The following is a 57,754-nucleotide window of genomic DNA, read 5'->3' as shown; positions in this document are numbered from 1 at the left end:
AACATTTAAGAGATAAAAACTCACCTAAAGGTCATATATATAAGGCCATCACTATAGAATGACTATGATCATATGAGAGGTAGCACCAAACATGACCAAGAGACTTGTCTATTTTAATTGGATATGTACAATACAACCAAACAAGGCCTAAATTATGTTTGCCCAAAATGGCCTTGGAGTATTTGGGCTTGTTACTATTAAACGACTGCGGCCTAACTGAAACACAGAGTCCTACAGGAGGAGAAGGTGGGTTGAGCTTCGGCCTGCACACACCAAACTTGCAGCATTGCAATTTGCAATCACAAATTTCATGTTGCCCGGCAGCTCCCAATGCCAAATAATTCGAACCTAAACCAAAAATAACAACCTCCTCGGACAGTCCTCGTGTTGCATACTTGTCTTTTTATCAGACTAAATAAAAAAATTAAAAAAAAATAAGTTGGCATCATCTTGGGTTTGGTCGTTGATGGTGATTTTTGAGATGATTAATTAATGACAATGTGAAAAGTTTGCTATGTTCTTCTAGTGCATCCACAAAAATCTCTTGCAAGTCACAAAGTTAGTTTGAAACTTTGAAGGAAGCAAATGGTGGTAGGCCAATTTATGATGGGTTAGTTGTGTTTTGTCACTTGTTAGTTGCAGTCTTGCAGAAATTTGCATGGAATGTCAATGAAGCTATCGGGGCCAATGCCAACTTGGTTTGGTGGTCCACAAAACCCACATGTAAAAATCCATTCATTCAAACCCATCCATCCCCTATGCCTATGCTTACTCTACCTTAGTTTGAACACAATATTTTCCAGGTTTTGTCAATTTGTTTGTTGGTCCATTTCCACCCAACCCATTAATAGTAACCCAAAATTAAATATTTTCCTGATTTTCCATTCAATGAACTGATGCAATGATTTGAGGTTATCATTTGGGAATTTTGAGGGGTCCCATTGGTCCCCATCTGTAGCTGCTTTCATTCACAAACCCACTCCTTTTTGGTGGGCCTTTTTCTTTCCTACGGGCTCCCTAGGCTGACTGGGCTTGTCTCAGCATCTTCTTCGAAATTTTCTAGGACTATCTAACTATATACCCTTCTTGCCCCTTACCCACCCACCAAATGCTCCATCAATCTCCAATTTTTTATTTTTAACTTTTTAACTTTTTTCTGCCACATATGTGTAAAAGTTAGCAAACACTCCAATGTAAAAGTAAATTCTCTGTCTTCTGGTCTCCCTCTCTCTATTTTTTTTTCTTCTAATCTTCCTCCTCTTCCTCTTTTTTATTTTTTATTTTTCCCTGCTTCTTTCACTCTCTCCGTCTAGACCTGTCAATGGATCGAATTTTGATTCAAATTCGGTGTAATTAATAGGAGATGGATTGGACTTTTCAATCCGATTACAATCCAAATCTAATTATAAATAAATACGAATATGAATTATAATTGATCCGATCCGACTTAGCATGAAGTATAATTTAATTTTTGTATGCTTTATATTAATATTTTATATATATAAATGAGTAATTTTAGTTTTATATGCACTAAGAATACACATAAAACTAATTTTGATGATAAAATATCAAAAATTAATATAAAAATTAGATAAATATAATAAAACAACGAGAGTACTAATGACATTTTGATTTTTTATACATCACAAAATAAATCCGATAATAATTCGATCCGATCCGAATCTAACTGGTTTACAAGTCTATCTCAATCTCTTTCCATCTCTCACCTTTTTTTTGCCTTCTTCTTCTTCTCTCCCTCTCTCCGTCTGTTTCCATCTCCTCTCCCTCTTTCTTTCTTTTTTCCTTTTTTCCTTATTCCTCTCTCCGTCTGACAAGCTTTTTGAAATTGACCAAAAAAATAAAAAAGAGAAGCTTTTGGGTGAAGATGCCAATAGAATTTCATTTTTCAAACTTAAAAATAATATAAAATTGGTTTTTGCGGTTTTTCCGACATCGACTGCGATTATCGGTCCAACCGCAAAGTGTCGGCCAGTACTAGTATCATATATGTCAATACTGCAAAGTGTAGTTTAGACTAGTCCCGGCCGTGCCCAGGGGCAGTCAGTGCGACTGCCTTGGGCCCATCATTCAAAGGGGCCCCAAATTTTTATATTATAATAAGTATTATATTATATTATTATAAATTGATTTAATATTTTTCCATAATTTTTAGGAATAGGATATTGAGATGAATCTGAAATTTTGGAACAAAGGATCCATGACGAGAGTTTTAAAAGAAATTCTTTGATATTGGCTTGACATGCATTCTTGAAATTCTTTGACTCACTGGTATAGTATCCATAGTTGGACATTTGTTTTCATTATTTAGGAATATGCAAGACATTGCTTAAAGTCTAAAAATATTTTCGAATAAATACTTTCTCAAAAAACCCAATGCTTAGTTGATAAAACAAGAAGTATACTAGTATTAGTGATTAATGTGTGTAGGGCACACTTTAGATTTTCACCATGGGCCTTTGAAAACTCAGGACCGGCCTCGGTTTAGACTATCACTATTATTATTATGTAAATAAAAAAGTTAGGAAAACACTCATCTGATAGTTACAGAGCATCTAACTCAATTATTTTAGTTACAATTATGAACTTACAATTACTCACACTTTATAGTCCCAGTGTAACCTAACCTCCGGACTGGGAAAAACAAAAGGGAGGTTCACGAGAGCTTAGAGCAGCAAGAAGTGAGAGATGTCATGGCCTTTTGTGCCCATCATGTATATGTTTCTTTTTTGTTACTTATTGCCTACCGATGTGAGTGCAGCATGCTTTTCTGTTTTCTGAGGCCTAAATTATGGGGCTGCGCCTAAGCTTAACTTTACAAAGGCCGGGATCTACGCCATGCATTTCACATGGTCGGCTGCATATCATAATTGAATCTACAATATTCTCTCCTGTAGCTACAAGCTAAGTCTAGTTCTGGTCATAAGTGTTAAGACCATGAGAGTCGTTGGATGCTCTTTCAGTCTGTCAGCTAGCTTTTCTCTTCTTTTCTTAATTTCTTTTTTTGGGTCAACTAACTCTGTCAAACCCTAAGAAGGTGAACATGATTCTGCTACCAATAGGAAGAATAATATAAGCTTTTCATTTCTCTTCTTCTGTGGTAGCTAATCAAAGCGCATTAAGTTTTTTAATTTTATTTTTTTATTCGTAGAGTATGATCAGGGAAGGAATAATTGAGTTTTTGGTTTCTTTTTAAGGCCCTGGGAAGGAAGAATATACTTCAAGAAATGATAATGAAAAACAAAAGCAGAATTTTCAGCTTGCTTAAGACAGAGGGCAAAGTGTACACATGTCACAATAAGGTTGGTATGCAATCCACATTGGCTCAACACAATGAGTAAATAAACTGTGTAAAACCTGCCCTCAGTATAAGGTATGAAACAAAAATGAGCTTTTATTTGGTCAAATTTCCATGATGATCGTGTCCATAAAATAGAAAAATTTGATACGCGCATGAACCACTGTCAACACACACCCCATGGCCTATCAAGTCTCAACCACAAAAGCACTTGTGACTTGTCCCAGTAGTCCAGAAGAGACTGGTCCAGAAAAAACCCGTGTGCCTATAAATGCCAAAATGAGGAACTTTTTAGAACTTTCAACAAAACCACTTCAAAGATAATAGTTTCAACTTTCCAAGATATGGACCCATGCAAAGCAATCAAACTGGGACCAACTGCTTCTTCCGACTGTCCTTTTTCCTGCAAAGTCTCATCTGATACAGAGAATCTCTTAAAACCCTGATTAAATTTTGGCTCCTCTTTTTGCCTACCTCTTGTCTACCCACAAAACGCAGCTTCCAGCGTTAAATCATGTGTTGTCATGCATGATGTAATTAACATTTTTGGAAAATTTCAAACCTACAAAATTCTCTTGACAAGTTTGAACTCACTTGCTAACTTATATTTACTCAGTTGATCATTAGTAAATTTGTTCCCGTTGCACTCAAATTTGAATCATCTTCCCGTAAATGAGATTAATTTAGAATAATTTATTAGATTATTACTTGTGTGAAGAAAAAAAATCCGGAATGACCCAAAAATTAAAAGCCGTCCAGCCCAAAATAACCTGAACTGAAGGTCAACTAAAAATTTCACCCTTAATTTACTTTAATTTTTAAGTAAGTGCAGAAGGTAAGGTAGTTGAATTGGGGTAGGGGGAGGACCATAGACACTGTTTGGGAGTTGACTTCCATGAATCAGAAGCATGGAACCTCTGACGACAATGACTAGAGATATATGTAATATTCAAGTTCTTTGGATTGCTTGTAAAAATGCCCACTTTAAATTTGTTATTTTATTTCTTTTAATAAAAAATTTCCTTCTGACAAAAATGTGACCAGCAATAAATTATCTTAATTTCAGTAATTAGTTATTGTGATTAGCTAACTCGAAGAGGAAATCATAGCTTCCAACCAATTTACTTTTTTAATACGTGGGTTAAACCCGAAGAGGATCCTTGATTAATAATAATCACGTGGAAATATGAATCAATACTGAAAAATTCCTTCTTAATTGAAATCATCGAATCAAATATAAATTGGTATTTAAGTTATGGGAAAATTGTAAGCGACTTGTCATATTGAGAGATGTAGATGGAAGGAGGAGGATAGGAAGAAGCCCACGCCAAAAAAAGAAGAAATTATTATAAGAAACAAAAAAACTAATTAATTCACCTCCCCTATATCATGCTCTAAATTAATAGAGGTATGTATAATAAGAAAACCATATCATTTATATATATAGTTTTTTCATATGGTAGGGTAAAATGCATTTGTCAAACAAGGTACATGTTGAATAAAATATGACAATGGGCTATTTAATTTGTGCTCTTTTAATCAACACATAAAGGAAGCCATTCTTTTGGGCAATCATCAAGAACATTATGGAGGCACCAATTTTGTTGCTACCAGCCTACCCGCTTTCCTTTTAGTTTATTACCTTTTAGTCCCTAATAATAACATTTTAAAATATTCAACCAGTGCAACATTATGGGTTTAGTCGATATGATATTATGGCTCTCTTCGGGCTGCCCGAAAGGATGTGAAACATTGGTCTTGTTTCTTAGTTTGATTTAGTCTAATAATTCTCCATGAACTCTTCAAAAGTTTAATGCGGTTAATTTTTTTTTTCACATTCACAATATGCTTCTTTGTTTGGCCTTTTGATCCCATTCAGTTGCATTGCATTAACTATGCATCACACAAAAATTAGGGTATCAAACTGAGAAGAGAAATTAAAATGTAATGTCCCAAATTTATATTTCCCATAGTTGGTTGGTTACTTTGGCTTCAAGTTGTTGGACTCGGCGTTTGCAATGATATATGCTAATTATAATTAACCCGCCCAATACATTTTCAGGATTTAGATTTAACTAATTTGTTTGAAGTGGGATTTTTAATCAATTTTGTCATTCAATAGTGCATGTCGGCTTCCAACACAGCTTTTAATTTGTCTCTGCAGACTGTAATCAAAGTCTCCAGATCCTACATTGAGTGCCAAAAAAGTAGGAACAATACAGAAAACTTTCTAATCAAATCATTTTCCGAACTGATATTTTTGTTGGGTTTGGACAAATAATGAACCAAGCCAAACAAACCTAAAATACCTAATATAGTAAAGATCCTACGAAAATAAAATTAAAGATTCCTAAAATCCGCGAAAATCCTAATTTAATATGAGGTAGGAAATTAAAAATAAAAGCTAATTTCGGAAAGTTGACATGATGGTAATTGCTTACAAAAATAGTAAAAATAAATGAAACAAATTTGGGATCTTTTATTGTTTTTTGGTACCATTAATGAACCCCTTATATTTTCTTCGATATTTTGGTAAGAAAGAATATAATTTTATAATTATAAAGAATAATAAAATGCCAACTTTACTTTGTATGATGGGCACGTATTGAAAGCAAAACACCCAAACCTAGGTTCTCCCACCTGCACAGTGCACTGCATGGACTAGGGTTTCGTCGTAATTGCATCATAGTCAATTAGCCTGTTACGTGCGTTGACTTTGTTTGAGGAGGGGGAATGAGATGGCCTTCCCTTCGATATAAGCATGTTCCATAAATGGTCATGTTCGTGCACATAACGATGATTGAGATATGGCTGCCGGGGCTTACAAGGAAAAAACTGGGAGGGAATGTTGTTAGGTGTGATGTAACATTTTTTCCAAAAGAACACGGGAATTCCACAATTTTGCACGGAATATTTACCATAAAATAAAAGCATATCGCAAGTTAACATTTAAATAAATAAACAAAAGTTTAATTGTAGCGATGGTTCTTAAACTTATATACAATACGAGTTACATGTTAATCGCATATTTATGTTCCAAATAAGCCATGCACCAATTAGCTAACACAGTGCTGCGTCGGTTCATACAATATTGAGTGCGGCAGTGGCAGATTTTATTGTGAGTTTGAGGTGCAGCTAAAGAGATGCATTTACAGAAAAAAGATTTCGAGAGACCGTCCAATTTTGACTCATCTCACATCAAAGTGTGAGTGAAGTCGATCATTCCAAAATTCCAAATAATATTAAATCCCTTAATTATTAAACAAAGAAAGAAAAAAAAAAAAGAAAAAAAAGAAAAAGAAGAAGAAGCAGGGAGGCTCATTGGGACGATGGAGGCACAAGGACACCTTTGTTAGGTTGCATGTCATAATCGGAAACTCATACCTGGCGATTATTCCCAAGCAGTCACAAATAGAAACTCACACCTGTCTCCCTCTGTCCCACTGTCCCATACCACACACACTGCCTGTTTCATGAGGCATCACCCAAAAAAACCAAGCTCTAAAAACGAATAAATACATATCACGTGATAAAGGAGACAGAAAGATGACGGGTGGATACATGAAAGTTCTGCTTCTAAAATGGATAGGGCACCGGCTATTCGGGCTTTTGGCTCTGTTACACTTTCACAACAACTTGGCCACAGGTAGCGTTCGCAATCTTACATCAGCTTCCATTTAGGCCGTACAATTTTGTAACTTCCATCTAACTGTATACACAATTTAGAGGATAATTTACCAGAAAAACAAAAAGATTCATGTAAGGGGAATATTTTAGTCGAGGATTACACGCAGGGGAGTTAGGAATTTGTCATTATGACCGATTGCTTATTGTCCTTTGTGTTCATCTTTGAAAGAAAAACTCAAAATTTATTGGGGTTAATTACAAACACACTTCAAGTTGATGACCAGAAGAAAGTTGCTATATGTCCCTCGAGATAACCTTTGGTCACGTTGCCTGAATGCGTAGTTTGTACGACCAACCTCACAAAAGATCAAGACCTCTTATATTTTGGTTTCCTTCGATCCCACACGAGTCCTATCTTTATATGAGAGAGTTGCCCTATACGGTGGCCCAACCAAATTTCTCTTCCTTATTTCTTCACCGTCAACAGTTGTCCAGTATCATCGGAATCAACTCTGTCCAATGTGAGAGAATTGCCTTATACGGTGGTCCTATCCAAATTTCTCTTTCATATCCCTTAATCGTTACCGACAATCTAGTCTATTCGATATCAGCCCGGCCCAACACAAGAGAGTTACCCTTTACGATAACCCTACTCAAATTTCTCTGTCCTATTCCTGCCCACCGGTATTGATTGCCTAATTAATCGTCGTGAACCCCGCGGTTAATAAATTTTGTCATACAGGGTCAAAAGGGTCAAAAAGAATTTCTTCTGTACAAAGAAACTGTTTAAGTGTAAAGAGTGGGACAGGGCAGAGAGAAACACAGTGAGAGAGAGAGAGAGAGAGAGCACAGAGAAGAAGCAAACGGACGTGCGTCGTGACCGTGTGAAGGCGCAGTAGCCAAGACCCCGTATAATAAAATATTACAAATCCACAAGGAGTCTAAGCAGACCAGTCTCCTTATTTATAGCACCTGGAAATCACACCAAATAAGGACCAAGGCTTGGAAACACAAAACCAATAGCCAACGCCACTTGCTGCTGCTGTGACGTCTCTCTGAATTTTCTGATTAACAATGGAGAACAGAAAAATCAGAAGCGTGTTTAGTGTCCCAATGTGTGGTGAAGAACAGCTTGAGCTCTCAAGAGATGGCAGCCAATACAGTCTCTCTACAGGGATATTGCCTTCGCTTGGTGCAAGGTCTAGCAACCGGAGAGTCAAGCTCAGCCGCTTTATTGTGTCACCTTATGACCGCCGCTACAGGTTCCTCCTTTTCCTCTCTTTTGGTTCTTGGGTTGTCTTTGTTTCTTTCTGTAAATGCTTTTTATTTTTAATTATGTAGTTGTTGGTTGCATTGACTAAACTGTTTGCTTGGTTATTTTTATGTTACCTTTTCTTCTGGGTATATGTGTTTGGAAAAGAACGGCATTGATATTGAATCTCGAAGCGTTACAACAACTACTGCTTTGTTCTTCTTTTGTGGTTGTTTTGTTTGTATTTAGTCCCCACTGGGATTTTTGCATCGTTGAATGCGTACGAGTCTTTTTTTTTCCGAGTGTTTATACCTTTTCTGTTATTTGGTTCTCTTTTCTTTGCTTTCTTGTTTATTCATCTCTTCCATCTTTTGGGTATTTAGAAAAGACGAAATTGAATCTTGGCTTGCCTTTTCAGTGATCAAAAGGATTCATTTGTTTTGTTTTTTTCTTTTCAGTTTATTATTTTATTTCTTTAAAGTAGGTTTGATTTTACGCTTCTAATAAAGTGGTTGTGGGTCTGTGATGTTTGAATGGTTATGATAAAGTGGTTGTTGTTAAAAGAATTTCACTGTTATAATTCCAGGGGCCAAAAGTATCAATTTTTTTTGTCAAAAGAAATCTGGTCTGATTCTACGCTAGAATATACGTTTTCTGCTCTGAAGTGCTTGACTTTTCTTCACATGAATTGGCCGAGTTTGGATTAATATTCTAAACTGAAACTAACATTTCAATTGAGACTTTTTTTTTAGTTAAAGAAATAAACTTTTTGAATCAGACGAGCAGTACCGAATAGGAGGCCTGGAAAACATCCTATTTGACTTGTATAGAAAACAATCTTGCGTTTTCATTTGTTAATTTTGACATGTTTTGAATCAGATGGAAAAGGAAGAGTCTTGAATGCCAATCACTCAACCAAGACATCCTATGTCTTATATTGGAATGACTATATTTTTGTAATCTTGATTTGGCTAATATTTCTTGGAATTCTCTTACACGCTGATTCGGTTTGATTAGTTTGATGCGTAACTACCAGGTTATTGTGCACAATATCAGTTTCTGTGAGAAAAAGAAATTTCTTTTTACTAAAATTATCTGACTGAATTGTTTTTTGCAGGGGATGGGAAACATATCTTGTTGTTCTGGTCATCTATACTGCTTGGGTGTCGCCGTTTGAATTTGGTTTCCTTAAAGGACCAGGGGGACCGCTCTCCATTGTAGATAATGTTGTCAATGGTTTCTTTGCTGTGGATATTGTTCTTACATTCTTTGTGGCTTACCTGGATAAGTCTACATATCTACTTGTTGATGATCACAAAAGGATTGGTTGGAAGTATGCAAGATCCTGGTTTCTCTTTGATGTCATATCCACAATCCCGTCTGAACTTGCTACAAAGATCTTTCCAAAATCTGTGCAATCTTATGGCGTTTTCAACATGCTTCGTCTTTGGCGTCTACGAAGAGTTAGTGCACTATTTTCCAGGTATGGGATTTTCTTCATACAAGTAGCTTCCAAGTTCTAACTACAGACAGCATATGATTAGAAACTTGGAGTAGCTTTTTCCTTCAGTTGTTTGATTTCGAAAATGAATATCTCAAGAAGAAGTTTTCCTTTGTATTAACTTTCCCATTATTCTTGCCTGAACAGATTGGAGAAAGATAGGAACTATAACTACTTTTGGGTTCGCTGTGCAAAACTTATTTGTGTAAGTAATTTTGATGGTTCTGCGATTATTTACATGAACAAAATGCATTTTCTTACATTGCACCGCCATCTTATGGGGATTTGGATGCTCTTTTGTAGGTCACTCTTTTTGCCATTCACTGTGCTGGATGCTTCTATTATCTTTTAGCTGCCCGTTATCGTGACCCCCAGAAAACGTGGATGGGAATAGAAATCCTAGAACAAGACATGTGGATTCGATATGTAACTTCAGTTTATTGGTCTATCACTACACTAACAACAGTTGGATATGGAGATCTGCATCCGGTCAATACAAGGGAGATGATCTTTGACATAGTCTACATGCTCTTCAACCTGGGATTGACATCATACTTAATTGGAAATATGACCAACTTGGTTGTCCATGGGACCAGTCGAACCAGAAAATTTGTGAGTAAATCCCTAGTCGCTAAGTGAAATAAAATTAACGAAATGTGAAAATCTTATTTTATGTCGCTTCTATTTTACAGAGGGATACCATACAAGCTGCCTCCAGTTTTGCGCAGAGGAACCAACTGCCTGGCCGCCTGCAGGATCAGATGCTTGCACACTTGTGTCTGAAGTTCAGAACAGACTCAGAAGGACTGCAGCAACAAGAGACTCTTGATGCCCTTCCTAAAGCCATCCGCTCAAGTATTTCACATTATCTTTTTTACTCTCTTGTCGATAAGGTGTACTTGTTTCATGGGGTTTCAAATGACTTGCTTTTTCAGTTGGTAAGTTCAAACCAATCTCAAAATTTTCAATTAAATGCTTCTTTCTCCAGTGGACCTGTCCACATTGTTTGAAGTATCGCTATGTAGTAGATAGACGTTTGATTGATTTTTTTCTTCTTCTTCTGAATTCAAAGGTGTCAGAGATGAAAGCCGAGTATTTTCCTCCCAAAGAAGATATAATCTTGCAGAATGAAGCACCCACTGATTTCTACGTACTTGTCACTGGTGTTGCGGTAATAATTTCACCTTTCTTTTTCGTCAAGTTTCAAGGGAATTATCAATTTTATATACTCTTTGTTTGAGTTTATCTTCTGAACAATCTACTCTTACGTTTGAATTACTTAACAGGATTTAGTGGTTCTCAAAAACGGAGTTGAACAGGCAAGTCTAACACTTGAATAGAATGGACATCTTTTCAAGTTTTTTAGTTCCATTCCATTGACCTTGGTGGCTGTGATAAATAAGATTTTAAGCAACATTATCCTAAACAATTGCAGGTCATTGGCGAGGTAAAAGCTGGTGATCTTATTGGTGAGATTGGGGTACTCTGTTATAGGCCACAGCTCTTTACAGTTAGGACCAAAAGATTGAGTCAGCTACTAAGGCTGAACCGTACTGCTTTCTTAAATATCGTTCAAGCTAATGTTGGAGATGGAACTGTAATTATGAATAATCTCCTCCAGGTGAGTTAGTTTGATACAACCTTGCTATATCTGATCCGTAAGTTGAAAAAATTTCTTTGGTTTCTAGTGATGAAGAATTTTGACATGTTATTGGCATTTCTTTCTCGGTGGGGCAGCATTTGAAAGACCAAAAGGACCCAATAATGGAGGGAGTTCTGTTGGAGACAGAGAACATGCTAGCTCGAGGTAGAATGGACCTACCTCTCAGTCTATGCTTTGCAGCAAGCAGAGGAGATGACTTGCTGTTGCATCAGTTGTTGAGACGGGGTCTCGATCCAAATGAATCAGACAACAATGGAAGGACAGCTCTGGTTTGTGAAATCCTCTGCTCCTGATTTTACATTTTTTATATTGCATTAAACTCTGGATATAATGATGCTAACATTTTACATTTCCTCTTTTCTTGTTTGAAAAACTAGCATATAGCAGCAGCCAAAGGAAGTGAGAACTGTGTGCTTCTTCTACTGGACTTTGGGGCAGATCCTAACAGTAAAGGTACCAATGTATTGACTTTTATTGCTTGCATGGTCTCTTAAGTCAACTGAACTGTAATTTAGAAATACTCCGGTTTTCCACCTACATGTTTGACCATTGAGAAATGGCCTCACCTGATGTTGTTGAATTGTCATATCTAAAATTTTAGTTTTCCATTCCCTTAATGGCAAGATAGAATGTTATGCTTGTTGACTTTCCCTACTTGATACGATTATTTGCTCCATTTCTTATCTTCTTTTTTTGTCTTTTTTTTATATGTACATATAAAAAAATGGGTTGACTTCATAATCTGATCCAAAACAAATGCATGTGCTTCATAATTTGACAAATTTTTAGGTTTATTATTAGTAATACAATACTAACCCCATTTGAGAGCATCGGTTCATCTTATCCTCATCCTTTTTAACATGATATAATATGAAAATGTCGGTGTCTCGTTCCTCTATTTTATTGAAACATGCAAATATGTTGTCTTATTCAGTGTGAAAGAAGTCAATGCGAATGGCCTTATCTTTTTTCAAGAATGGTTCGTTTCTGGTGACTTCATGAAACTATCTGCAGTTGAATCTTCTGTGTGCGCATGCGTGTACATGTCCTGTTTCCATTATTGGATAATCATAACTATTTCATAGGGTCGGTCATATTCTTTATTGTGGACCCACGCCCCTAAAATCCACATCAAATTGCAGAATTACTCAAATTATATTCTTTCTTAATTGCACGTAAAATTTAGTTATTTAATTGATCCAGTCTAGTCCTCCGTATCAAACCGCGGGATAGGGGTAAATGGTTTAACAATAACTTGACTTTGTTTCATACTTTGACAGACACAGATGGGAATTCGCCACTTTGGGAGGCAATTCTGAATGGTCATGAACCAATTGCCAAGCTGCTGCAAGACAATGGTGCAGATTTCAACTCTGGGGACGTGGGTCAATTTGCTTGCACTGCCGCCGAGCAAAGCAGGGTGGACTTGCTCAAGGAAATCGTTGGACATGGAGGTGATGTCACACGACCTAAAGCCAATGGAACCACAGCTCTCCATGTTGCAGTGTCAGAGGACAACGTTGAAATCGTCAAGTTCCTGTTGGAGCAAGGGGCTGACATTGACAAACCAGACCTCCATGGCTGGACCCCAAGAGCTCTGGCAGACCAACAGGGACATGAAGACATAAAGAACCTTTTCCACTCAAGGAAAGAAATATCCAAATTTCTTTCTGTTACCACTCCCGAGCACCAGCAGAATGGAACCCGTTTCATTGGAAGGTTTACAAGCGAGCCAAACATCCACCCTCCGTCCCAGGACTGCTCATTTGCAGGAGCAGACGGAGGAGCTTGGGGACGAAACCGGCCACGGCGCAGGACTAATAACTTTCACAACTCACTCTTTGGCATGATGTCAGCTGCCCACACCGGCGAGAAAGACTTGTTTTTCGCGGTGAAGGGAACGAGAAGTCCAAAGAGTAAAAACTATGGAAGTAACCCTGCTAGGGTGACAATTAGTTGCCCTGAAAAGGGTGAAGTTAAAGGGAAGCTTGTGCTGCTTCCGGTGAGTTATGAGGAGTTGCTTGAGCTTGGTGCAAAGAAATTTGGCTTCTCACCGGCTAAGGTCGTGATCAAAGAAGGAGCTGAAATTGATGACATAGATGTAGTTAGAGATGGTGATCATCTTATTTTTGTAAGCGTTGGTGAATCACAAGAAGAGCCTGAGACCAAAGATTCTCCAATTCAAGGAGATTAACATGTTGGGTTTTGAGATGGATATAAAAAAATTAAAAAAAGGAAAAAGGAAAAAAAAAAAAGGCCGTGGCTAACCTCGGTTTTTTGGGTCATATTTTCTCCAATTTTTTTTTTTCGGAGGCAAATCAATGTGACAACAATTGTAGGGCTCTACATGTTTCTAGATTCAGTCACTAAAGGCTCTAACATAGGAAAACAAAATGTCTATAAATTGTAAAGTTTTTGAGTATGCATTCAATGATAATTAATCAATGGGTTTGTAAAAATTGATTAATCCCAAAATTATATCTTCTTGATTCAAATGAGAGACTTTCGAATTTGATTTTTGTGGTGAATACTTAAATCGCTGGATTTTCACTGCAGTTTATGCAAGCACAGCTCCAGTTCAAAGGAAGGAGCCATGGCAGATTTTTTATACTTTGGTTGATAACAGGACGCTGCCTTGAGATCAAGATCGGTAGCTTTTGACGAAGAAGATAATAGTAATTTGGGTTATGTATTAATTATCCTATAATCCTACCAACCCCAAAGAGTGGCCGAGGGTGGAGAACAGATGGCAGCATTGAGGTAAAGCATACAACACCAGCCTAAAATCCACTTCATGGAAGACAAATACACGCAGGCTTCATAGGACTCGGGAGGAGACAAGTCCAAGAATATCCAAACTGGTACAATATCAGAGCAGAGCAAAATCATAAGAGAATTGAGAGTATAAAACAACTGCACAGGTGGTCACATTTTGGTGAATTCAAGGAAGAATGAGACTAAAATCTTTTCCTTCTCTGCTCCTTTTAACGTCAAGCAAATACACATCGCCGATTTCATTACCTGATAAATTTATTTTACCTCCTCATCCATCACTACAACAACTTGAGCATTTTCAGACGTGCTTCATGTTCTGGATCCAATTTTGGTGGGGTATAACATCCATGAAGATCCTCCACTATGTACTCCTGCAAAATTTTGAACAGATAAGCACTCTTGGACTTCTGAATGATGCAATATCTAAACAGTCAAAAGTTGAGAGATTATAAGTATCCAGACCTGCACAGGAGAAGAGTGTCTAAGACTAACCTTTGTGAGTTCCCTCTTGGTCAGGATGTGATAATGTCTCTGCCAGATCCTCTGAATAGCCATGGTAGCAGCAAGGAAACCATAAGCTATGCCAAGTATGGCAAATATGACAACAAAAACGATAACTAAGGCAAAGCAAGCCTCCTGATTACTAACATAACTGACAATTAGCTTTCACAGTTTCTATTATTATGAAGAAGGCAAGGCCAAAACGGGGGGAATGGGGGAGTATTCTTCACACGTTCATGAGGGGTATGCCATACACATTATTAGGTAGAAACAGCACAAAGATTGATGAACCGAAATTACTTAATGTCTTCGGCACACATCTGTCATTGATATTTCTTAGCGATGTCCAAAATATTACTTCAAACGACAAAAGACTTTCATGCTTACTGAACGAGAAATGGCAAAGAAAATAGCACAACTGTCTTTATTCTATCAGAAACTAAAAATTTCCCTAAGATCTACCATTCTGACATATTCGATGCCAAACATTAAGTAGCAACAATTTCTTGACCCAGTAAGCTGTCTCATGTTTTTTATTAGATATGAGCATTATAATAGAATTGATCCAAAACTTGATTCAACTGAATTGTTAGTCAGATACTTTTGAAATGTGAGCACCAGTGTCAGAAAAAACTCTGAACTACATAAGTTTTTCAAATAACATTTTAAGGCGTAAAGAGTTTACCTATACAATAATAAAATGGTATAGGATGTTTTGACAAGATACGATCCCAACCATCACTAAATGAATTCCTGAAGGCACCATCTTTGTCCATGACATACGCAAAGCCACCAATTGCAGCAATTACCTGGATAAAAGTTAATCAGAGACAGGAGGAGGGTTATTATTGCCTTTCAAAAAAAAAGTATACCACAAGAATTACAACAGAAAATGAAAGTAAATAAATGCCCGAAACGAGAACATAACTGCTTAATTAATTAAAGAATGACATTGTATCTGAACCCTTTTATGGAACATAATCCAAAGGACAATTGCTTACTGATTGTACAGCTAAAAATACAAGGAAAACATCCCTTGCAACGAAAACTCTGAATTTTATTTTACGCCAAGAATTGTCCTCATATGATTCAACTCGAAGGTGAAATTGGGCTTTGCAAGTTGTGCAGTGTGAGAAAGCAAATCCCTCCTAGAAAAAGCAGAGGGAAGTTCAGTAAATAATAAAATAAACCGCTCAGTTTAAGAAAAAGGGAAAGGCAATTTCCTCACTGTAAGGAAAAAAAGAAGAGGTTATTTACCTTAACAGAGCGCCAGTGGTCAAGACAGGAGCTATGAACAAACTGCTGGGTGCCTTTACACATGCAAGGTGAAATCAATTCATCCCCTGAAAAGTTATACAACAGTAATCAGGCCAACAAATATGCCTAGGCAGCAATGAGTGCATCATGACATACGTTTAAAAATATAAAAAAAACTCGGAATCCCCACCCCGGGACATATGAAGATTACAGTTTTCCCAAATGGACTAAATTACTGCAACCTACAAACATAGACTAAAACTACACAGGATGCAGTCTTTCTAAGTTCCCAAGTATGATTAAAACACAACAATTTAAACCACAAAACAATGAACAATATTCATGAAGAAAAGAAAAATCAATAAGCTTAATATCTTTACGCGAGATTGACCTGGTTCAGCATCGCTTTCAAGACAAATGCGACAACAGGGAATGGAGCCAGACTCGAGGTCTTCATTGTAAATCTCAGTCGAGCTTCCAGGTGACGAATCTTCCTGGTTCTCTAGCAGAGGGTCCACGTCAGTAGGGTCTCGTTCCGTTTCACCTGCTGGCTCTAGCTGCACTTCTCCTTTCATTGATCGGCCGCAGAAATCGTTCAAACCACTGAAACAACTCCCAATTACAGCAAGCAAAGATCAAAAACCTAAACTTTGTCAAAAACGCAAAACGCAATAAGAGAAGGGCTTCAATTCAATTCAATTCAAGTGCAATTCGAATCTCTGAGTGAGCATTTGTTTCTTTTACACAAGTTTCTCAGCGATTCCAATGGAAACTCAACAATTAATTCATGAAACAATTTGGGATTTAATTTTAAATAAATACCTGAATTTTTGCAGAGAATTATCAAGGCAAAATCGTAAATCGGTGATATTACGAAATGGAGAGGTATAGGCTGTTTAAGGATTTTGATAATTTTCTATACGACGCGCGGTGCGTACTGCGCGCCTGGATGACTTGACTGGGTAAACTTGGGCTCTGTTTTGATGGGCCCCATGGATTTCTTTATTTGGATGGATGGGCCTTGACGCTGAATATTGGGCCACTTGACCCGCTCTAATCAAAGGAGAAAAACAAGAAAAGTAAAATGTGCGTAATTTCCTTTATGTTTCTAGATTGTTATAAAGCTACACAAAAAACACGAACTAGGTTAGTGACTTGACACAAACGACAGCAGCTTGGACGTGTTGACTACGTACGTGATTGGTTAGATAGATGGTTCCAAATTTGACTATCAGTCTTTGGCATATTTGACTGGTGTGGAATTTACTTGGCTTTCCCCTTTACGTAAGTCAAGCATCCCACATGCAGCTGACGCAGACACCTTTTGGATTTATCTAGCCCAGCCCAGCCCAGCCCAGACGTTTTGCGTCATTGCATTGCATGACTCCATTTCCCTGCCCCCATCATTTGAGTACCCTTTTGCATCGTGTCGTGTGTTGTCTTAATTTATTTTGTGTTTTTTACTGTTTGATGCGAGAAATATGATAATTCCATGTCAAATAAATAAATAAATATAGCAATGATTGATTCAAGTATTTAATTCCCACCAAACTTAGAAGAGAAATTGACAAAGATGGTTTCGTAGCTTCCAAAGCGCAGCAGCAAGCAGGAAATTTCCGGGATATAATTAATGAAAAGTAATAAATATTTAATGTATAATAGAAAATGAAAATGACATATTTTTGTGCACATTTGCTGAATATTCCATTACAAGTTACAATGACCAATAATCAAAATATATATAACTAGAATACAAAAGCACATGAATTTCCGCCATCTCCTGCCCCTTCCACCACTCATCACACGGTCCCTTTGCACACATGACATGATTGAAAATTCAAACCCACCTCAGACCTCGTCATTTCTACATTTCCCACATCACACCCTGCATAAAATAAAATAAAAATTAAATTTAAAAACCATTAAAATCATCACCCTCCATATTTCTGGAGATAATAAAGGAATTAATCTGCTTACTGTTGGAACTCAATGTTGATTGATATTGCCGTTGAATTTGCGATGGCTCCGAAAGCTGTTTGGGACAAGACCATGGTGGTGGCGGGAGCCGACGGCGCAGAATTAACAGAGCCGGCATAATCCACGATTCTTATTTGAATGGTCTTGTCGGGAACACACGTCCCCGTTCGTGCCGCGCTTATGCACCTCACCAAGTACTGCCTCCCGCAGGATGCTCCATTGTCCCATATTCCGTCTCCAGCCGCCGCAAATAAGTTGCTCGAAGGAAACTGCGACGAATCGCTGCCGTAACACGCCGTCGCTACATATGTTAAAAAAAAAGAAAAAGCAGTACATAATATACATGTGCATCGAGGTAAGGTAGAGAAGAGAACATAAATATAAACATGGGGTGAGGATATATAAGTAAATATACGTGGGATGGGATGGGACGTTAACTTACGTAAATATGGAGGAGGGTACTGTGCAGCAGAGCCCACGTCAGCGTGAGATGTGAGTAAAAGGTGTAGAAGGAAGAGGATGAGTAGGGAGACCCATTTTTGTGGTTGAGCTCTCGACATTTTTGCAGAAACCAAAAGGGTCTGGAATTTGGAGGATAAGTTGTTTTATTTATTTGAATGGCGTGAATTAGCTGGACAGAGATAGATAGATAGAAGAAAGAATTCATTGTGTAAAAGTCTAGTATAAACAAGAGCATTCAAAGTCAACGTGTAGGTTTAAGTTGGAAGTAGGCTTTTAAATTAGAATAATTGACGGCTGTGGGCCAGACACTTGAATTATTTAAATAATAATTATGAGTACGACATCCCCAACTCACCACGCGGCTTTAGCCGTAACGTTTCAATTTGACCTAACAACATCCATCACACGTTGATTACGGATAAGCATTTCTCTAACCTATCAATCAACGGGCTCTAGTTTAATAAAAAAAGGTTTTGATTTGCAAATCATTTCAACCTCACGGCACTTTGACAGTATGTGTGAAAATACTTATACTTGTATATTGTATTTATATATATATGGGCATGCTTTGCACCCATACGAAGATTTGACTTGTGATTTTATAATTCATTTGCCATATGCACTTTCACATGCCAATAAATCGGATAGCCGATCGTAATCTTATCAATCCCATTGAGAATTGCTCCAGTACCAAAAATATCCAATATGATATATGGCACAACTTGTCTACTGAAGTTCTCCTTGATCAGTCATCAGTGTAAGAGATAATGGAGCTAATCGGATAATCAAGTCTAATAATCACTCGACTAAGGGGTAAATTCTAGGGTTTTACCCAGCATTCAATTTGACTGGAAGGAACACGGGTGAATCATTATCCCCAAATCTAATCCAATGCATTTAACACCACAAGCAACATAAAAAATAATTTCAAGTGAAGAATATTTATATAAACCTAAAAGTTTAAAACGAATACCACAAGTCCACAGTTCTTTTAACTTGTAAATCAGGAAAGTGGTATGTATGCAACTAAAAACTCCCCCACCAAGCAAGCAAAATGCAAAGCATAGTAGCAACAAAGGCAAGACGGCCATGCTTGCATGTATCCTCGTCTTAGAATTTCACTGCCCTTTAAACATCTGTATTTTACGCCTACATTGCCTCCCAAGAACACCACGATAGTGTGCATAATTACTTCCATAACTTGCGCAATGACATGTTCTTCTCGGTCTCCTTCTTCATTACCTTGGCAACTGCCATCTCAAAATCTTCTTGTGTCACATGAACTCTTCTCTCCCTCAAAGCAAACATCCCCGCTTCTGTGCAAACAGCCTGCATCGCGGAAATAGAAAGCGAGCGTAAAGATTTGATACCGCACACAAAACCTCGATTAGTTATAAACCACGGAGGAAAAACGAAAATATTACCTTCAGTTCTGCACCAGATGCACCATTCATCTTCTCTGCAATCTTCTTCAAGTCAATTCCACGCATTAAATTCATTCTTCTTGAATGGATTTTCAAGATATCCCAACGAGACTGCAATTTTTTAAATGCATTACTAAGAATTGTATTCATCGCGACAGATAAAATAGGCAATGCCAACCATCAAAAGTATTATAAAACTGGAAGTTTAGTACATGCACTCTGCTAAGTGGACTTAGTATTGCAAAAATGAGAAACCATTTACCACTGACCAACCTCAGTTGATGGCATACAGACAATTAATATAAAGAGCAAACAGAAATTTTGACCTCTGAATATATAAACCTATTGAAAACATTAATCCTAGTATAGCGACTGGAACAAACCTCTTCATTAGGATTTGGGAATTCAATCTTCCTGTCAATTCGTCCTGGCCTAAGGAGGGCTTGATCCAGAATATCGATACGATTTGTGGCCATTAAAACCTGTCAAGGGATGAATTTAAAGATGGTGGTGGTCAGACAAATAATAACGTTCAGAAGTATTATATTGTGTTTCAAACCAGTGAATCCACATCTGTTCAGTACCTTGATCTTGTTTGATGCCTCAAATCCATCCAACTGGTTGAGAAGCTCCAGCATAGTCCGCTGCACCTCACTGTCACCATTGCCACTACCAGATTCCATACGAGCAGATCCGATACTGTCGATTTCATCCATAAAAATGATAGACGGAGCGTGTTCCCTGAAGGAAAAACCAAATTAAAATAAAGTGGGCAAATGGTAAGCAAAAAGATGGAAGCAAATCAGATTAGAAAATGTATGTGCATGAATCCCATAATCATTATGGGAGGCTTAACAAGAGGTAGATCATTGAATGATTACAGATTCATCCACAACCCAGATCTTTGCAGTAGAGAAAGATAAACATATAATCCAGAGTTCAGGGGCACCCCAATAAATTATTGTTCCTTTTGTTTCTACAAGGTGCCACAGATCGGATGAACATACATGCCTCAGACAATCCGATAGTATGACTCTATTTTAATAATACTGACAGCCCAACATTACAATTATGGGTAAATAGCTTATTCTAACTTAGAATTTCCCTCCACGAATTAAAGCCTCAACATCAAATCTGAGCATAGAATAAGTTAAAGTTCAACACATAGAGCAACAGAATTTTAAATCAAGGCAACAAAAGTAACACGTGCACATAGAAACGGAAACCAAAACCAATCTCAATAACAAGAGATCAAAACAAACCTGGCCATGACGAAAAGTTCTCTAACCATTCTAGAGCCTTCCCCAATATATTTCTGAACTAACTCCGAACCAGAAACCCTGATGAATGTGCAGTCAGTGTGATGGGCCACAGCCCTAGCCAACAGTGTTTTCCCAGTGCCAGGTGGCCCATAAAGCAGCACGCCCTGTTGTATTGAAGAGTGAGTCACAGGGCACGAATGTAACAGTTAGTGCCTATCTAGTAAGCAAATAATCAAACATAACAACTTGGCAACATAGTTCTACCTTTGGCTGAGCTATACCAAGACTCTCGAACAATTCAGGATGTTTAATTGGAAGTTCAATGACCTGGAAAAATGATTATATGTTATTTACAACACATGTAGAAGAAAGTGCAGAAGTAAAATATCACACAAATCCAGCAAGCAATGAAATGCGAGTTCAGAGAGTACGAATGTGCAGAAGCAAACCTCCTTTATTTCTTTGATTTGCTGATCAAGACCACCAATCATATCATATGTAGAATCCGGAACTTTTTCAACTTTCATAAGGTTAACCAAAGGATCTACTTTGCTGGGCAAGATCAAATGAAGAACATAGCTGTCATTGCGGAGAGCAACTCTTGTTGATGGCGTGATCTTTGTGACATCAATGTTTTTATCAATATCAACGACATATTTCCCTTCTGGATGAACCTGGAAATCAAAAAGACATGAAGTAAGTGAGAAAAGCATCAAGGAATTTGGTTAGCATAATTAATGAATGGTCTGTAATTAAGACAAGAGTACATAATATCAACTTGATGTTAGCGAAGAATGTAAAACTACTTACCTTAACCAAAACCTTGTTCTTCCCCATCACTTTAACAACTTCCCCAACATATGATCCAGGCTCCTGAAGCAGCTGTAGTTCTTCCCTGAGCATTCTCACTGTTCAAGTTGCGAAGTTAGATAAATTTAATTGATCAATCCAATAGTTCCAACTTGACTTGCTACAATATGTATAATGAATGGATAATAAATATGGGGAAAAAAGGCTTCAAGAACTCCATCAAAACCAGATCCACACGTTATATTCACATTGCAACAAAGCAGAAACACTGATTAACTGACATCGTGATTGGTACAACCAAATAGATATTGCTTACTGGCTTAAGCACATAACAAATTAATGCTTTTGTTATAAAATACTGTTAAATCCTCTGAGTGATATTTTGACTACATATGCATTCATTTTATCTTCTATGGTATTATACTGGATTAGCTTCCTCCAGTTAAACTGGTTTGATTTTCAGCATTTATTCTTTATAATTACTCTCGGACAACAAATGGGAATATGACTGGGTTGTTAGAAATGTTACTTCACTCATCAACAAACATTCGGTGTCAGCAAGCGCAATCCTATATCAAAGAAAATTAGTACCAAGTATTTCCTCAAACAAAAGAATGCCATAATTCAGATAGGAAAAGACCGAAGTCTTCCATTACTATCTCGAATTACTCTAGAGAATTTGTTGAATCATCTTCCTCGTAAAAATCTACATTCCCACATACTAGTAAACTCGCCAAAAATCAAATCTTTACGCTATTTTTCATCAAATTATAAGTACCAACAACCAACACCACAGTGTCAGAATCAAATCAGCAAACATACAATAGCCGAACTACAAAAATCCACCACAATCGACAATTGACTAACCCAAACCCAAAATTTCCTCCAATTATGTAAAGAAACCCATAAGAAAAAATTAGGGTTAGCGCATCACAGGTGTGAATTAGAAAACAAATCCATCGAACCTCGGGAATTGAGCTCGTTGCGCTGAGCTTCGAGACGATTGAGGTTGTGGGTCTTCTGGCGGACCTGGAGCTGAAGCTCGTGAATGTGCTGGAGATAGTACTGCCTGAGCCCCTCGCCTTGCTTGGTGGCCTTGGCGGAGCAGGCCTCCTCCGGCACGGCCTCCGGGTGCTTGATCTCGACTCCTACTGCAGCCATTGCGATCCTTTTCTTGCGACAAAAACCTGAGATTTGTGAATTTTGGAGAGCTTTTTTATTCTCCTCTGCCTATTTGGGTTTTATAAAGAAGGGAGGTGTTCGGTGTTGGTGTCGGTCTATGGGCGAGGTTGTGTTCGTGTCGTTCAAGAATTCATATTTCTTTTGGTTCTTTGTTTTTTATTTTCCTTGGGTGTAAAGGATTGGTACGCAATGCCCCGTTTGTGATTTTGGGTCGAACTTTGATTGGATCCAAAGCAATGTGGGCCATAATTTTATCTTGTGGCCTCTCTTTGGAGGCCCAATTCATTTGCTACGAGGATTAACTTTTTTCTTTTGTTGGAGAGAATGGCAATAGATTGTATTTATAATTCAGGTTAAAAGGCTGTTAGTTACAATAATTAATACAAATACATGAAAAAACCATACATATACCTCAATTAACCAAACTATAACTGCAATTACAACATTTTAATTATTGCAAGTATAAAATACAAGTATAGACTATAAAACACGTAACAAACTCATAAGAAGTTGATTCACTTATTACAACTAAAAAAACTAAAACTAAACAAGGATAGAAAAGCTGACCTACCACCACGTCATCACCAAGATTGCGAAGCATCCACCAAACTCAACCAAGACGAAGGCGTTAGAGGGAATGAGCAAGGATTATAATGGAGAGAAGATGGGAATGTCTGTGAAGGTGAGGAGGAGAGGGAATGGGAGGAGGAGAAGGAACTAGGCCTCCGATTCCCAAGGACGACGACAATTAAAACGTTTCTCTCTTTATGGTTTTGTTGGTGTGAACCTATAATCATGGATTAACTAATGTTTGTTTGTTGTCAAGACAAAAGATATTTGGTGAGAGGGAATTCGATCATAGGACCTTGGTGGAGGAGTAAATGCTCTTAACCTTAAGCTACAAGTCCCTTGTGATCATTAACTCCTTAGTTTAACTATCATTTAAAAAGGTTCAATTTTGTTCTTAAAAGAAGTGTTCAATTTTAAACGTTTTGAAATATTAATTGCTTATCTCATAGCAACTCAAGATCATCTTCAATAAGCAGTCATGAATATATTGTGAGTCTCAAATATATTAATAATCAGGACTTGCGAATACGTGCGTGACAATATATCTTTCCATAATTTAACTAATGGGTCATAATCAAAGCTGGACCATTGGAATATTTTTAGTGGCTGGGTTTGTACGGATCCGGGCCAGAAAGCCCATACAGAGGAATAGAGATCCAGAATCTAAGAAATGGAGCAAAAAGCCCAAAAGGCGAGCCTATAAAACGCAGAGCGTATGCCCAAACCTGCGCTTGCGCCTAGCCCTTTGTTAGTCACACAGCTCTGTTCTGTTCTCTAACATTACGTTTTCTTTTAGATTTTCAATTTAGGTTTTTCTCTATGTAATTTGCATTAGATTTGATTCAGTCAGAGCCATTGTAGAGGGTTAGGAGGTGTGGATTCATTTCAATTTCTTTACTGTATCGTTTCCCACCTGTGTCAAAATACCGCCATTTTCTCGCTCCAAAATCAACATCTTTGTGTACAATAATCCTAAATTAACACCCAGTGACTTGTCTCAAGGCAATTTTATCATTGACTGCTTGTTTGATTACGCTTCAATTTGTATAGAGAAATAGAAACCTGTTAAGGGTTAGGGTTCTTTTTTCTTTGAATTTTTGAAATACAGATCAAGAAAAAAATAAAAAAAAATAAAAAAGTTTATTTTTGGGATTAGCTTGTAAGTGATGGATAAGAAGAAGGTGGCCGTTCCGCTGGTTTGCCACGGTCATTCCCGTCCGGTTGTGGATCTGTTTTACAGTCCAATCACTCCCGATGGTTTCTTTCTCATCAGCGCCAGTAAGGGTACGTATCGATATTGAATGCTTTCTTGTATGCGTTTGGATTTGTGTCAATCCTTACTTTATAATTTGACATATGTATTTATGAATATGTATGAATGAGTTGATGGGTTTATAGCATTGGGTTCTTATTTTTCCTATAACTTTGGATGAAAATTGCATTTGTTGTCTTTGTATTTCCCTGGAAGTAGTATATTGACTGTTATCTGTGACCTTGTTACTTTATAGGGTTAATAGTAATGGTTGTGGAAATCCGGTGAAACCTGTTGTTAGGATGTTGGGCACAGCTGAAACAAATATTTCCTCCTTGAGATTGTGACATGCTAACACTCATAAATGCTCTTAAATATTGTTATGTTCATACATCTGAAGTTATACTTTTTTCTTTTAGATTCTAGCCCCATGCTGAGAAATGGAGAGACTGGAGATTGGATTGGAACATTTGAAGGACATAAGGGTGCAGTATGGAGTTGCTGCTTGGATACTAATGCCCTACGTGCTGCAACTGCTTCTGCAGACTTCTCTGCGTACGGCGTTATCTTTTATATTTCTGTATTGTTTTAATTCCTTGGTCGATGCTTAGTCGCTTTTCTTGTTTCTTTTCGCAAGTCCTATATACTGTTTTGGTTAGAGTTAAGTGGGTTTTAGCAGGGGAACTTGGCTTTGCAATCTATATTGAGTTCCTATTACCTGAAAAGTCCTTCTCCTGTTCTTAGAAGTTGTAGTTAATTTAATCGAAAGTTGATGTATTACGTGCATGAAATCCATATGCAGGAAAGTTTGGGATGCATTAACAGGAGATGTGCTACACTCATTTGAACACAAGCACATTGTTCGAGCCTGTGCTTTCTCAGAGGTGGGTTCTTCTATCATCATCATCGAACTAGAGTTCTATTTAAGTGCAATGAGCATACAAAAGATGCTAATTTCCATTTCAGAGATCTTATCTGCTATGTTGGTTTCTTGCTTCAAGCTAAATGTGATATGTGATGTTTATATTTCACTGTATTCTAAATCATATCCACGTGAAGTAGCTGTCTGCTTAACTCTTGAGTTTAAAATGTTTTCTTATTGTGGTTGGTGTTATCCTGGGATAAGAGGGGACTTCTAATATAAATGCTATACTTTTGGATATTTCACCTACCAAGCTCAGTTGTAACTTGTAAGGTATCAACGTTTTAAGTTTTTTCAAAGGTATTTGGCCTCCAAACTAGTTACTCTTGGTTCAGATTTCAAAATTTTCTGGGATCTCATGCTGGAATCATTCAGTGCTTGTGAAAACTGGTTAATTGGTGCTGAAACATTAGATTATGGTGTGCCCCTTTTTTTTAATTATGTACTTTTGTAATCTCATTTGATTTTTATTAATATGGTAGCAGGATACACACCTTTTGCTTACTGGAGGAGTAGAGAAAGTTATCCGTATATATGATTTGAATCGTCCAGATGCCCCTCCAAGAGAAGTTGATAAATCCCCTGGTTCAGTCAGAACTGCTGCATGGCTACACAGTGATCAGACCATACTAAGTTCTTGCACAGATATGGGAGGTGTCAGGTATGCACGTCTTTGAAACCATCTGATGTTAGAGCTACTCTTTGATTTTTGTTTTAATCTCTTATGGTGCGCACATATATTTAGTTAAGAGAATAATGTTTTTCTTATTCTGTACTAAACTTGGTAGTGGCCGGTGAATGTACAGATTATGGGATGTAAGAACTGGTAAAATAGTCCAAACACTTGAGACCAAATCATCTGTGACCAGTTCCGAAGTGAGTCAAGATGGTCGTTATATCACAACTGCTGATGGGTCTACTGTGAAGTTTTGGGATGCAAACTAGTAAGTTATGAGTTTGATTGTTCTCTATTTTGGCAGAGTTTCTGCTTGGATGACTTATGATATTTAACTTGATTCCAGCTTTGGGTTGGTGAAGAGCTACAACATGCCGTGCACAGTAGAATCAGCTTCATTGGAACCAAAGTTTGGGAACAAGTTCATTGCTGGGGGAGAAGATATGTGGGTTCATGTATTTGATTTCCATACTGGTGATGAGATCGGTATGTGCTCCAAAACAATAATCCTTTTAAATGAATTTTATTGGGGGAATAAGACATGTTATCTGGCAATATCAACTTAACAAAACATTTCTTAAAGCTTGCTTAAACCCTGCTAAAGGCAGGATTTAATTGTAATAGACTACTAGTTAGGCAATATGGCTGCTTTTAGTCATAGTCCGTGTTGGTTAAATTTCTACGTTCTGTCTGGTGCTGTTATGATCCCTGTATCTTATGTGGGGTTTCTAACTCCAAATTCTCAATTAATCCAATTGTATCTGGATGCAGCATGCAACAAGGGTCACCATGGTCCTGTTCACTGTTTGCGTTTCTCTCCAGGAGGAGAATCATATGCCTCAGGATCCGAAGATGGTACCATTAGAATATGGCAGACTGGCCCCTTGACTCAAGACGAAACCGAGGCACTGGCAGCAAATGGAAAGGTGAAGGTACCTGCAGAAGAGGTTTCTCGAAAGATCGAGGGCTTCCACATTGCAGACGAGGGGAAATCGAAAGAGAAGGAAGAGGCAGGGAATGAGTGACTGGCTGGTCCAGAGTATAATAGCCATGCCTGTCATCATAGTTCAGAGCTATCCTAGTTTGATTACTTCATTATATAGACAGAGACTAAACAAGAATTTTTGTACAACTTTTTAGTTCACTGTTTCGTTGCTGCTGGGATATCGACTGGAGAAATGATTTGTTTTCTGGATATTCAGATTACCTATAAAGTTGAGTGATGCGCCCCTTTTTCTGTTATATACATCTATTTTGTATACGACAAGCCTGGAATTTTGTATTTTCTTCTTCCCTGCTTCATTTTCAACTTCTTCTGATTTTCGCATTTTATTCTCTCTTGCGGATTTCTAAAATTGCTTTTGTACTTTAAAGAAACCTGAGAAAAATAAAAATATCAAAAGTTGGGAAATGACTGGTTTGATATGTTCTGAGATAAATGTTACATTTTGATACATTTTTGTGTTGGAAAAGAATTCGAAGACATTAATAAAAATTTATCGTAAATTGGAAAGGCCAATGTATATAAACAAAAAGAAAAAAACAACCAGGGGTACCAGTATCGTAAATTGAAAAAAGTACGAGGGTTAGTTTAGTCAAAGTGGGCTTGAATAAGTAGGCGTCCAAACTCTAGCCGACCATTTGCGAATCGCGACCCTCTCTTTGGCTGTGTTGGTATCGCGAGAGACCAGAGAAGAGAGTGCTCTAAGAGCGCATCATCTTTGATTCTTTTTCCAATTAAATCATATATTATATGTTATCTGATTAATATCTCCCCCATAAGTAAAACCCTACCAAAAATCCTTTTCCTTTTTCGCGGGAAAAGATGTCGGGGAAGGGCGCGAAGGGTCTGATAATGGGCAAGAGTGCCAGCAACAGCAACAAAGACAAGGACAAGAAGAAACCCATCTCTCGTTCCTCTCGTGCTGGGCTTCAGGTTTTTACTTCTTTCTCGTTTTCAATTTCTTCTTTTCATTTTTGGGTTCTAAAACTATCTGGGTTTTGCTTCTTGAGGATGAGTTTTTGGGTTAAATCTATGAAACATTCAATAAATAAAGAATAAAGAAGATAGCTTTCTATTTGGAGCTGGGACAATATTAGCCGTGGGCTTTGCTTCTTTTGGTGATAAAAACAAGATAAAGTCCCGAATGCTACTCACTAAAGCTGTTGGGCCTAACTTGACTGTGCTTTTCATATTTTGGGAACAAAATTGATGTAGTGATGACTGGTGTTACATCTCAGTTGTCTGAGCAACCAAAGGAGGTGAAATTTTTTTGTTTTTTTTTCATTGATGGGGGAAAAACAATGGTTTTAATAATATCTTTTGGTAGTTTTCCATTTAAGATTGTTTGGGGGAGAAATATGTTTCAATAAGATGGGAGTGTCTGAATCTAGAATGCACAGTTTGCCCTTCATGGTTTAGTTGTTACCTGGTTTGGCTTGGAGAATGTGTCTGAGAACATGTTCTTTTGAGACCTTATGCCTTCCCACAGATGACAATACAAACAACTAGCTTAGCTTAATCACTACATTAATTGGTATTAGATTTAATAGAAATATTCGTGCTCTTGGCTTAAGTTATACAATATATTAGAATATAAAAATAGTTTTAACTCACTTTCAAACATCTTAATTTGTAGGAATAGTGGTAAATTCAACAAAACTGATGGTGGTATTAGAGTGGGGGGATTCTGAGTTTATATACCAGCAACTGCGACCTGTCAATCTATGTTCAATTCCATATGTTGGGCTCTCTAGTAGTGAAGAAAGTTCCACGCGTAGGGGTCTTGAAATATAAAACCAATAGTTGGCCCGCACCTTGACAATTCTAACTTTTAAGGAAAACATAACCGAAAATAACTTATTATAAGACACGTTTTAAGTTCTTGCATATGAATATATAGTTTCTTTTGTGATGCTTTGGAGTCTCTCTTTCTCTCTCAGTTGTCCATAAGTTTGTATCCTAGGTTTCTTTGATAGTAATAGTTGGCCTTGGTGAATAAATGTTCAGAATTATGTTCTTTGGAATTTTTTTCTGGGTGGTGAGCAGGGATTGGACCTTGTTCCTAGTGAATAGTTTGTTTGAATTTACCACATACGATGCTGGCACCCGTCTTTTTTTTCCCCAGTGGTTTATTTGGATTGTAAACCTGTTCTGTATTCTATGTCTTTGTTCTTTTTGTTTTACCCCCTCATTCCCATTGTCTAGAATAATAGTAGTTGCTGGTGATTTTCTCAATTTTTTATTATTGAATCTCTAAAACTAGAGACTGGGAAGTTTGTTGCGGGATATTCATCGATATACTAACATATTATGTATTTCTAGTTCCCGGTGGGTCGGATCCACCGCCTCTTGAAGCAAAGGACCACCGCTAATGGGAGAGTGGGAGCGACTGCTGCGGTTTATTCTGCAGCTATCTTGGAGTATCTGACTGCTGAGGTGTTAGAGTTGGCAGGCAATGCGAGCAAGGATCTGAAGGTGAAACGTATCACTCCCAGGCATTTGCAGCTTGCTATTCGTGGTGATGAAGAACTTGATACCTTGATCAAAGGAACCATTGCTGGTGGAGGTGTGATCCCTCACATTCACAAGTCACTTATCAACAAGTCGACCAAGGAATAGTTAACAGATTGGCTATAGCTGCAGAGGAGTGCCAAATTTCTTCAAGGAACAGTCTCCCAGTGACTTTAATTACGTGCTTAGTTTGCTGTTTCCGCTGCTTAATCTTCTTCATTCTGTATGTCATTATCTGACATTTTTTATTTAATCGTAGGCTTACTTTTAGGAATCTTGTCATCAAGCGGTATTGCCGTCCCTGTATCAAAGACATATTTGGACAACCCATTGTTATTTTTCCTTTATAGAAAGATGTACCAAACTATGATCTGCATGAATGCAGTTGATGATGGCGTAAGATTTGCCCTTTTAAACTTCAGGTTGTGCACTTTTTATATGCTATAAGAAGGTGAAAGTGGAACCTCTCTGCTTTCATTGGGGATGTCTAGAAACACTTGTAGGTAACAAACAGGATCTCTATCCAAAATTTTATGGGATGTTATCTGCAGTTGTTGACCAACAATGAAGTTTTGAAAAATGTCTTCAAGCAGATGGAGATCACAAAGCTGATCACAAGGATTGTTTTGGTTCCCACAAAATTCCAGTAAAAAAGTCCTCTGGGTGGTAATTTTCAACTATTCTATGCACGGTGATAATTTTGTAACAAACCTCGCACCAATTCACGTACAAGATTTATAGCAGTAAGAGCAGAAGCAAATATATCAAGGAGATTCAATTAGTTCCAACATCCAAGTAGGGTTACAACATACAGGTCCTAATTCGAAATGTTCGAATTTAATGTCCTAAAAACACCAATAAATAAATGTCCTCAGACAATCCCTACCACCGCACCCCTTAGTAAATAAGTGAAATTTGGCTGCTCTCCACCCTACTAAACCACCAAAGACCTGTCCTAAAAGAAACAATCAAATTCCTAGAACCTCAGACATGGCAAAACAAGAAAACCAACTCTAAGACCTCAATCAGAAAGAAATCTAGCAAAAGCCACCAAAATGCGGTGGCATAAGAATGGGGAAGACCATATTAAATTTAGAAGGTTGACACCTTTGGAACATCTACGGGGAACCGATCAATTTCATCCATCCATGGGTTCTTTTCCTTTGCTGGATTTATGCTCTTAAGAGCCTTCCACACAGCACTGTTACACTTGAATCCCGACCCAAAAGCTATCTGCCATGTTCTATCTCCTTTCTTCATCCTTCCCTTGGCTTCTGTATAAGCTAATTCATACCAGAGAGAACTGCTCGATGTGTTTCCAAATCGATGGAGTGTCATCCTTGATGGCTCCATATGCCAATCAGATAGATGCAGGTTCTTCTCCAATTCATCCAATACGGCTCTTCCTCCAGCATGAATACAGAAATGCTCAAAAGCTAGTCTGAAATCTGGGATGTAAGGTTTGATCTTCCTTTTGAAAAGTTTCCTCCCAATCAATGTAGCAAAGAAAAGCAGCTGTTCAGACATTGGCAGAACAAGAGGGCCCAATGTGGTGATGTTGGTCTTTAAAGCATCACCTGCTACTGCCATCAGATCCTTTGACAAAGTAACACCAATCTTTCCATTGGAGTCTTCTTCTTGGGTAACACAGCTAAAGCACTTATCATCAGCACCCTTGTGGGTTCGAACAGTGTGAACTAATCGGTATTTGGACCGTCTTCTGTCTGAGCTTTTGTTTGAAAGCAATATAGCAGCCCCTCCCATCCGAAATAAGCAATTTGAGACAAGCTTTGAGCGATCATTTCCAAAGTACCAGTTCAATGTGATGTTCTCCATGCTGATTACCAGTGCATAAGAGTTAGGATGCACCTGAAGAAGATTTTTAGCAAGATCAATTGAGATCAGACCTGCACTGCAGCCCATCCCACCAAGATTATAGCTGACTATGTTCCCTCGAAGCTGGTAATGGTTGATAACCATGGCAGAAAGAGATGGGGTTGGATTGAACAAGCTGCAGTTCACAATCAAGATTCCAATGTCCTTAGGTTTTACAGCTGTCTTAGCGAAAAGCTCATCAATGGCACCAAACATCACAGCCTCAGCTTCTTTTCTAGCTTCTTTCATTGACGGATTTGGAGGAATGTTGAGTACAGCCTCTGGAAGGTAAGTTGAATCCCCAAGGCCAGATCTCTCAAGAATCCTTCGCTGGAACTGAAGATTCTCCTCTGTGAATGTACCAGTCATTTGAGACTGATCCATAAAAATCTTTTTCGTGCATTTTCGAGATTCTTCTGGCTTGTAGCAGGAAAAGTTAACAAGGTACACTGGGCGAGGGCGGGTGAGAAAGTAGACAGTGGATAGGAAAACAAGGAGAGTCGAGCAGATAATCACCGAAATTAGGTTGTATTGGAGATGCTCCCAAAGATCATACAGATCTTGGAGAGAAAATGTTGAGATCTGGGCAGCGATAACAACAAGAAGAGGGGAAAGAAAGAGGTACATTCCATGGGTAATGAGAATATGGTAACCAAGCTTCACATATTTTAGTTTAACTGAATTTTTGAAGTCCGGAAGGTTTCGCGATGATGATGATGATGATGATGATGATGATGAAGATGGTGGGATCAAGGGTGTGTCTGGTTTCGGCTCTGTCATTTTTCCCTGATAGATATACAACCATATGGATGAGATCAAATGCACGACAAGATCATAACAACAGTTAATTAATAGTTGATTCTAAGCGCACAAGAGGAACTGCCAAAAGAACAAACAAACAAAAAATAGGCAAAACGAGGTTCTTAAGCATATAGGCAATTTGCATAGAATTTCAATTGCAATTGGGCCAGAAATCCCTTCCCAAGAAATACATAATTTCTACAACTTTTAGATGTCAATATAGGTTTTTTAAAAGAGAGGGTTCTGCCGGATTTACAACTACAGATCACTGAGATGATGGAAAAGTGAAAGCAAAATAAACTTACAGCACCTAAATCCAAGGACCGAATATATAAATTAAAAGGATAGTGAGAAAAAAATAAAGCCCCCTTTTTCAGACTTTTATCCCAGAACATAATTTACCACAAAAATAAAATATTCTTCAAAAAAATTACTAGAACTAATGGAAGATAACGATAATCGCACGAAACCCAGATGCAGATGGACATCAAGGATTGAACTTTTCAGAGATTCCAACAAAATTTCACAGCAAAAAGCATGCATTAAACGATCACAGACCAAATATTCATGCATAAGAAAGCCGCGAGTCCCATAATGCGGCAAAACCCAGAACAAAAAACTCACCTTTAATCGTCAGATCCCACCACCAGATCTCAGAATGTCGCTACAGAAGCCAAAGAGAAATTGAGAACAAAAGAGAGAGAAATCTATAGGCAGAGAGGGAGGGGAGAGAAAAGAAGAGAGAGAGAGAACGGGAAAGGTGTAAACGGTAATAAACAAAAAACCAATTTGAAATGAAAATTGCAAATTAAACTAAAATTAGGATAATGAGTGCGTGAGGAGAGGTTGAGGTTGGTATTATATATATTTAATTTAGTTTAAATAGGAGCTGAGGACGAGAAGGCAAGGGGAAGCCATGAAAGCAGCGAAGAATACGCGTTCGGCGTTTACAAAGCGGCGCAAGCTGCCTCTTTGACTTTTCAGACCTTCTTATCATGTTTTTTTTTTTCTTCTTCTTCTTATCAAGTTTTACTCCACTGGATTTTTTTTTTTTTTTTTCTCCCATTAAGAAATTTCCGTAATTTGTCGTCTGTGTACTGGAAAAGTCATTTTTCCGAATTTTCATTTTGCATTTTCTAATTTGTAATTTAATTTGCTTTTGGTTATTAATTTTAGTGAGTGTCACCAACTAATTCTAGGACTTATAATAAATCCGGACAAGACAAAGCAGCTTTTGTTGATAAATTTGATAGACTTTTAACTAGGCAAAATTCTCAGTATATGTCATCAACTACAAGTCGACAACCTGAACCAAATTTTATTGTGATATATTTGTGAATATGAATAATTAATTAGATTTAATCTTCCTTTAATTGAATGGTTATGCGTAGCTTATTCGAGATTGAATTTAACTATGAAAATATGGTATTGTAGAAACATGAGCATAAAAATTTTCAAGTGTCATAAGATTTTTATAAGAAAATGGCGGCATTATGATCGGAGTAAAGATGTTCTAAAACTGTTCTCAATTAGATCACAAATACCTCATTAGAGATCACAACTAAACTAAGTATTCGTAAAATACATTAAAATTGAGAGGCACATTGCACCGGCAGACTGCAGTCATGAGGCGTAATGTTCAAAGCCTGAGTGTGTAAATGATATTAAATTTGGTTCGAGTATATGTTAGCTACATTATGTAATTTATGTATACGGGACGGTTCATAATTGATTATGATTTTGAGGGACCATTTCCATGAGGTTGATGAGTTGTTCACATGGATATTAACTTTTCTGTCTTGTCTCTGTCTCTCAGTCTCTTTCTCGAACATATGTTGCCTGTCTGTCAGGGGTCCACGTGCCAAGCTGTTCTTCCATTCCATCCATGAGCAAAGCTACCCAGCGAGCAGGGCGTTGCATTGCATTGATTCAACTTCAATAATAATCACCTTGTTTCATAATCAATACATGAGTTTAACAGAGACAGTATTGTTTGAACATTGAAAGTTTTTTGATGATTAAAAGCTTTCAGCAGAAACTGTTTGATGATTATAAAGTACGAAGCATCCGTTGTCAGCAAAGGCAAATAGTTGAAAAGGAAATGCGACCAACTTTGTTGGCTTGGGTTGGCAAACTTGCACTTGCACATGCGCACGACCTTAGGCATTAAGCATAAAGCACAGAGACAGAGGTGCTTATGCCTTTTTTTAATTAAAAAAACTGGCAACACAATGGTTGAGGACAGAATGAAACCACCAGGACAGGATGTGAGTTTTATTCTGCATTGGGAACTTCTGAAAACGACCAAATTCGATCGGGCACCACAATTGTTTCAAGATTTTGTCTCAACATTTGACATTTGAAAGCAGCAGATAGTAAATCTGATTTCACAACTCAAGGGTACACTTTACAATAATCAACAATGTGTATACAGTATATGGGAAGAGAAAAAACTCTTACCGTAAGTTGTGGAGAAAAATGATCAACAGGAAGAGTTAGAACGAAGAAGAACGGCCATGTTCAACATGCTAGTCCAATGTAAACTCCTCCAGCCATATCAGTACTTCATTCCTCTACAATGCAATCAACCCCGCAACAAATTCAAAATTCAATAGTTAGAGCGCAAAATGAAAATGCAACCAGCAAGTGCTGAAGGCAGCAGACACCAGTGTTCTTAGTTGTGCTTCCTAAAGTAACTTTTTCATGCTCAAGTATAATTTCAAAATTTCAAGGGGTAGATATCCTTTTTACCAAAGTTATATTATGCCTATTCTCACACAAGTTATTTATCACATCTGTCCAACTGGTTGAAGTCAGGTCTCAAGGAAAACAGGTATCTAAGAATTATGAGCTTTGACTTTACAACAACCATACCATTACAAAGCTCTTAGTTCGGCCTGGATCATTGTAACGAGCAAGCAAGCAACCATTCTTAGGTTTGAGACCATCTCTAATAAGACTAGACCGCAACTCTTTCTCCTTCTCACGAACAATCTCTTCAGTAGGCTTTCCACTGAACTTCAGAACTGCAGCAGTGCCTCCTTCCACCTTTTTTAACCTAATTGTTTCTTGATTGGGATCTGGTAAACTGGTCACAGGTATTTTCTTATTACTAACTGCATCACATATAAATAAATGCGGATTGACATATCATATCTATTAATTTCCCTCTTTTAATATTTTAGAACTAAACCAAAAAACAGGAACCTCACCTGCTTATATCCTTCTCCAGTGGAAGACATATTTTGATGGATACTTTGGAAAATTCAGCATCAGATGCCTCAGTGAAGACAGGGGTAGTCATTGGTATCTTCTCCATTTTGGAGTTCTTCCCAAAGATGTACCTAAACAGAATCCATTATGCTTATCATCCAAGAGAAGAAAGGGAAGAATAACATATGATTGGCTAGGGAAAGCACTCACCCAGTAACATCATTGAAACCGGCCGACCCAGACAGCTTGTCCACAGATCCTTCTACCACTATAAAAGGGGAGTACTTTCTCACCTGTAGAATCAGGACATGGTAATAAAGTCTATAAGCCTTAAGTTTTGATGAACGCAACATTCATTGAAAGGCATACACACCTCGTAATTCGCCGTTCGTTTTAATATCTCATATTTAGGTGTTTCCAAGTCTGGAGTTTTGTAAAACCGCAGCTGCATAGTTTTACATACAATACAAGAAGGGACTTAGAATCTCTGTACATGATTCTGATCATATAATGGCAACTTGGCAAGTGAATAATGGACCAGTACCTGCTTGAAAACATCCAACAAACCTTCTACTGAAAAATAGTCATTCGTCTTTATCGAATCCCAGAAGTCCTACACATCAAAGGATAGTGAATTACTAAAACATGTCATAAACAATGCATTCTATTGGCTTGTTATAAAAGACAGGTAAGTCTTACCACATGGCTGCAGAACTTCCCGGTCTCCGGGTTGATGCCCATAACTGAGGTTCCTGTGAAGACCAATTCTGGTTTCCAAGGCAGAGGGATGAACTTCATAACCATAGTCCACCTTGTGGTGATTTCATATGGTCCTGTCTATAGAAACTTGGTCAGTAAAACAGGCATAACCCATATGCCATTATATATAGCATTCTTCAAGTGAATACCAACACGAATGCTTCATTGCAAACTTAAAAATTAGGAGCTTTGATATATCAATGAGATCTCAAATCCTGATATACTGATCATACAATATCAGAAGAACTCACATCCAAGTTTAGCTGGTTTACATAAAGTCCATTTCATTGAAGGGAAGTGCAGTTACAATCCCAATAAGTTACTTTGATGTCAGAATTTCAAATCCCCATTCACCTGAACTCAGGTTCCATACAATAATATCAACAGAACACAATCCTCAACTCAAACCAATATAAAATCTTCAAGAACATCACAGCTTCTAGAATATGTAGCATAAATGATCATTGAATTATCTATCTTTATCTCGCCACATTATCCAATCATTTCATTATTTTAAAGTAACTGAAATAAGAAAAACAGAGTAAGCAAACGTGTTACCTGTTTGACCCAATGCAACTGGAACTTAGGCGTGAACACAATCTTCAAGAAGGAGATGTTCAACAAGTACCCAGTTATCGTGTCATGCTTCGTAATTGGGTCCCTGAACTTCACACGCTCATCATAAGCTGTCCGATCAATTCCCTGATCATCAAAGAGATGGACAAGATCCTCGTACAAAAAATCCACTAACCGATCCACGTCAACCTTTGGTTTAGATTTTGGCGGGCTTTGGTCCAGTAAGCTTAGCCTGACAGCCCACTTGGAGTTTTGGGTTGTTTGAAGAGACAAGTGTCTGTGTTTCAAAGCTTTGGGACGTGGGCAGGGCAGTAGCTTAGAGGTGCTCAGCCGCCGGAAACTGACACAGGCGGCAGGAATTAGTGGCCTGAAAATTTGGTGTGTGCTGTTCATTTTGTGGGGCTGACGGCTAAGGTTGTGGTGTTTGTGTTAGTTTGGTGCATTGCTTTGGGTTTTGGCGTACGAAAATCTTAGCCAAAAGTTTGATTGGTTGGTGTTCAATTTTGAGAAAAGTGTCATCAACCCCACCATTTTCAGAATCTCATCTCAGCTGGATCAGTCAGTCAGAATCTCATCTCGGCTGATATTTAGTCACACTCACAGGGCCCATCTGAAATTAGAGGCTGCAATGCCTTTTATGTGGCAATACATGGACGGTAGAAAATTCCATTTCTGTATAAAAGCCATGTCAATATGGTTCCTTTTTTGGTCATCTTTGCTAATTAGTGCATACAAAATCTGTATGTTAAGTGCGTATATCTATATATATACATATATATATATATATATGTATATGTATATAGCTATATATATAGCTGGACCACATTAGTGCTATATTAGTGGCACATTTCACATGCATGCAGTGGGCTAGCACACCCTTGAAGCACGAGTCCACACTCTCAACACGCGACTAACTTGTGGCAAAACGAGCACAGCAAACTTCTCCACTCTATATAAATCTGGCAAACCCTCAAACATTCTTATTCAAATCCAATCAAAACCTTCCCCTTTTCCCAAACTCCAGTTGTTTTCTATTCTTCTTTCTTTTTCCCCTTTCCAAATTGTTGGAAATGTTTCCCCTTTCCAAGTTGATCATCAGTGCCTCATGGTACGAGGTGCATGGCGATGGAGTCGACGACTTCAACGGTGATGATATATTTGCCCTGGCAGCATGTATAGAAGGCGACGGCGATGACGATGATTCAGACTATGACTATGCTCCAGCAGCCATGGAAGGGGATGACGATGACGATGATGATGGTGGTTATGATTATGCTCCAGCTGCATGACTGACTAGTAATTGCATGCATTCTTGATAGAGTGGTAATATTTAGCTTTGATAAATTAAGGAATGTACTATTAATTGCTAGGATTGTTCGATCCCTTGGAAAAATTTTGTTATGGAATTTCGAGCTAATTAACGTGTACCTCCTTTGATTTAATGAAGTCATATGCGACCAATTATTATTTGTGTGGTTTCTAATGATGGCAATTATAGATATGGCTATTATTTAAATAAGCTAAAATGTAACAGTTGTCCCTGAATTATACTCCGACTTACATTTTTGTCCATGAACTTCAAAATAGCTATGGTTGTCCTCTAACTATGCCTCAACTTGCAGAAATTGTCCTTCCTATCAACTCTGTTAGACTTGAAGAATCCAGTATGTGGAAGGACAAGTATAGCCCTAAATTTGATGGAAAAGTTAATAGAGTTGATAGAAAGAACGAGTTATATGCAAGTCGAGGTATAGTTGGAGGACGACTTTATAGTCAATTTCTCATGTATATATATAAAAAAGCAAAATGGAGGGTGATTAATAAGAAAAACGTGGTAGTTAATTAAAGTGGAAACACAAAGAACAAAAGGAAAAAAAGAAAAAGAAAAGAAAAGTGGTATCTATAGCAACAGTCCAAATCTCTTGAACCACAGGAGTCCAAGAGATTATGATCACTCACGATTAGATATTAATTCAATTATTTAAAAAAGTTTTTTAAAAGAAGTGTAGGAGTAGGACTGTCTACATTAATTTTGCAATTAGTAATAGTAGCAACTGGATTGGATTCCGATTTGAGTGGAGCACACGTTTCATGCTCCACATTAATTTGTTTACTTCAATGGTATGATAAGCACTAAATTCATGAGAAAAAAACGTCTGGGTTATTGTTAATAAATCCTTGGTATTTTGAGTTGATATTTAATTTTCTAAAAAGCGGACGGGGGAAGGTATATGCCATATGATGTTTCAAGCTGTATGCTTGTTTGTTTGTCAAGAATCAACAACTGAAAACTGCATACTCCATCAGATTTAATCGGTTTTTAAAAATATATTTTGACTTCCAGAGGTCACACAATAAATAAATAAATCATTCAAATATCACTTTAGGCTCCAAGTGGAAGGCAAGGCATGCACATTACAAAAGTATCAACTGGTATGAAGCTTCTCTGTATTGATCTGGAATGAAACGCATGCATGGTTCCGATCTGCACCTCGTTTCCTACGCAACACTTACGCCAACGCGCTCTCTCCAAACTTCTATATATACATGCTTCCAAGTTTGCTACTTCAAAATTAGTCAGTGCATCAAAATTACTACTTCATGGCTCCCGTTTTCAAGCTCATCGGCCTCTCATGCTACTCCAACCATATGCATGGTGATGGAGATGACATTTATGGCCCTGCACTGAATGGGACGGCGATGACCACGACGTTCCCCACTATGACTACGCTCCAGGCTCCAGCAGCGTGCACTGAATGGGAAGGTGACGACTACGACGAGTCGACGACTATCCTGACTATGATTTTGCACCAGCAGCATGATCTGATGCTGATCATCGTGGTCCATGGCTGTTAGCCTATTATAATTACTATTTCAGAATAAAGCTTCCTGATCATTGCTATAATCAAATGAAATGGCTACAACCAGTGACTGCTGTTGTTTTTTTTCATGTCAATGACACATGATTCGAGTATGCGAGGGTGCTCCGTCTATTTACTTATTATATGTTATATTTTCATTTTGATATTCGTTAGTTTGTGAAGCTGACGTTGATTTATTAACGAGATTGGTTTAATTACCTAATTATTGAACTTGACAGTCTTAAATAAAAGTGAGACTTAATTAATATATGTTTAAATCCCATTAATAATATAAGCTCACCATGTGATGTTACTAACAGTGTCGGCCCTGGACAAAAAATTATTATTATTTATTTTATAAAGAGGTATATTATATTTATTATATATTTTTTAAATATTTTTATATATAAAAAAGTAACGTGGTTGTTTCAACTCTTTTAAGTTCTAATTGATTGTAAATTTGGAAGTTATAAGTTCTAATTGATTGAGTGCTTGTGTTAACATCCCCTCATCAGACTAGACTAGACTAGACTAGACTAAACTAACAAAATGCCTATATTTCATGTGCACTCAATGCATAATATGGATATTAATTGTTGTCTAACTTAGAAGATGAAGAATGACTATTCGTAAGAGGTTGATGAGGGGATTATGTGAGATAAATTTTAATCATCAACCTTTTATAGACAGTCCTGATCAATCTTCCAAGTTAGGCAATATATCCATATTATATCTTGAATACACATGATGTATATGCATACTATATCATATCATATATATATATATATAGCTGGTGACCGTACGGTAAAGGGGTTCTCTTTAATATCAAGATTCTTGTAGAATAATTTTCGAGGAATAAAATTATATATATGTTATCTCACATGTGTATTTACAATATTGGTCGAAAGCGACTACTAGTGTGACATGGTGCTATGCTGGTCCGGTATATTTCCAAGATCATAAATTAACGATTCTTTATCATATGTTGACATGATGACATTATTCGAGTACTCACTGAAATAACAAAATCAACTCATATTGACCTGAAAGAAATTAAGAAATCTCCTTCAGTCAATTAAATAAGAACATTATCTTTCTTTTATATTTGTGGTGATTGTCCTTGAGCTAAATTAATTATGTTCCACAATCAGTGGCACAATATGTGTACATATCTTTGCTAGCTTTATGTAAATAAAATAAAGCATCGATTCGATCCATCACTTTCAGTTTCCACCAATTACATATCTCAATCGCATTCATGTATACAAGAATGGCCCAACCCAACCCAACCATGCACCCAAAGGGCCAAAGATCTTTTCCTTCATTTCTTTTTCTTTCAATTTTATCGTCAAAACCTACACAGTCGCACCAACGTGTTTGCTGAATTGTCATCTGTGAATCCTAGGTGGCTGCATGACAGAGCACCACCTCTCATGGGGCAATGGTTCTTGCACAGCCTTCATGCATTATTCACACTCCCCACGTGAATGCCTTGCGCATGTATGAGTTTTACATGCATATATATGAATTACTGCACCGCCACCTTCTCCTCCCTCCCTCTATATATATCACCTTATATTACCTTGCAGACTCAATCTCTCCACACACACTCCTTCCAACTACTACTTATACCACCCCCTTGAAAGAAATTCTTCAAGAAACCCGAAATCCAGCATTCTTCTTATTCTTCTTTTTATTCCTGTACAAAATCAGAAAATGTGTCCCATTTCTAAGAACAATATTGCCTTGTGGTGCAAGAAGCATGCAGATGGAGAAGGTAGAGATGACCCTATATTTGAGGGTCTTGCCCCTTCTGCAGCGACATGCTCAGAAGGGGACGACGACGACGACGATGATGGAGACTATGACTTTGCTCCGGCTGCATAAATAATCAATTACCTAGACTCTACTACTTGTTATCATCTTAATTAATTAGTATGTACCTTTTTTTATTATGTATAAGTATAACCAGTGACTTGATTAGCACCATATTTAGCTAGCTCCATTCCATGTACCCAAGATGTCATTGGGACATGGGGTGGGGTCGTTACAATATTATCTTAAGTTTTTGTGAAAGGTTATTAAGAGCATACTTTGAACTTTTATCGTAATGATCGAAATCTTAGGTTTGGATGTGCTGCAGTCATATGACAAGGGATGCAACATATAAATTGGGGCATAAAATTTTTAGAACATCTGCATTCATTCATCATAAACCAATTAAAACTAGGTTTTCTCTTTCCATTCCCTTCTCTTTTAAACCCAACAATTGCTTCATCAATCTGTGTAACACAATATTAATCTCTGTCACCGTCAATAAGCTCATGGACATGCCATCAATCTCAATTGAACTGCTCCCAGGCACCTTTCTAACTCCAAGATCTTTCATCTTCCTTCTCACCTTTGTTACATCTTCCCATCTGTCGGCAAAGGCGTACGTATTGGCTAGAAGTGTGTGAACACTAGAGCCGCTTGATTCAATATCCGCTAGCCTTTTAGCCACTCTTTCACCCATCTCAACATTGCCATGGATTCTGCAAGCACTAAGCAAAGCACCATAAAGTGGGATCATAATCTCATTGTTTTCACTTGGAACCCGCTCTATCATCTCCTCTGCTTCATCTAACAGTCCAGCTCGACCAAGGAGGTCAACCAGACAAGCATAGTGTTCTAACAACTCGACTGCTTTGCTTGCCTTGCCATTCTTTGCAAGCCCACAAATGATTGAAGTCCAACAGGCTGCATCTTTTTCCCTTAATCCATTGAAAATCTCCAAGGATTTTTCTATGCACCCACATTTTGCATACATTTCAATAAGAGCAGGTGCATCAATCTTAATTCCGTTTTCATCTATGTACCTGTGAATCCATTTCCCTTGCTCTAATGCTCCCGACTGAGCAGAGCCTGTGAGGAGAGTAACCGCTGTAAATTTATCTCCTTTAACTCTTCTAATTTGCATCTCTTGGAATAGAGCCACCGCCTCATCAAAACGGTTATATTGCGCATACCCATTAATCATAGCGGTCCATAGAACAGCATCCTTAATTCAACTCCCATCAAAAACCTCTCTAACCTCATCCAGCCTACCACAATTTTACACACCCAGACACCATACTAGTACAACAGATTTCGATGGTATCTCATCAAAAATTCGCCGGCCTTCATTCAAACAACCACACTTAGCATACATGTTCAACAATGCATTTCCGATTATAAGTAGTCAATTTAAGCTCACTTTTAACATAGTCGTGAATTTGTTTACCAAGCTCCAAATTTTTCAATGCTGTGCAAGCCGAAACGGTGCTTACCACCGTAGCCTCATCAGGCTTCTTATTGCTCTCACATCGCATCCGCTGGAACATATCAAAAGCATCCTCAAACCTCCTGCACCTAACATACCCCGAAATCGTAACATTCCAACAAAGCCAATTTCTCTCAGGCTTCGTCAAACAATTGCTCATAATTTCCGAACCATACCCAAGCCAGCATACATGTCAATGAGCGAGTTACATACATACGCATCAAACTCAAAGCCAGTTTTTACCACAAGCCCATGAACCTTTGCTCCTTCACGAGGCTCTCTCAAGCATCCAATGGCTTTAAAAACAAATGGGTACGTGAAACTATCCGGCCACAAGCCCTCTTCCCTTAGCCGCCGAAAGAGCTCAAGGGCACTTCTGAAACTACCCCTTTTAGCAAACGCTTTAATCATTCTATTGTAAACGAACAAACATGGGTTTTGGATGTAATGGAAGACTTTCTCAGCGCAATACAAGTTTCCAAGAGATGGGTCCGTGCAAAAGGCCATGAGCTTGCTGAGGGTGAATCTGTGAGCTGGTTCGTGGATTTGCAGCTTTGAAGGAATAATTAAATTACATCAGAGTATTTATACAGAGACTAAAAACTGACTTTGCTTACTGTACAAGAGTCGTGCTCTAACAATACTCTAACAGATCATATCAAAACTACAGCAGTCTAAACAGAGAATTAACACCAATATTGTAACCAACTTTGACTTGTTTGACTCTGTTGGGTTTTAGAGAACAAAAAAGTGATTTTATTTATTCAACAATAGATGGGTACAAGGCTTTATAGACGACCAGGCTTCTTGGCATTCAACAACTAGAAACTGTTTGTTAGGCTTATTGGCCTCTTCTCTCTCTTTTTTACTGGCTATTTGGCCTGTTCTCACTCTCTTGGCTTTGTACAAGGGACAACAACATCTATTTATACACTAAAGCTGCCGCCATTCTCCAAGTCGGTGGACTTGACTTCTTCTCCTAGCCACTACTTTATAATATAATGTTACCTTATTACAAGATTTTTATTAGGACTTTTCTAGAGTTTACAATAATCCTCTCTTAAAACTTGACTTTGTCAAAGTTAGTGAACTTTCTTGAGTTTTCTAATTTCTTCTAAATTTTTCAATGTTCTTCAAGTGTGTATTAAATTTAACATACTCCGTGTGGAGAGGTCTCTTTACACTCCCTCAAGCTGAATGGAGGGGACTGAAGTGAAAGCTTAGACCTGAGAAAAAGGAAACGTTGCTTGCTCAAAGACTTGGTGTGAATGTCAGTAATTTGATCTTGACTACAAACATACTTCACAGTCAATTTTTGATTGAGAACTTGTTCTCTAATGTAGTGGAAATCTAGCTCAAAATGTTTAGTTCTAGAATGAAACACAGGATTATTTGATAGCGCTATGGCAGATATATTATCACACCATAAGACTGGAAGAGAGGGAGGTTTGTAATCAATTTATGCAAATAACTTTGCAATCTAGGAAAGCTCAGCTGCTGTTAAAGTGAGTGATCTGTACTCAGCTTCAGTTGAGGATCTTGCCACAAATGATTGGTTCTTTGCACTCCAACTGATGAGAGTACATCCGAGAAAGATGCAATAACCTCCAGTAGATCGTCGATCATAAGGGCAATTTTGCAGAACCAACGGCCTTTGACTCCTTGTAGAGAGGTCACTTTATTGGATGCTTGATGCTTTGGTTAGTGTGGGGTTGTGACAGGAGGTTGGAGGAATGGCTTAGATAGAAAGTGGCGGGAATTGAACATGAAGGATTGACCGTTGTGTTGTTGGGTGAGCATATTCGGCTTCTGGTTGGTTGTGATTTTGAATGCTTGCTTCGGTTCTAATATTGGGCCTAATTTGATGTGTCAACAGCTTGCAATAATTTGGGCCTATGTTGGGCTTCAAGAGTGAACATTACTTAGAGGCTTCCAAACGACCCAACAATTTGATTAGTGCACCAACCTACAACTTTTTTTCTTTCTTTCTTAAATACAAGCAATAGGATAAATTACTTTATAATATTAATTCAGTATTATAAATTCAGATGTAATGAATCAGACTTATTATCCTGATCAACCGACTAAGGGCCTGTTTTGGAGTGCTTTTGGAACAGTTAAAAGCGCTTTCTTACAATTAAAAGTGCTTCTGACAACGCTTGGTAGAAAAGTTTAGAAGCGTTTTTGAGTCATAGAAGTGCTTTTTCAAAAAATACTTCGATTTCTTATGAAAATTTCAACATATTTATTATAAAAACGCTTTTGATATAAATGCTTATAAAGAAAAGTGCTTCCTACAAAAATAGTCTCAAACGACTCCTTAATCTACATATCATCTTCAACTTTAGCTCATATTCAGTGAGGCAGGTGTGAATTTTTTTGGGAAATCAGCTGATATAATCATTTTTTAAAAGTGGTATTCTGAAATAATCAGCTTACAAATTGTGTTCTCAAATAATCACTTGTGGACGTGAAATGACCAACCTGCCCTCCATATAAAAGCACATGTATCAACCCGTTATTGGCCTTTGATTGGCGACCTAACGCAGGCTTGTCTCCCTTTCTCAGCTTTCATTCACGGTTCTCTTCCTCTCTCGGCGGTTTCTGTGTCCATCGACCACCACCACTCTATTTCTCCCTCTGTCACGAAAACCTAAGCCGCACTCTGTCGTTCTCTCTCTGCAGTGAATTTTAGGGTTTGGTGAGGGGGCTCTTGACGGTGAAAGAGAGGGTTTAATCGTGAAATGATGTCTCCCTTAAACGATGTCTCAGTTCCCTCTAAGTTCGAGTCTTGAATCGACGTCGTTCTCTTCTTCTCTGCTCCTTCAGGGCCTAAAAAAACCCTAAATTTTGGTTTCGGTTAGGACTTTGTTCACGAACGTCCTCCTCCTTCTCAATCCTGTGAGACTCGGTTAGGACAAAAGTCGCGATTTGCTGTAGGTGTGGCTGGGATTTCGAATTCGGTTCTGGGCAGAGAAGGAGTTATTCTAAGGTGGGTTTTGTATTTGTTATTGACTAGTTTGTGTTTTTGTATGGTTATCATTTGAGAAGGATAATTTCACTAACCTATGACTGAAGTTGTGAAGTTTAGTAATTAGAGATATTGCAATAATAATGTAATTTAACTGTGAAGTAGATCATGCTGCCATGAAACTTGTATTGGTGTATTGATTTTGCTGTATGGACGATGCAGTGCCTCAAATTGCTATTTGTCATATAGGATTGGTTCTATGGCAATGCTTGTTTTCACTTCCATTTTATGAGTCATATTTAGTGTGGGAAATTATTCTGGTGCCAAGGGCTATTCCATTATAACACACCATTACCTCAGTAGGCCCTGAATTAGGTGTTGAGTAATAATGCACAAGTAAATTTGTTGGTATCATTGGTGTTTCAGCACGTAGTAGCATATTTTGCACCCTTCCAGTGTTAATGTTTAATTATGTGATTTTGAAATACTAAAGTTAGTTGCCGTGGAAATTTTCTGTTCCCTGTGGTATAAAACGTGCTAAATTGTGTTGTTATTCCTTGCTTGCAGCTTGGGATATATGTCTGAAAATGGTATTTTATGGGGCTTCAGTATCTGTTTAGAAATTGCATGTTCATCCATCTAGGTTTAGCAGTTGCAGTTGCCGTAACATTTTGACGTGTCTAGTTTGCACACAGAGTCCATAACTGTGAATACTGATGTTCCATGTGTGGTAATGTATTGCATATGAGCATATTGTAGTAGGCATTGATGCATTTGGAGTAATTCTTGTAGCCATTTCGGCCAAGCCCTGTATGAAGTGGATCCGTGGTTGATGAAATTGTTTTCAGACTTGGGTGGTATTTGGTTTTTTGATGGAATGGGATGTACATTTGGCAGAAGGGAATGTAGATAAGAGGAGAGAGTTGAGAGAGTTGGAGAGTACAAAAGAGGCTTAAAAACATTTATGGTTTTATCAAATGTATATACATATATCAAAATGGGTTGAAAGTATTAGTTTGAGTAATGTACGTATGAAATATGGGTAACCAATGATCCATATGTATGATGTTGTTGTGCAGGGAACTTGAGAATGGCTTGTAAAGCAAAGCTTATGATTCCTGAGGATGAGAAGTACGAAGGAAAGCCATATGCCCTTTCACACACAAGGACCGCCATTACAACAATAAAGGCGAAGTTCAATACGCAGCAGGTACAGAGGTTCGAGGGAAGTTGTTTTGGTCATCTATTACTGATAGAGGACCTGAAGTGGAATTCACAAATTGTCCACGGCCTGTTGATGAGGAAGGCTGATCCTAAGACAGTTACACAGGTGAACGGGATAAAATTCATTGTTGGTAACAAGTTGATACAATTCACAGCCCAACAATTTTGCCTCATCACGGGGCTAAGGTTCGGAAAGCTCCCTTTCATTCCGAAGGCGACAAATGAAAATTGCTCGTTGAAGCGAAAATACTTCAGCACCAATAAACCTGCCACCCTTTTGGACCTACACACCGCCTTCATCGAGGGCACAGATGATGAGGATGCGTTAAAGCTTGGAATGGTCTATTTTGCCAATTTTGTTCTATTGGGTACTGAAAAGCATGTGCTTATTGACATGCGCTATTTGAAGTTGGTTGAAGACCTAGAGGAGTTTGACAAGTATCCATGGGGCGCAGTGTCATATGCAATGACAAATGCTTCACTGTTGAGGGCAGTTTGTGCTGAATACCAACGAGTCAAAGTGCCCCAAAAAAGAAAAATGCCCAAACAACGTGGAAAGAGAACGCAGACAAGAATGCGAAGTGGTAGACCAAGAGAGTACATCATAAGGGGGGTTGGCTTCGCTCTTCAGGTGAACACATATCCAGCAATTAACTATTTGATGCAAATACATTTACATATATTGATGTTTCAATGTTGTGAACAGATTTGGGCCTTTGAAGTGTTCCAAGCTTTGGAAGCATTGCATTTCACGGTCCATGAAGACAATAGGCACATCCCTCGAATATTACATTGGAGGAGCAACACGGTGGCCCGGTTTCGGGAGGTTATGAGTCAGGTTTTTGAAAACTTTGAGGTTAGATCTGTTTGTATCAGTGATGTTATGATTAGGAAAAAGTACAAAGTTAACTGATTTTTTTTTTTTTTTGTTTCAATTGGAGGTTGATGTGCAACTTCTCCGGCCAACAGATATTGAGAAGCAACAACCTTACTGGAGTTGGGGTGATGATGACAACGAAGAACCAATGGTTGAATTATTTGGGGATGAGGCCGAAAGAAAAAACCGGCACTTCTAGTGAAGAAAAAGACGCGGATGTTGAGGAAACAGCCACCCTTCCCTCCTCTTCTAAGGTGAGCATGATCTTTTTCCAATGTTGTGAAAATATAGCGAATACGATAGGAATGAAGTGGAAATAGTTTCGTGGTTTTTTGTAAGCTTTGTAACTGTTTCATTATAACTGTATGCAGGCCAAAGGGTCTGTTAATGACGTTCGCAGTTTGAAGCATCAATTACGCAGCACTAAGGATCAGTTGGCTAAGCTACGTAGTTCAAATCGGGGGCTTAGGAACAGAGTTCGTGACTTGGAAGCTATTGTACAGAAGAACTGTTTGAAGCATGAGAACGAGTGTGACAGAAATAAAAAGGCTATTCGGGATTTGACCCTAAAAATTGCTGAAGTCGAACATTATTTGAAGTTGGAGATGGAGGAGTTAAAAAAAAATTATGGTGGAGAAGCCCATGAGGAAGTCTGTACTGCCCAGATGAATGACGGAGGGCAGAATGATTTGTCACCCGTAAATGAACCTACTAGTCCGACTACAGCAGCACCTAAAATGGACACTCAAGTTCCAGCTGATGGAGTAGAACCCTTCCCAGGCATGCATACAGAACGGGGTGAAATGGAAGCACCAGTCTGTGGTGATGGAGTGGAACACTTTCCAGCCTCAGATCAACAAGGGGCTCCAAGGGAACCAGAAGTCCCTGCTGATAGAGAGGAACCCTTCCCAGCCATGGAAGTCATAGACACTGAAATTGAAACTTCAGTTCCTGAGAGGCAAGTGGACCAACAACCTCACAAGGTTCCTACCGCTGAAGATGTGAAGCTTCCTAGTGTTGAAGATGCCCTCCTTCCTACTCTGGAAGATGGGAATGGGTATAGAGTTATTTGTAAAACAATGTTACATTTGTTACAGGATTGGAAGAAGACAGAAATTGAGGGGGGGGGATCCAAGGTCAGGCCTCCCATGAAATGTAACATAACTGTGGTTGGTGATGAAGGGGATGAAGGGGACAACGAGGCTACTGCCACGGTTCGGAAACCAGATGGTGAAGGCAAAGGGTGCAGACTTAAGTGGGCTGCGACACCATTGTTGAGTCCATTCACCGATCCCTCCAGGAAAAAGAGGAAGGTTACTGATTTGCATGCACAGACACCTCAGCCCCGTTTTGATCCAACAAAACCCGTGGCCATGGACGATGTGAAGGCTATCATACAACTTTGCAGGGCTTGGAAAACTGACATCAGGTTAGGATTTGTATCTTGGCAAAACCATTTTACTTGTTTTTTGATGTATGCAAACAATTTATACACAGCTATACTATACATGTGTGTGTCATTGTCATATTATACAAGGTGTTCCACTTGTGTATTATATTTTAATTTACCTTTGCAAGTGTTGTTTTTGTAGTGCGGAGCTGGAGCTCGAACCATTTGAAGTTGGGGCAGATTTTTTTTTACAAACTGTTAGATGAAACTGCATGGATGAGCTCGAGGGTAACAATTTGAACCCGGCTTTATTTCGATCAATCTCTTATTTGATGACATTGACTATGTGTGTCAAATTTGTGATATTCATGCGGTTGTTGTGTTCTGAAATAGCAGCACCTTGACATGGCCATGTTTCTAATACGCAAAAGACAACTCTCTCATCCGCAACTATTTGGAAGGGAGTGGACAACCGCCGAGTTTTGTCTGCAGGTAATTTTGTATCCATATTTTGTGTCACTGCAGTTCTTGCATTGGTAGGAGTCATGTTGGTCTCTCCTTTTGGTGCTTTGGTTTGGGTTTATGTAACGTGTATGTCACACTTGGTTGCAGCAATTTTTACAGCCGTTTGCAATGCCAAGTGGGAAACGAGTCACGAGGAAACGAGTCACGAGGAAACAATCTGCTGCAAGCACCGCTCACCCTCCCCCTAACTACCTCAAAAATGTACACCACTTTGTCAATGGGTCATGGCAACATGGGTATGCGCAAGCATGGACGAAAGTGCGCAAGGTCTATCTCCCGTATAATGTTCGACAATCCCATTGGGTGGCAGTAGAAGTCGACTTTGTGCGACATACTGTCACTGTCTATGACTCGTATTCTGATTTTACCTCCAACAGTATGCTTGTCCGATTCATGGAGCCTATTACCCATACGCTTGCAAAGGTGCTGCATGAAATGAGGTTTTATGAGAAATCGGAGGTTGAAGCAGTGAAGAGAAAGGGGACTGACATGTCAAACTTTAACCCATTCACAATTTGCAGAATTTTCGATGTTCCTCAACAAACTGATGGGTAAGCTGTGTTTTTTTAAATCACTATACTCGGATGTTATCAATAGGTGCACTTCTAACTTCTCCACTGCTCGGGTGGACAGTACTTCATGTGGCATTATGACAGTCAAATTTATTGAGTACCTTAGTGCCGGCATTCCTTTACATACCATTGACCCATCCAAGTTTGGCTACTACCGATTGAAGCTTGCAATCGAGGCTTTCAGGGGGGAGGCCTATGTATGAGGTAAAAGTCCTAATCTGACCTCATTGCTGCTTTATTGTTAACTACTGCCTTTGGAATTGCATTGTTATTTACTTCATTGTAGTTACGTTGTACGTATTCACCTGTGATGTCAGTGTTCATTTAAGAGAACTTACATTATGTTGGGAACTTGTCCAACTGTGATTACTAAAAATTGCTACTTTTGTTATTCAAAGTTTAGGGTATTGGGGATTTGAACACTATAGATGCTAATGTCAATGTTTCGCAACTGGCATCTGATTTACGTATGTCATATGTTCTAAACTCCGACTGTGTGTAATCCAAAACTTGTTTCATGTTCTTTATGAAAGGTTCAAACAATTACTTCTTCAAATTGAACATGTCTTACGACATCTCATTTTCCCTTTATATGAATGATGAAGTGGCACATATGTCCTCCTTCTGCAGGTGGTCCTTCCAGCTTCATACCCATATTGACATCTCAGATTCTGTACATGGATGTGAAAGAAGTTGCAGGCTGTTTTGTCGTATTGTGAATCTTGAAACTGCCTAAGCAGTTTTTGCGTAACATGGCACAATTTTTGACATTTTGCTCACCACGCGATAAAGTGGGGTGCTTTTGGAGTAGGTTGCAGGGTGTTATTTATGTAACGGAATTCAACTGTACTTGTCTTCCATGGTAGAAGGGCTGTATTCACTTTCCTTTGTTAGAACTAATTGTTGACATTCTGTGCTTAAGAAATTCCTGTAAATCCATAATTTGGCACACGTTGCAGCGAAATGCAATTTTGTGGGGCCACCCACATTGTAGCTTTTCCCATTATTTTATTCCCACTATAGCGAAATATTCGACTCTCATTTGGCAATATATTAGGGTGTTCATTTTCGTGACAGTTGACCGTATATATTCGGTGGCTATGTCATGGACCTGTAAACATGAGACGACAGTGCATTGTCGTCTGTGTAGTTTAGTTTAGTTTAGTTAGGTGTAAGTGTTGTTTTGTATTTGCATTTTTTAAATCCGATCCGGACGGACATGGCGGGGTTCGGAATGAGGAGGTTGCGGGAAACAGATAATAACCGAATTGCCAAGGCTTGTGGGGCTGTAATTGTTAACAGACCACATCAATTGCAACAGTCTGATGTTGGTACAGGCGCTGGGATATTTGAGGTTAAGACAATTGGTGATGAGTTTTTTGCATTCATTGTTGATTGCAAAGAGCCTAAAGCATGTACTGTACTCTTGAGAGGTCCTAGTAAGGATCAGTTCAATGAAGTGGAAAGGAATTTGCAGGTATAATGGTTTTACTTCTTTGTCCCCATTACGTATAATAAATATATTATGCTGAAATGTCTTCTTTACTCCCTTATATCTGGTCATAGGATGCCATGTCTGTAGCAAGAAACATCCTCAAGAATCCGAAACTTGGTCCTGGGGGTGGTGCTACACAGTTAACTGTATCTGCTACATTGAAGCAAAAGAGTTCATCTGTGGAAGGTATAGAAAAGGTTAAAGCTCCTTTCCTCATCCAAAAGTTTGGTCTTTCTTGTGTAAAACTCGTCCAAGAATAAGTCCTTGTGGAAGTAGAAATCTAAATTATGTGAATAAACTGGCTGTCACTTCAATTCACATGCTCCTTGACATACTTTAGCTTAAGAATTAGTTGTGGTTTCACTTTACATGCATTTTTTTGGAGTTTTATGGCTACACCTGTTTTTATGGTAAAACAGTGGCCGTATGAAGCTGCTGCTATAGCTTTTGAGCCTATACCACGTACGTTGGCTCCGAATTGCGGGGTGAATGTGATTAGAACAATGACGGCGCTGCCGGGAAAGGTTTGAATCTGTTTTGTATGGCTTTGTTCAGTTTTGTTATGATTTGTCATTTCTATATACGTTCTGCTGCATCATTATTATTTTGGTCAGAATATGATGCATCATTTAGATCCTAACCACAATTTTTTTTCCATAGCATGCAAATGGTGAAAAATCATGGCTTGGCATTGATGGTAGCACTGGTGTGATAACTGGTGTGAAAGAGAAAAAGATAGGTGGATATCTTTTTGGCTTACTATTGTTGCTGTCTTTTATTTCCTTCGCTATCTCAATATTCAAATTTGTTGGGTGATTTATATTTGCTGAAAGCTCTGAAAAAGGACTTTTAATGTAGTATTGTTCTCAAATGTATCCATTATATGTCCCTTTATTGATATGGCATAAGTGTCAATCTTCTGGTTTCTATTGTCGATTTGCTTCAGTAGTAGTTCTAGTTTACACCTTCTCCCAATATATTTCGACAGCAGTCATGTGAGGGGAAGTGATGTTGTCGTGGTTAGTACTAAATTAATGGACTAATTTTAGTTTGTTGGTAAGGCTGTTCATTTTTAGGAATTATGATGTCAGATATGGGATGCCTGCAACGTGAAGGCCCAGAGTTTTAAAACGGCCATAGAAGCTGCTTGCCTACTTCTCAGAATCGATGACATTGTGAGTGGGATGAAGAAGAAGCAGCCTCCTGGTCCCAAAGCTCCTTCCAAGCCTCAAGTTGAGACAGAAGGCGATGCAGATAATGAGCAAATAATTCCGGAGTGCTTATGGAGAGCACGTGGTTATCTCAGTTTGAATGAAGTTTTGCTTTAAAGAAGAAAAAAAGGAGCATTATAAGTTTGATGAGGATATTTTTTAGGTTTGTAATGTCACCTTAACTTGGTAGTGTGTGTTTTGTCCCTCTTCTTTCTTTCTCAATCCACGAGGGGTGGGAAAGAAGAGAAGTCTTCTTATTGGAGAATGCTAATGTTAGTTTTACATGTCATCTGTGTATCGAACACAATTTATTTGTTGAACTTCGTGGATTGGCACAATGGAGCTTATTTCTACCATTCTTCTGAATGATTGGTAACAGTCGATTTATTTTGAGCCTGTGGGAGAATGCTAGGGTTGCATACAAGCATGGGACGGCTCTTGAAGGAGGCAAAATTGCTGATTCTGAGCCTGTGGATTTATTTTCCAGTGCTCATAATATTCGAAAGGCTCAAGCTCAGGCTCATCATAATCTTCATGATGAAGATTCTAATCACAACCAGTCCCAGATGAAACAAGATGAACTTAATAGAAGGGAATAGTAATACAAGGGCAATACGATAGGAATTTTATCATTACATCGAATGTGGCAATATGGCCACAATAAAGATACAATACGGAGGCAATATTACCGCAATATAAGCACAATATATGTGCAATATTAAAGCAATATACATACAATACATACACATTACAGTATTAAGACAATATAAACACAATAGAAATCAATATTAAGTCAATGTACATACAATACATACACATTACAGACAACATTTCACACATGCCAAAGAAATCGCCACCGAACCTTAACAATACTATCTATCCCGCGAAGGGAAAATGAAGGCAACAAAAGATCCATGTACTCGGGTGAGATGAACTGAAGCAGCATTCCCTCGGGTGGACAGGTCCATCAAAAGATCCATGTCTTTGTCCTTTCTTCTCGCTGCATGCACGAACTTATATGAGGTCAATTGGGTGTTCTGTTGGTGCATTAAATTGATGGGATTCAAAACTACACCATTAACGCCTTGCCTGTAAGTTACAGCAGTACAACATGACATTAAGAACAATAAAATTGGCTTCCAAACGACAACAAACGAAACCTTAATGGGAAATAGGAATTTGTGGATTGGAACCCCAAATAGGACTATGTAAGTAAGCATTTACTGCGAATTTCAGAACACAACCCCAGAAAATAGGAAAATAGCACAACACGAAAATTGGAAATTTGGAAAAGTGACAACTTAAAACTTGGATATGGGAAATAAGGAAACTTGGAAAATTGGAAATTGAAGAAAAGAAAAATTGGAAAAACGGAAATACGAAAAAATGGAAAGTTGGAAAGTTGGAAAATTCGAAAATTGGAAAATTGGAAAAAGGAAATAAGGAAAAATTTGAAACAGGAAAGTACGCAATAGGATCAAATGATTGTTGGAAAAGTGGAAAATTGGAAAAAGGAAAAAAGGACACTTGGAAAATAGGAAATTTGGGAATTGTAAATTGGAAAAGAAAGCAACTTGGAAAATTGGAAATTTCGAAATTGGCCAAAAGGAAACTTGGAAAATAGGAAAATAGGAAATAGGAAATAGGAAATAAAGGAAACTCTGAAAACATGACAATTTGAAAATTCGAAAATTCGAAAAATCAGAAAAAAGGACACTTGGAAAGTAGGCAAATAAGCAAATTGGGAAATTCAAAATTGAAAATTGGAAAATTGGAAAATTGGAAATTTGGAATATTGGAAATTTGGAATATTGGAATATTGGAGAACTGGATAAATGAACTCGAATAGGAAATAAGGCAACTTGGAAAATAGCAAAAGTGGAAATTGAACAAAAGGACAGTTACCGCAATGAAAAATTACGAAATAGAAAAAAAAATGAAACTTAGAAAATAGTCGAATTGGAAATAAAAACATTGGATAATTGGACAAAAACTTAAATTTTGAAAATTGGAAATAGGAAACAGGGACACATGGAAAATCAGAAAAATGTAAACAAATTGAAATTGTGGAAATGGGAAATAAGACAATTACCATATTGGACAATTTTAATTACTATCTGAATTAGGCAAAGTAGGCAACTTTTTATAAGTACATAATGGGGGGAAAATGGGAACATTGAAAAATTGGAAAACTGGAAATAGAACAAAAGGAAACTTGGGAAATTGCACAATACGAAAATAGGGAATAGGAAAAAATAATGAAACATTGAAAAATTGAAAAATAGGAAACTTGGATGACACATGGAAAATAGGAAAATATGAAAAATGGCAAAATGGAAACGAATTGAGATTGGTGAAATGAGAAATAAGACAATAACCATTATTGGTCAATTCGAATGAGTTGGTGAATTTGGCAAATAGGCAACTCCCTTATTTCAATGACATAATGGGAAAATGACCAAGTTGGGAACGTCCAACTTTTCCATATATTACAAAAAGGCATAAAGTCAACCTGGGTAATAACTCCCGCCCATACTATCCCGCCCAATACTATCCCGCCTAACCCTCCCGCCAATTACTCCTCCTAATCCCTCCGGCCAATAACTCTCTCACTTATTGGTTTGGTCATTAAAATTTGCAGGTATATTAATCAACCCACCTGTTTGAAATGAAAACTTCCATCACATTAACTGCTGCTTACAGCCACTACCTTCCCCACATATTTAACTCACATCGCATTTAGTCCCCTGTTCTTCCAATTAAGTTGTACACGAGCCAAGAATAAAAATCAAAGACCATGGACCATAACCTCACACCAAACACAACGATTTCAATTACTGAAGGAGGGGAGACTGAAACAGAAGCCAAGTCACCGAATTCACTCCCTACAGACTTGGTCCATGGCATACAGCAATGTCAACGCAATACCATGTTTTGGACAAATCTTCATGCAGCCATAGTTTCAAAAATTGTGGCTTTTTGGGCTATTTCCCAATAATCTATTGTTTGACGTCATTGAGTTGTAGTTTTGGGAGGTCCCTCACCGACTAATATTTTGTTATTTATCATGTGAACGTGGAAAAAATGGTCTGACGATTGAGGCTGCATAAGACTTGATACCAAAATACCTGACCCTGGGGTTATTGCCTATGCCGTTTGTGTTTGCCTTTTCAAACCAAGATGAAACCACAATAGAAAACGACCATCTATGCCTTCACAAAACCTGTTCCATTACATCCTTAACCTAACCAACTTTAACCTGCCAACTGTAGATGACCAAGAGTCCTATTACATTTGGAAAACAACAAATAAATGACCATTCCTACCAAGAAAACAGAGACCCAAAACCATGGGTTTTTCATCTTTCCTTTTCCAGCGTTTTTTTCTTCTTCCACGCGGTTTATTTTCCTAAGCAAGCCTGGAATGATGTGCTTCGATCTGTCACACATCTCTGGGTCAGCCCATTCCCAAAATGTACATCCATTCCTCTGCACAAACGGAAGCAATGTTTTCAAACAAAGACATCCACCATCAGATTTGGAATACAGACAATTCCAACATGTAAGCTAAAACTTACACATAAATAAACTTACCCTCGCACATACTTGAAACCTCCTTCCAGGATGAGAAACCGTCCACGATGTATGCGTTTTGACAACGTTCCCACAGTAGCACATCCGTGAACACACTGAACTCGCAGCTTCCATTTCCCAGCGACATCTTGAAGTCGCGTCTTGACCGGGCAACCGAGACGTCACTGACTCACCCTCACCGGTACGGAGGCTCCTCCTACTCATCTTCTTGTTTTGGAGGGTATGAATTGTTGTTCACGTTGTGCGATATTTAGGGTGCTTAAGAGGGTCATCCCAAATTCAAAGGGTTACACTTGCATGTGCACAATGTTTCAGTAACATGGTGTGAGTGCACAAACATGAAACCTGGAGTTAATGGGGTGTTTTTAAAAAGGAAATTTTTTTTTCTTCCAATATTTACCATTCCCAACAGTAAGTATAGATTGGGCCCAATGGTATTCATAGCCTTAGTTTATGACAGATCCGGCATGGTATACACTTGCAGATACAGTACATGCCATTCTTAGTTGTTTTTATATTGGTTTATGAATGACGGATTGGTAGGACAGTGGTACTATATTGGTATCA

At 38.1% G+C, this 57,754-nt stretch overlaps 10 protein-coding genes, 1 long non-coding RNA gene and 1 pseudogene across 16 annotated transcripts; 6 read left to right on the top strand and 6 right to left on the bottom strand.

Moving 5' to 3' along the window:
* Window positions 1-7,958: 7,958 nt before the first annotated feature.
* Window positions 7,959-13,587, top strand: LOC117634180 (potassium channel AKT1). The gene is made up of 11 exons (XM_034368137.1): window positions 7,959-8,205; window positions 9,313-9,678; window positions 9,844-9,901; window positions 10,000-10,308; window positions 10,389-10,634; window positions 10,769-10,867; window positions 10,983-11,015; window positions 11,132-11,317; window positions 11,434-11,628; window positions 11,737-11,812; window positions 12,640-13,587. Exons 1-11 carry the CDS (start codon window positions 8,018-8,020, stop codon window positions 13,551-13,553), a joined length of 2,670 nt encoding a protein of 889 aa, XP_034224028.1. The 5' UTR covers window positions 7,959-8,017; the 3' UTR covers window positions 13,554-13,587.
* A 442-nt stretch (window positions 13,588-14,029) lies between these two features.
* LOC117634181 (E3 ubiquitin-protein ligase MARCHF2) lies at window positions 14,030-16,837 on the bottom strand. 2 transcript variants are annotated; one of them, XM_034368138.1, is made up of 7 exons: window positions 16,715-16,837; window positions 16,284-16,495; window positions 15,893-15,978; window positions 15,637-15,783; window positions 15,321-15,444; window positions 14,627-14,677; window positions 14,030-14,505 (listed from the first exon to the last, which is right to left on the bottom strand). In XM_034368138.1, exons 2-7 carry the CDS (start codon window positions 16,465-16,467, stop codon window positions 14,444-14,446), a joined length of 654 nt encoding a protein of 217 aa, XP_034224029.1. In that variant the 5' UTR covers window positions 16,468-16,495; window positions 16,715-16,837; the 3' UTR covers window positions 14,030-14,443. The 2 variants fall into 2 exon arrangements, with proteins under 2 accessions (XP_034224029.1, XP_034224031.1); XM_034368140.1 differs by having other exon boundaries at window positions 16,284-16,535; window positions 16,715-16,831.
* A 682-nt stretch (window positions 16,838-17,519) lies between these two features.
* Window positions 17,520-18,533, bottom strand: LOC117634782 (EG45-like domain containing protein). The gene is made up of 3 exons (XM_034369002.1): window positions 18,312-18,533; window positions 17,870-18,170; window positions 17,520-17,777 (listed from the first exon to the last, which is right to left on the bottom strand). The coding sequence occupies exons 1-3, from the start codon at window positions 18,427-18,429 to the stop codon at window positions 17,771-17,773; spliced, it is 426 nt and encodes a 141-aa protein (XP_034224893.1). The 5' UTR covers window positions 18,430-18,533; the 3' UTR covers window positions 17,520-17,770.
* A 605-nt stretch (window positions 18,534-19,138) lies between these two features.
* On the bottom strand, window positions 19,139-23,200 carry LOC117634185 (26S proteasome regulatory subunit 8 homolog A). Its single transcript, XM_034368149.1, has 9 exons — window positions 22,793-23,200; window positions 21,828-21,925; window positions 21,467-21,691; window positions 21,282-21,344; window positions 21,018-21,181; window positions 20,340-20,496; window positions 20,139-20,237; window positions 19,756-19,866; window positions 19,139-19,660 (listed from the first exon to the last, which is right to left on the bottom strand). The coding sequence occupies exons 1-9, from the start codon at window positions 22,986-22,988 to the stop codon at window positions 19,520-19,522; spliced, it is 1,254 nt and encodes a 417-aa protein (XP_034224040.1). The 5' UTR covers window positions 22,989-23,200; the 3' UTR covers window positions 19,139-19,519.
* A 1,110-nt stretch (window positions 23,201-24,310) lies between these two features.
* LOC117635009 (serine-threonine kinase receptor-associated protein-like) lies at window positions 24,311-27,722 on the top strand. Its single transcript, XM_034369327.1, has 7 exons — window positions 24,311-24,863; window positions 25,251-25,386; window positions 25,634-25,715; window positions 26,239-26,414; window positions 26,560-26,697; window positions 26,776-26,915; window positions 27,201-27,722. The coding sequence occupies exons 1-7, from the start codon at window positions 24,746-24,748 to the stop codon at window positions 27,452-27,454; spliced, it is 1,044 nt and encodes a 347-aa protein (XP_034225218.1). The 5' UTR covers window positions 24,311-24,745; the 3' UTR covers window positions 27,455-27,722.
* Window positions 27,723-28,060: 338 nt separating this feature from the next.
* On the top strand, window positions 28,061-30,364 carry LOC117635010 (probable histone H2A variant 3). The gene is made up of 2 exons (XM_034369328.1): window positions 28,061-28,365; window positions 29,755-30,364. Exons 1-2 carry the CDS (start codon window positions 28,255-28,257, stop codon window positions 30,049-30,051), a joined length of 408 nt encoding a protein of 135 aa, XP_034225219.1. The 5' UTR covers window positions 28,061-28,254; the 3' UTR covers window positions 30,052-30,364.
* Window positions 30,365-30,687: 323 nt separating this feature from the next.
* LOC117635008 (3-ketoacyl-CoA synthase 11) lies at window positions 30,688-33,666 on the bottom strand. Its single transcript, XM_034369326.1, has 2 exons — window positions 33,244-33,666; window positions 30,688-32,604 (listed from the first exon to the last, which is right to left on the bottom strand). Exon 2 carries the CDS (start codon window positions 32,596-32,598, stop codon window positions 31,036-31,038), a length of 1,563 nt encoding a protein of 520 aa, XP_034225217.1. The 5' UTR covers window positions 32,599-32,604; window positions 33,244-33,666; the 3' UTR covers window positions 30,688-31,035.
* A 586-nt stretch (window positions 33,667-34,252) lies between these two features.
* Window positions 34,253-37,701, bottom strand: LOC117634497 (heme-binding-like protein At3g10130, chloroplastic). 5 transcript variants are annotated; one of them, XR_004586784.1, is made up of 9 exons: window positions 37,150-37,690; window positions 36,532-36,669; window positions 36,377-36,445; window positions 36,206-36,277; window positions 36,043-36,125; window positions 35,832-35,963; window positions 35,494-35,707; window positions 35,080-35,192; window positions 34,253-34,568 (listed from the first exon to the last, which is right to left on the bottom strand). XR_004586784.1 is itself a non-coding variant. In XM_034368631.1 (8 exons), exons 1-8 carry the CDS (start codon window positions 37,558-37,560, stop codon window positions 35,148-35,150), a joined length of 1,164 nt encoding a protein of 387 aa, XP_034224522.1. In that variant the 5' UTR covers window positions 37,561-37,690; the 3' UTR covers window positions 34,710-35,147. The 5 variants fall into 5 exon arrangements, 3 of the variants coding, with proteins under 3 accessions (XP_034224522.1, XP_034224524.1, XP_034224523.1); XR_004586785.1 differs by lacking the exon at window positions 34,253-34,568 and adding an exon at window positions 34,710-34,913; XM_034368631.1 differs by lacking the exon at window positions 34,253-34,568 and having other exon boundaries at window positions 34,710-35,192.
* Window positions 37,702-42,237: 4,536 nt separating this feature from the next.
* LOC117635528 lies at window positions 42,238-43,853 on the bottom strand (annotated as a pseudogene).
* A 4,496-nt stretch (window positions 43,854-48,349) lies between these two features.
* On the top strand, window positions 48,350-49,590 carry LOC117635527. The gene is made up of 4 exons (XM_034369831.1): window positions 48,350-48,380; window positions 48,466-48,655; window positions 48,773-49,458; window positions 49,584-49,590. Exons 2-4 carry the CDS (start codon window positions 48,470-48,472, stop codon window positions 49,588-49,590), a joined length of 879 nt encoding a protein of 292 aa, XP_034225722.1. The 5' UTR covers window positions 48,350-48,380; window positions 48,466-48,469.
* An 80-nt stretch (window positions 49,591-49,670) lies between these two features.
* Window positions 49,671-50,455, top strand: LOC117635997. The gene is made up of 4 exons (XR_004586974.1): window positions 49,671-49,830; window positions 49,994-50,079; window positions 50,188-50,283; window positions 50,404-50,455. It is a non-coding gene; the product is annotated as an uncharacterized LOC117635997 (long non-coding RNA).
* A 1,652-nt stretch (window positions 50,456-52,107) lies between these two features.
* LOC117635526 (T-complex protein 1 subunit gamma-like) lies at window positions 52,108-54,193 on the top strand. Its single transcript, XM_034369830.1, has 5 exons — window positions 52,108-52,365; window positions 52,455-52,580; window positions 52,803-52,907; window positions 53,475-53,659; window positions 53,974-54,193. The coding sequence occupies exons 1-5, from the start codon at window positions 52,108-52,110 to the stop codon at window positions 54,191-54,193; spliced, it is 894 nt and encodes a 297-aa protein (XP_034225721.1).
* Window positions 54,194-57,754: the final 3,561 nt, after the last annotated feature.

This window comes from Prunus dulcis, chromosome 7 (genome assembly GCF_902201215.1).
Source record: "Prunus dulcis chromosome 7, ALMONDv2, whole genome shotgun sequence".
Classification (NCBI taxonomy): domain Eukaryota; kingdom Viridiplantae; phylum Streptophyta; class Magnoliopsida; order Rosales; family Rosaceae; genus Prunus; species Prunus dulcis.
This window is presented reverse-complemented; position numbering and strand designations above follow the sequence as displayed.

Coding starts and splice junctions, on each gene's coding strand:
- LOC117634180 (XM_034368137.1), top strand. CDS start 8,018: ATGGAGAACAGAAAAATCAGAAGCGTGTTTAGTGTCCCAATGTGTGGT. Junction 9,679..9,843: donor GTTAGTGCACTATTTTCCAG/GTATGGGATTTT, acceptor TTGCCTGAACAG/ATTGGAGAAAGATAGGAACT. Junction 10,868..10,982: donor TACTTGTCACTGGTGTTGCG/GTAATAATTTCA, acceptor ATTACTTAACAG/GATTTAGTGGTTCTCAAAAA.
- LOC117634181 (XM_034368138.1), bottom strand. CDS start 16,467: ATGAAAGGAGAAGTGCAGCTAGAGCCAGCAGGTGAAACGGAACGAGAC. Junction 15,445..15,636: donor TATTTTTAGCTGTACAATCA/GTAAGCAATTGT, acceptor ACTTTTATCCAG/GTAATTGCTGCAATTGGTGG. Junction 14,678..15,320: donor ACCATTTTATTATTGTATAG/GTAAACTCTTTA, acceptor ATGGCTATTCAG/AGGATCTGGCAGAGACATTA.
- LOC117634782 (XM_034369002.1), bottom strand. CDS start 18,429: ATGTCGAGAGCTCAACCACAAAAATGGGTCTCCCTACTCATCCTCTTC. Junction 18,171..18,311: donor GTACCCTCCTCCATATTTAC/GTAAGTTAACGT, acceptor TAACATATGTAG/CGACGGCGTGTTACGGCAGC.
- LOC117634185 (XM_034368149.1), bottom strand. CDS start 22,988: ATGGCTGCAGTAGGAGTCGAGATCAAGCACCCGGAGGCCGTGCCGGAG. Junction 21,182..21,281: donor TTGGTATAGCTCAGCCAAAG/GTAGAACTATGT, acceptor TCAATACAACAG/GGCGTGCTGCTTTATGGGCC. Junction 20,497..21,017: donor GAACTTTTCGTCATGGCCAG/GTTTGTTTTGAT, acceptor TTTTTCCTTCAG/GGAACACGCTCCGTCTATCA.
- LOC117635009 (XM_034369327.1), top strand. CDS start 24,746: ATGGATAAGAAGAAGGTGGCCGTTCCGCTGGTTTGCCACGGTCATTCC. Junction 25,387..25,633: donor GCTTCTGCAGACTTCTCTGC/GTACGGCGTTAT, acceptor ATCCATATGCAG/GAAAGTTTGGGATGCATTAA. Junction 26,916..27,200: donor CCATACTGGTGATGAGATCG/GTATGTGCTCCA, acceptor ATCTGGATGCAG/CATGCAACAAGGGTCACCAT.
- LOC117635010 (XM_034369328.1), top strand. CDS start 28,255: ATGTCGGGGAAGGGCGCGAAGGGTCTGATAATGGGCAAGAGTGCCAGC. Junction 28,366..29,754: donor CCTCTCGTGCTGGGCTTCAG/GTTTTTACTTCT, acceptor ATGTATTTCTAG/TTCCCGGTGGGTCGGATCCA.
- LOC117635008 (XM_034369326.1), bottom strand. CDS start 32,598: ATGACAGAGCCGAAACCAGACACACCCTTGATCCCACCATCTTCATCA.
- LOC117634497 (XM_034368631.1), bottom strand. CDS start 37,560: ATGAACAGCACACACCAAATTTTCAGGCCACTAATTCCTGCCGCCTGT. Junction 36,670..37,149: donor AGTTGCATTGGGTCAAACAG/GTAACACGTTTG, acceptor AAGTTTCTATAG/ACAGGACCATATGAAATCAC. Junction 36,446..36,531: donor GGAAGTTCTGCAGCCATGTG/GTAAGACTTACC, acceptor TTTGATGTGTAG/GACTTCTGGGATTCGATAAA.
- LOC117635527 (XM_034369831.1), top strand. CDS start 48,470: ATGTGCAACTTCTCCGGCCAACAGATATTGAGAAGCAACAACCTTACT. Junction 48,656..48,772: donor CCCTTCCCTCCTCTTCTAAG/GTGAGCATGATC, acceptor AACTGTATGCAG/GCCAAAGGGTCTGTTAATGA.
- LOC117635526 (XM_034369830.1), top strand. CDS start 52,108: ATGGCGGGGTTCGGAATGAGGAGGTTGCGGGAAACAGATAATAACCGA. Junction 52,366..52,454: donor AAGTGGAAAGGAATTTGCAG/GTATAATGGTTT, acceptor ATCTGGTCATAG/GATGCCATGTCTGTAGCAAG. Junction 53,660..53,973: donor AATGAGCAAATAATTCCGGA/GTGCTTATGGAG, acceptor GATTGGTAACAG/TCGATTTATTTTGAGCCTGT.